Source organism: Nicotiana sylvestris, chromosome 7 (genome assembly GCF_000393655.2).
Source record: "Nicotiana sylvestris chromosome 7, ASM39365v2, whole genome shotgun sequence".
NCBI classification, from domain to species: Eukaryota; Viridiplantae; Streptophyta; class Magnoliopsida; order Solanales; family Solanaceae; genus Nicotiana; species Nicotiana sylvestris.
Window position 1 is genome coordinate 38422187 of NC_091063.1, and position 72089 is coordinate 38494275.

Genomic DNA, 72089 nt, shown 5'->3' on the forward strand with positions numbered 1-72089 from the left:
CTTCTTATTTGGTTAAGAGGAGAGATTGTCCCCTATAAAAGGGGACCGAACATTATGTAAAAGGGGGGATTCTAAGATATATACGATCTTCACTTGAAACTGAGAATATCTGTTGCAAAATTTCTCTATATTTAGAGCCAATTATATTTATAATTTATCGTTCAACTCCGAAATACAGAAAAACATTGTTCATCTTGTTCGTTCCTAGCATCCTTCAAGCTAGATCTTATTATACTTAGCTGAGATTTACCCCTTCAATTTTCTTAATTGATTTAATCAAAAAGGTTTCAAAATTTTTTGGTCAAACAATTTGGCGTCGTCTGTGGGGATTTCTTTAGCTAAGATATTAGTCTCATCTAGACTCTTGAAAGGGATAACCATCTCTTCCTAGCTTCGTATAAACTAACAATGGCAGGGAAAGGAGATGCAAGACTGAAAGCGATAGTAGGCGTCACAACCACCCTTATGAACACCATCAACGAAGATAGCAGGGAAGATAACGAAAATGAAACGCCGGGCTCCACACGCAGGGGAGATGATTCACCTCCCCCACATGAAAGTGTAACTGCTTCACGCGAGAAGGAAGCCTCCACATCTGCAACAGGAGAGGCACCACCAGTTGTGCGAAGATTGCTGGAAAAATGGCTAACGAGTACTCTGAATAACATACTAGACAAACCCGCCCAAAGGGATAACAGGAATGCTGCACATGCAGATGTCACGATAAACGCTGATGAGCAGAATGCCACCCGTACAGGTAACACTTATGTCGCCAATGACGCAGTTAATGACACGTTTGCAGCTGTTTTAAAGAAAATGGAGGAGATGGAAAATGAGAATAAAGCACTCCGCGACTAAATGAAGGAACACCAAGAGAGGGTGGACAAAATACCAGGCACTCCAAAGTTGTTGCTAAAACGCGATGTTGGTCGATACATCGAGCAACCATTCAGTGAAGAAGCGACCACCTACACTATCCCAAAGACCTTTAAAATGCCGCCCTACCTAAAGATATATGACGGTACTACCGATCTAGAGGATCATATCATCCATTACGTTATAGCCGTAAAAGGCAATGACCTTTCAAAAGAGCAGATACCATCGGTACTATTAAAAAGTTCGGTGAAACCCTAACAGAGGGAGCCTTGACATGGTACTCTCAACTACCGGCACGCTCGATAACAACTTTCGAGGAAATGGTAGATAAATTTGTTACCGCCCATGTAGGAGACAAAAAGGCAAAAGCTAGGGTAAATGATATATTTGTCGTAAGGCAAATACACGGCGAGGGACTCAGAGATTTCGTAGCTCGATTTAACAGGGTAAGAATGAGCCTGCCAAATGTGTCAGAAGGAATGGCAGTAGCAGCCTTCCAGAACGAGCTAAACAGGAGCGGGTCGAGAGCGACCAGAAAATTGCTAAGCAGGCTCATGAAATACCCTCCAACTACCTGGGAAGAGATCCATAATGCTTACTGTGCCGAGGTACGACCGACGAGGATTACCTCAACGGTCTAACCCAACGGTTGACGTCACTCCAAGTTGAAGCAAGGAAATATCGTCGCAACGATGGTCGAAGAGATCAATTGGGACCCCGTCTCGGCCGAGAAAGGCATCAGCCTTGTATCAGGGCGTCTGCACTGCCTCCACCAACGCACACAGATGCTCCCTCTCGACACACGTCACCATATCGACCCGAGAAAGGTATGCCTCTACTCCTATCTACTCACAATTTTTGTGTTTCTTCTTCAGAAATAGTGTACGCACTAGAGAAACTCGGTCCAAAGGTGCAATGGCCGCAAAAAATGAGGTCAGACCCCAGCACCCGGAAGTTAAGCGCTTTCTACAAATTTCACCAAGAAAGGGGTCACTAAACCGAAGATTGCATAGGACTACTACATGAGGTAGTGCGAATGCTGGTCCAGGGACACCTGAAAGAGTTGTTAAGCGATCAAGGACGAGCTTATTTCGCCCGCAGAGGCAAATAGCCCCTGCGACCTCCTAAATCGCCTTCTCCCGCTCACACTATATAGATGATCATCATCGGAGGTGATGGCGCATCAATCAATCATGTGAAATTCACCACCACACACAAACTCAAACGATCAATCACCCACGAACAATATGATGACCTCGAAGACAGTATCATATTTGATAAGGCAGATGGCGACGGTTTGTTCTTCCCTCACTATGATGCTCTTTTTATCACTTTATGTGTCGCAGATACTGATGTAAAAAGAATAATGGTAGATGACGGTAGCGGCACTTGTATTATCCATCCTCGAGTCCTCGTGTAGATGAGACTCGAAGATAAAATAATACTATATTGTATAATGCTAACAGGTTTTAATAATGCAGTTGAACGGACTTCTGGAGAAATAGTGCTACCAATCCTAGCCGGAGGAGTCACTCTAGAAACGACATTTCACGTCATGAATCAGGAAACGGCTTACAACGCCATCATAGGACACCCATGGATACATGCCATGCGAGCGGTCCCTTCCAGTCTCTATCAAGTGATCAAATTTCCAACCCCATGGGGAATATTCAGCATTCGATGGGAGTAGCGCACCGCGCAAGAATGCTATCGCATCGCCCAAGATTGCGCACACACCCAACAACTCAAACGAGTAAGTGTGGAAGCATAGCAATCAGCAATGTCAGGAGTCAGACTTGATGCTCGGACAGACGTTACCAGGGAACCCGACATCGTGGAAGCATCCGAATCAATGATAGAAAATTTTGATCCCGTCATGCTTGACAGCAACGACCGCACCAAAAAGGCTTATATCGGGCACAACTCTCAGAACCAGGTAAGTTTCATAAGTTCTTGACTGACCATGTCGATCTATTTGCCTTTTCCCATGCAGATATGCCAGGCATCCTAAAGGATATCTCCACCCACAAGCTGAATGTCGATCCCCTCTACCCGCACGGTGCGGCAAATGAGAAGGAAATTCAACGCCGTCATCAATGAAGCCATTAGAGAAGAGGTCAATAAGCTGCTCGCGAATGGTTCGGTCCGGGAATCAAAACATCCTCAGTGGGTCGCCAATGTGGTCATGGTACAAAAGAAGAATAGAAAGTGGCGGATGTGTGTAGATTTCACGGATCTGAACAAGGCATGTCCGAAAGATTCTTTCCCACTGCCACACATCGATCAGCTCATCGACGCAACAGCAGGGCACGAGTTGTTGAGCTTCTTAGATTCCTATTCGGGTTACAATCAGATCCTTATGGAAGAAGAAGATAAGGAGAAAATCACTTTCATCACTCACCAGAGAACATACTGCTATAAAGTGATGTCGTTTGGGCTAAAGAATGCGGGGGCGACATATCACAGATTGGTCACCAAAATGTTCAAAAACCAACTCGGTAGAACAATAGAAGTATACATCGACGACATGTTGGTTAAGTCAAAAAGAAAAGAGGATCATATCTATCATCTGAAGGAAGCCTTCGATATACTAAGACGGTACGACATGAAACTGAACCCCGAAAAATGCACCTTCGGTGTAAGTTCGAGTAAGTTCCTTGGTTTCCTGGTATCTCAAAGAGGCACCGATATCAACCCAGAACAGATTAAGGCAATCGAAGGAATACCCGAAATGCTGACCAGCAAAAAGTAGGTGCAGAAGCTGGCAGGACAGATAGCCGCCTTATCAAGGTTCATTTCACGATCATCAGATAGATGCCACAAATTCTTTAATGTATTAAGTAAAGTCAATGGACTTCAATGGAATTCGGAATGTGTCGATGCCCTAAGGAAACTAAAGGCATACTTGTCTTCACCACCCTTACTTGCGAAGGTAGATCCAGGAGAGTGCCTTCTAGTCTACCTAGCTTTATCCGAAGTCGTGGTAAGTGCAGTTCTGGTCCGGAAAAACAAAGGTATGCAATCTCCAATTTACTATATCAGCAAAACCTTAATTGACGCAAAAACAAGGTACCCCCACCTTGAAAAACTGGCACTAGCATTAGTCGTAGCTTCACGAAAGCTTAGACCATATTTTAAGTGCCACCCCATAAAGGTGGTAACAACCTTTCCACTCAGAAGTATCCTACACAAACTTGAATTATCGGGTAGGTTGGCCAAATGGGCCATAGAATTGAGCGAGCACGATATAACATATCAACCACGAACCGTAATAAAGTCGCAAGTGCTCGCCGTTTTCGTCGCCAACTTCAGTGCAGAGATACTGCCCGAAGTCAAGCAAGAAGCACTTCGCAATTCGTCTGAATGACCCAACCTCTGGGTCCTCTACACCAACGGCGTGTCCAACTCATTGGGATTGGGACTGGGACTCGTACTCGAAGTCTCAACGGGCGAAGTAATTCGCCAATCCATACGATGCCCTGAAATGACTAACAATGAGGCCGAGTATGAGGCCGTAATTGCATGATTAAAATTGACTCTCAAGTATGGTGCTCGGCGGATCATCCTCCGCTGCGACTCGCATCTCATTGTGAATCAAGTCACTGGGACTTTCCAAATTAAGGAACAAAGGTCGCAAAAATACCAGACCGAAATCCACAAATTGCTGCCAGAATTCGACGAATGCCAATTCGACCAAATTCCCCAAGTGCAAAACATCGAAGCATATGGTCTCAACAAACTGGCTGTAGCAACTAAAAACATCACCAAGGAGAACGTGGTCACCCTCCTCCACTCATCAATAGACCAAGTAGAGGTACATTCTATAAATTTAACTTGGGACTGGCGTAATCGCATCATATCATATCTATAGGAAGGAACACTCACGCAAGATAAAATTAAGCCAAAAAGCTCCGAATACAAGCGGCTAGGTATAGCCTTATTAACCACGATCTTTACAAAAGGACGTTTGGCGGCCCCCTAGCCAAAAGCCTTGGACCACATCAGACACGGCGTGTGCTCAAAGAGGTACATGAAGGCCACTACGGCGCCCATACGGGTAACTGGGCCCTCGTCATGTGTCTTATTCATGCTGGATACTACTGGCCCACTATGAAGAAGGAGGCCGCACAGTACGTCAAGAAATGTGAGCAATGCTAGAAATATGCCCCTATGATACACCAAGCAGAAGAACTCCTACATTCCGTCACTTCTCCATGGTCGTTTATAAAATGGAGGATGGACATCGTCGGGCCCCTCCCAGCAGGGCGAGGTAAGACACGCTTCCTTTTGGTTTTAACTGACTATTTTTCCAAATGGGTGGAGGCAGGTGCATTCGCTCAAATACGCGAACAAGAAGTCATCACGTTCATCTGGAAAAACATCATATGCCGCTTCGGCATCCCCAAAGAAATCAGTTGCGACAGCAGACCCTAGTTCGTCTGAAAAAACACGACTGAATTCTTCGAGAAATGGCACATCAAGCGGATAATCTCCACGCCATATCATCCCACCGGCAATGGTCAAGCGTAATCCTCCAACAAAACAATATTAAACATACTAAAGAAAAAGCTTGAAGATGCCAAAGGTCTATGGCCGAAACTGCTACCGTAAGTGCTATGGGCCTATCGCACAACGCCGAAGACCAGCACAGGCGAGACGCCATATTTACTAGTCAATGGCACCGATGCAGTAATACTCGTTGAGGTCAGGGAACCCAACCTGAGATACTCGAATGAGAGTGGATCAAGTAACAACGAGAGCAGGTTAGAAGACCTAGATGAGGTCGAAGAACGAAGGCATATGGCACACGTAAGAATGGTGGCCCAAAAACAACAAGCAGAAAGATATTATAACAAGAAGTCCAAAATACGACTACTCAAAGTCGGAGACTACGTACTAAAAGCCAAAACGTAAGCAGCGACCTAAATGAAGGGAAATTAGGAACAAACTGGGATGGGCTGTATAAAATCATAGCAGCAGCAAGCAAGGGAGAATTTCAACTAGAAATAATGGAAGGAAAGCTACTACAAAACAACTAGAACGTCGCCCACTTAAAATACTTCCACTTCTGAAAAGAGACGCTGCCCAAGTCGTACTCTTTTTCCCTCACCCGGGTTTTGTCCCAATCGGGTTTTCTCGGGGAGGTTTTTAATGAGGCGACGAGGAGGGCACCTCGAGGTGTGAGGTATTATTCATTGCCCTGCCTGCTGATTACATCTCCAGACCGAAAAATGAAGGGACTACACATAAGGAATCTCCATTATATGTACAAAATCGACATGTACCACCATTGTACGAGAACAATTGACATGTACCCCCAACATATGAATAAAATCACTCCATTATGTACACAAAATCAACACGCGTCTCCAATGCATGAATAAAACCGATACTTACATCCTAATGGCTAAGGCCATCGACAAAGAATAGGTTCGACATCAGTCGAACCACGACGGGATATTACTTCAGCGCCAGCTCGAAAGCAACATCCCAATGGATAAGGCCATGGGTTCGACATCAGTCGAACCACGATGCGATATTACTTTGGCGCCAGCTCGAAAGTAATATCCCAATGGCTAAAGCCATTGACAAAGAATGGGTTCGACATCAGTCAAACCACGACGGGATATTACTTTGGCGCGAGCTCGAAAGCAATATCCCCATGGCTAAGGCCATCGACAAAGAATGGGTTCGACATCAGTCAAACCACGATAGGATATTACTTTGGTGCCAGCTCGAAAGTAATATCCCAATAGCTAAGGCCATCGACAAAGAATGGGTTTGACATCAGTCGAACCACGATGGGATATTACTTCGGCGCCAGCTTGAAAGCAATACCCCTACGGCTAAGGCCGTTGCTAACAAACATAGTTTAACTAAATGCAATAAGTTTAGCAGTTCAACAAAGCTCCAAAGCTACATGATTGTGGCAGAAACCGTCATCAAACAAGCCAAAGAAAGAAAATGACTCAGAGATGCACGCCCAAAACGACCTTCATTTACAACAAATTTATTGCAAATATTGATCCTTACAAAGGGTTCAAAAACACCCTTATAAAAATAGCGAAGCAAAAAGCACAAAACAAATACTACGCATCATTTCTGGTGGCATACGCGTCTTCGTACCAAGAGTCGGAGGCAAGGCTGTTCACATTATCAGAATTAATATCATCTCCATCGGGCGTGTGAGGATCGTACCCGCATGCCTCGCGAGCCGCACGAGCCCTAGCACGTATATCCCGAAGCTCCACTTCTGACCCCCTCCCATCAACTTGAAGAGCTTTGTACACATCGAGCTGAGCCTCGGCGTGAACCCACAACTTATATAAATGTCGAGGCACGACAAGACCAGCTAGGGCATGAGATGTAGAAGGTTGTGACTGTCGTCGTAAACCCTCCGCTTTCAAAGAATCCACTTGCTTGTTCAGAGCGGACAGTTCCGCCTCCAACCCTTGTGTATGTCCCTCAAGTTTTGTTGTCCTGAATGCAGACACCTACAAACACGGAGAGCATCCTCTGAAACTGCCACCTCAAAAATGGTCGTCGCTCTCTCCCTCTCAGCATGGGCCAATCTATCAGCATTCGCACTCAATTCACCCTTAAGCTCGTCGACCTCAGTCATCTTCACGTCCAGTTCAGCTGTCAGACTGTCTACCTTCGCCTGAGGATCGGCATTTTCAGACACCACTCCCCTACTTAGCTCAAGTTCATCTTCCGTGGCTCTAAGGGCTGCCTCAAGCTCACTATCACGGGCAACGGCCCTCATAAGATCCTCATCTCGTTACTTTAACTCCTCCACCTTACGTGTCAGTGGATCCTCCCTCTACTTGAGCCCTTCACGGAGCAGTTGGAAATTACGATCCTGATTGTAGATGTCGACCATCGTACGATATTTGGTATGATATTCTTGGTACTTGGAAAACATCTTTACACAGAGGGTCATCCTCCTCCTTTCCCGACGCTCACACTCGATCTCCATGATAAGGGTCTAGCACGAGAAATAAAAGTTAGAGCAAATGGGCCAAAGATAATAACACGAATACAACGACGAAATAAAAAGAAAGACATTTACCCGTAGAGCCATGCCAGAAACGCTCTGAGATAACTCTGCATCACTCATCGCTTTAAGTGCCTCGCTCTTAGGGGCATCACACAAAGGGGCTAAGACAGATGCCACCTGATCACAATTCGACAATATGTCGTAATTCCTAGGAATGATTATGTGTCGATCAAAACCCTCCGTTCTTATCTCCACGTGAGTATGACGCTCCCCAAAATTGCGAACATCGTCTAGGTCAACGTCTGAACCTGAACTATCGCTCTCGGCGTGCAAACCCCCGCCAATAGTAGATGATGTGCCACCCTCAGCGGAACGTGTAGATCCCTCTCCTTGATAAACCCCTTTTGTTTGGGGAGATCTCCCCGCCAAGATGGCATCGGCCATAAAAGTGGGTACCGATGTCGTCTCCGATGCACCCGTCCTGCTCTTGCCAGTCTCAACGACCACGCTCTTCCTAAGCTCCACCCTCCTCTTCTTTCTCAATAAAGACTCGTCCCCATTAGAGGACTTATCCACGGATTGTTGGACTGGTGAAAAAGGGATCTCCCTCACGACCATGTCTCGAGAGGAGTCCCTCGCCTGTAACGACTAGGCATGAACCTCTCGGGTGGACTCACCCAAAATGAATTGTATCCATGCGGAGGTGACGGGCCTACAAAATGTAGGGACTAGGCCCCATCGCCTAGAAGCTCCATGACCTGTCATCATAAAGAGTCATATCAATAGACTGATATATGGACGAAGAATGATGCAGAGAAAGACACTCACCAGATGAAACTTTCGGCCCAAAGCGTTTCACGAAAGTGGGCCAGTCTCGAGTCTCTGCTGCATGGGGAAGCAGACGGGCCACCCAACCCCTTATGGCTGTAATAGGATGGGGTGGACGCCCCATAGCTGCAAAAGAAAACCACAAATAAACACTAGGGTGAATGAAGAAAAGAAAGAGTAAACAGATGGTGGCACTTATGATTCTCATTCCACCGCTCAGGAAATCTAGAGGGGTCAGATACAATGTGGTCAGTTCTGACGAAGAAGTATTTATGCCAAAATTTGTGGCTCGGACAATCATCAGTTTCGACCACCAGCCCTTTTGTCTCACGGTGCCTCAAATGCACCATAGTGCCCATGTAAAACAAATGTAAGAGGTGGTGAACGGTAACTTCACACCCCGTTAACTCTGCATACTTCATCAACAACAGGAGTATTTTGAGCGTGTACGACGAAAGTTGCGCCAAACAAACCTGATAGAATCGACAGAACTCTTTCGCTAATAGAAGAAGGGGAAAGGAGTGATCGATCACGAAAAGATACTCATAGAAAGTGCAGTACTCCGGTCTATGGACTTCTATGAAGTGCCTTCCTGCCGGAACCATATCAATATGAGCAGGAATGTTGTATTTTGCACGGAGGGCATTGATGTGTACTTTCTCAGTTTCAAAGAATACTGGGACGAGAGTAGGAGAAGGATCTTTGAGAAAGTCATTTCGAGACATAGGGTGTCTCGGCAGTAGCTCATCCACGGTGGGAAGGCTATCCCCATCCTCCATCATCAAGTCCTCGCCACCGGGAGGAGGCGCTATAGATAGCGGGGTGGCGTCAGAAACCCCCTCACGTGACCGGTGCATTCTAGGCATATCTGTGAACGGAGATGTGCTAATGCAACAAGAAAGACCAAGAACAAGGAACGAGAAAGAGGGGATGAAGAGAACGCAGAAGCAAAGCTAGGAATATGAAAGGAAATGATCGGAAGAGAAATGGCAAAAACGTTTTTGAAAAAACAAACCCTTCCCCTATTTATAGGGTTTGGTGGCGCCAGAATTGAAGCGAAAAGACTTCACGTGGCAGCGAAATTGAAGCGACAGGCTATCATGTTGTCCCTCGGGAAAACGCGCCATGATGATGCACGTGGAAGTGACTTCACCCCAAAGATAGCACACACCGCCCAAGGTATGGCGAAATGCTCCGCGCGTTCGTCATCGGCCGAAACCGACATGGTTTGCAGATCAAATTTCATCGTATGCGTGGACGACGTTCGCTTGTCAAGGATGCCCCAAGCTGCGACCTCGATAAGCGGTGGGACTAACTGTATGGGTCTAAATTTGGCGACCACGACCGAAACCAAGTGTAGCAGAAAGCGAGATCCCTATGATGTTGCTTCTTAAGAATCGTCGTGATAAACAACGATCGACAGTGGCTAGTGAATGCACGACGTTTGTGGTCGTGTTGGCATGATAGGAAACAATGGGAATATGTCTTTGGAATATTCTTTAAGTTGTACTTTTCTTCTTTTTTTTGGTTAAGAGGGAAGATTGTCCCCTATAAAAGGTGACCGAACATTATGTAAAATGGGGGATTCTAAGATATATACGATCGTCACTTGAAACTGAGAATATCTGTTGCAAAATCTCTCTATATTCAAAGCCAACTATATTTATAATTTGTCGTTCAACTCCGAAATACAGAAAAACATTATTCATTTTGTTCGTTACTAGCATCCTTCAAGCTAGATCTTATTATACTTAGCTGAGATTTACCCCTTCAACTTTCTTAATTGATTTAATCAAAAAGGTTTCAAAATCTTTTGGTCAAACACCTATTATTTTATATTATATGACACCATTTTAAATTTTTAAGGAGTCAAACCCTTCGATGGTTACTATATATTCCAATACTTTTTACCTATAAAAATTGTGACTTATAAATTTCATGTGTAGTTCCTTCACTCCATTTCATATGCTGTAAATGTTTAAATAGTAATTATAATAGAATTAAAAAATTATAGTCTTAAATAAAATTATAAATTAAATTATTTTATCCTAGTATTGCAAAGAAATGAATGACAAAAACTATCAGACATTGTGGTGAGATGGATGATTCCTTCGCTCTTCACTAGAGGTCTCGAGTTCAAGCCCTGAAATGTAATAAATTCTGGTCAAGAGTGGTTCTAGATTACTGGGGTCTCTAATTTAGATATCGAGATTGAATGAGAAAAAAGAAAGGCAAGTTACACATTTGGTCGATCGACAAAAATAATTACATATGTTAGGATCGAAAAATCAAGTTTCATGCGCAAGAAAATAAAGCTACACTTGAACGACGATAAATCAAACATCAAAAGAGAAATGTACTAAAAGAGACACAAATATTTAACGTGGTTCAGTCAATTGTCCTACATTCATGGCGGAGATGAGCAATCCATTGTATAAAAGAGAGTACAAAAAATCGAGAGAATAATCCCACGAAGAGGCAAATACAAGTGACACACTAACACTTATCCCGAAAAGTTCTCCCCCTAAACAAGACTCTCAAACCCCATATGGTTACATTGTGGATGCTACTGAATAAGAAGAAAGGATCCTCAATTTATAGAAGTCCAAACAATTTCCTCCAAGAAAAGGGACTAGCCAAATATGAAATATTTATAATTTCTTTCTACAAGAAGGAAAAGGCAATTATGATAAATATGTTGTCCTTTCCTTCAAGAGATAGAAAAATCAAATACGATAAGAAAATTAAGACAAACACTTAACAATTCTCCCCTTGTCAAATATACATTAATATATGTGTAAAATATACTCATATTATATATTAATATAGAAAAAAATATTTTATTAGTAATTATTTAGAAAGCGATTATACAAGATAGTTTTACGGAAAAAAATAGAAAGGGGATATAGTGGAAGGAGCAGAGCTGAAGAGGGTTGGAGTGGAAGCAACGGAACTACAGAAAAGAAGAAGCCGCGTGGGTCCAAATAAGCTTAGGAGTTGGATTTGGATGTTTCTACGCTCCTTTCAAATCCTTTTCATTTGCCCCCCGACTCTTCTTATATTTATTCTCATTTCCCCTTTCTCTCACAAATCTAAAAATCAACTTCCCCTCCCTCTCTCCCCTTCTTTTACTTCCTAATCCGCACCTTCATTTTCACGCTATAACAATTACAGTACCAATTTGGATTTTTCTTCTCTCTTTACTCGACGCCGCTCGCTCTCTCTTTCTCCCAAAAAATATCTCTTGATTGTTTGTTCACCAATTCACCTCTTTCTTTCCTCTGTTTTCTCTTAGTTTCAGACCACTTTTTTATTTTTTTCCAGCAAATTAAGATCTTGGCTTTGATTAAATACGGAGTGGGTTTTTCAAACCATCTCTAATTAATTCAAGAGTTGAGTTCAAGAGAGCGAGTGGCAAAATCGTGCTATTTCTGCAATTGAATACTTGACAATGGCTACGTCAGAGGATTATAGCAAATCAACAACAGCTATTAGAGAAGAAATGGATTGTGATAAAGGCAGGGATTTTGATGATAATACCCAACAAAGGAGGCCAGTTTTTGAAGAAGCTTCCATTTCACAGCGCCGTTTCAAGAAAATCAAAAGTCCCGAACGCCCACACCATTCTCAATCCTCTACTTCTTACTCTCAGCAACCGCTTTCACAATCCTCTGTTCCTTATAATAATCCCATATCTCCTCCTCCTCCGTCGCCGTCAAAGCTTGTTTTTCCTTTTTCTTTTGACGGAACACAACAGTCGATAGAAAATTTATATCAAATGAGACCAAACACAACTCCTCTGTTTCCCCCGCAGAACCAAAATCAGCAGCAAATGATCTCATTTTCACCTCAACAATGTCCTTACCCTCCGTATTTTGCAGGGGAGTTAGGACAATCACAAAATCAGCAGCAACTGTTGCAGTACTGGAATGAAACGCTAAATTTAAGTCCGAGGGGAAGAATGATGATGATGAGCAGATTAGGGCAAGATAGTAAGGGTTTGTTTAGGCCGCAATTACAACCTATTAATACGACGAAGCTTTACAGAGGAGTGAGACAGAGACATTGGGGTAAATGGGTTGCTGAAATTCGTCTTCCTCGAAATCGGACTCGTCTTTGGCTTGGTACTTTTGATACTGCTGAAGATGCAGCTATGGCTTATGATCGCGAGGCGTTTAAGCTTAGAGGAGAGAATGCTAAGCTCAATTTCCCTGAACTGTTTCTTGGTAAAGACAGAGAGGGACCGTCGATAGAAACTGTTGAATCAACTCATACAAAGCAGCCTGATCAAGAATCAGAAAGCCTTCAGTTGGAACCTTTAAATATAGAGTTACTACCTCCGCCTCCGCCTCTGCCTCCGCCACCACCTGAAGTTGATAATCAAGACGAGGACTCGGGAATGGGATCGAGCGAGGTGACTGCTTGTGATGAAGTTCAAGGTGTATCGTTACAATCAACTGAATTGGTATGGGGTGAAAATGAAATGGCTGAGGCTTGGTTTAATGCAATACCAGCAGGTTGGGGTCCAGGAAGTCCAGTTTGGGATGATTTAGACACAAATAATAGTAACTTCATTTTTCCTCCTAATTTTCACTTTGGGAATGTTCATTCTCATAATTCCGATCCTCACAATCAGCATATTCATGATAATACTGATCCATCTTCACCTTCTTGTCCTATGAGACCTTTCTTTTGAAAAGGTTCCACACTTCTCATACATTTGCCCTATTAGGATATTTAGGTGTTTCCCTTCTCCTCTCCTGTCCTAATCCATATCACGCGTTGGCCATAGGAGATCTGTTTTTAAATGATCTCCTCGGATTCATTCACCGGTTGAATATTTCTGGCCAAACCAGTGATTTCATATTGCATGTCTTAATTTTCATCTGGTTGCAGTGTTAAACCTGCAATAGCACAGCCTTTAACCCTTTACTTCCCTTGCATTTGGCTTTAGTGATTCTCTTTTGGACCCTATACCACTTGATCCTCCTTAGTTGTCATGTCCGCGAAATGGCTGCATATTTAAGGCCTTTTTTGCAGACAATTTTACATGTTTACTTCTTCATACATATGTATCACATTTTGTGAGATCATATGTTAGTATCATCGGTATTTAGTTGGTCATGTCGTTATATTTTCGCATTGGCAGTGTCTCATTTAGTGTAGTAAGTTTTGTTTTATGTAGTTTGCCTTTGTACCAATGTCAAGAGAGACAGTTTTATGATCTACTCTTGACGGTCCCTCCATCACGAGCTTAATTTTTGATTTGCGAGGATGGAGAAAATATAGCTAGAAGTGTCTGTACATGTTTGATCTTCACTTCAGATCTATATGTTGTAATTTGTTGTTGTTATTTATTGACAGTATTAGTTCAGTATTTCCTCTTCTGATTGATATTTTCATATGTTGGTATCTAGTGTACAAGAGAAGTAATTTTGTAACAAGCATGCCACAAAGCAGAACATACTGTCCTGCAAAAGGGTGTTAAAATAATGCTGCTCAACATATTCAAGAAACCTAGGTTCATGCATGGCATTAGCAAAAGCATCACTTTTAGTGTTTTGTTTTGTTTCCTTTCTTGTTCCTCTGTAAATAATGATGCTAACTAGTGGCGGAATCAAAACTTTCATCAAATATCTTTATATACACAATATAATTTTTGATACGAGGTTCGGTTGAACCCTTTTTGTCCACCTAGCTCCGCCCTTAGGTGATGGAAATATCTTCAAATATGCTAAGCTGGTCTGGCCACCACGTTTTTTCGCGACTTATATCATTAGTACTAGTATTAAAACCCGCGCGATGCGCGGATATTTTGATAGAGTATTAATCTTATGAAATTATAATATGATTTAATATATTTTAATAAAATTTAGTTGCTATTTTATTTTGTAATGCAGTGTGCATAAATATAATAAAATCTATATAAATTTAAAGGATACATATCATATGGTAATCAAATAAATTATTTGATTCTTATTTAATTCTTTAATAAATTAGCAAGTACTTAGTATTATTTATTTTTTACTAATGTGACTTTTTATTAACTTGTCAATTGTCCTAATATTTTGTCACTATTTCTTTTAATATAAAATAGATATATTTTTCTTACTCTAAAAATATTTTTACTTTTTTAAACTTATGTTATATTGTTTAAATTTTTAATTGTATAAATTTGTCAATAAATTTTTTGAGTACTATTTAAGTACCTTTTGTTATATTTAATTGATTTAAAGTATAAATATTCTCATATTATCTTTATTCTCTCTTTTCATACATTCTTTTCTACTATAATAGTTGATTTGTTTTTTATTAAATAATGTAATATTTAATAAAAAAAAACTAATCAACTATTACATGCAGGAAATTCCTATGGTCTGGGGGAGTTGAGGTGACAAAAAAAGCTCTAGTGGCATGGGATAAACTATGTCAACCAAAAGCAAGTGGGGGCTGTAATCTCCTAAATGTTGAGTTGTGGAATAAAGCTGCAATATGTAAGCTGCTATGGAACTTAGAGTATGGATTCAGCTATGGAACTTAGAGTATGGATTCATACTTATTATGGAAAAAGAAAGCCTGTAAAACACATGAAACTAAGCAAGCTTCATGGTTGGTACAGAAGATCTTGAAGGCAAAACAATACATGACTGATGTTGGGGCAAACTTGGATGAGATACTTGACAAGAAGAACATAACCATCAACTACATATACAAGATGTTGAAGCAGGATCACCAGAAGATGCCTTGGAGGAAGCTGATATGTAAAAATGGAGGTATGCCAAAGTGGATTTTTATTCTGTATGTGGCAATAATGGGAAAACTGGCTACAAGAGATAGATTAGGAAGATGGGGAATAACAAATGATCTACTATGTCCTATGTGCAACGAAGAAGAGGAAAGCATGAAACACTTATTTTTCAAGTGTATATACACAACAACAATATGGGAGAAACTACTGCAGTGGATGAATGTTAATAGACGACTGATGGAATGGAGTCAAGAAATAGAATGGGCATGCAACAACTTTCGAGGCAGATCAGCAAATGCAGAGATCTACAGAATAGCATTAGTAAGTTGTGTCTATTATGTATGGCAGGAGAGGAATCATAGAATTTTCAGAATTTAACTGAGACCAGCAGGAGTACTGATGAAGCAGATTATACAAATGGTCTGTGGAAGGGGATATACATTGTCAAGATTGAGAAGAAGATTAGAAGAGTTAAATTTCTACCCTTAAACGCAATTGTTAGCTCATAATTAGTAGGTAGGAAAATAGAAGTATAGGAGAAACTAATTCTGGGAAGATGTCCAGAATTAGTGTTTGTTTTTGCGATGTAATTTCGTTCCTTGGTAATAAAATATGATAATTACCAAAAAAAAATGTAATATTTTTGTTACTAAATTATAATTTTTAATTCATTAAAACTAAAAAGAGATAAGCCTTTTATTATTTTTGCAAAACATCTACCAATATTTTTAATAATTTTTATTTTATGTTATATATATATATAATATCCTTATATTAAGTATAGATATCCTAATAATATTTTTATATTTTTGTATTATTCAATATGGAATTAGGAATTCTATTTATTAACTTTTATATATATATATATATATATATATATATATATATATATATATATATATATAGAGAGAGAGAGAGAGAGAGAGAGAGAATTTTCTTATTAATAATACTTTTTGAGTATGTTTATTTATTATTTTTATTTTATGTTTAAATTAATTAAACGCATAAATTCTCTCGCACTATCTCTAATTTCCCTCTTTCTGTATTAGTTTCCCCTATTATAAATTTTATATAATTGTTTTATTTAGTATTTAATCCAATAATAGATAACATAAATAAAAGTACATATGCCCATACTTTATAATTTACCAAAATTTCAAGGTATTTTTTTACATCTTTGGAGTTTTATTTTCCAATTCAAAAGCTTGGATAAGATTTGATTTATTTTATTTTTCAATTCAAAATTTTTGACAAATTTTGAATATGATTTGATTTAACAAAATAAATATAGAGAGGATATATAGATTATTTTTATATATTGTTAACATATAATATTCAAAATTAAATAATCAAAAATTTAATTTAGTAAATGGATTGCATATATAGTTCTTAACCGATTTTTTCCTTAGTTGACAATATCCCAAGCTACTAACTCTCCTTAATATTGCCAAGTAGCTTTTTAATAGCTTGCTACTTGACTTAACCATAATGCCAATATATATGGTAATTGTATTCCTTTTATATATATATATATATATATATATATATATATATATATTTTCTTATTTACTTTCATTCTTTTATTCTATTGCTCATATTAATATTTAAATTTACTAATAATATGTGTTATTATTTATTTATTTTATTTATTAATTTATGTCTCACACTATCTATATCCTATCTTCTTATATTATTTTCTTACTAATTTTTTTTTTATATATTTTATTAAGTGTTTAATTCAATAATAGACAAAAAAGGAGCATGCGTTTATATTTTCTTATACTTCACCAAAAACTTGAGGTATTTTTTTTTCGTCCTTGTAGTTTTCCTTTCCTATTCAAAAGCTTGGATAAGATTTTATTTGTTTGTTTTTCCATTCAAAAGCTTGAAAAAGAATTGAGTTGATATGGCTTAAGAAAATAATATAAGATATATAGATTAATCTTATTATTATTAATTCTATGGCAAATTTTAAGGGAGATAGCGATAAGAAGGTATAGAATACATGTACGACATGTGTTTTACTTTATTAATCCTAAAAAAATACAATTAACTTTATGTAAAGAAAATTTTCTATAAAGAGCCAATATAAAATGGGATGCTTGGATGTTTGTTTCCCGAAATATCTGTGTAGTACAATATATAGTTAATTTTAATTTAATAAGGTTCCCAAGTGGCTTCTTAATAAATTTTCACTTATCTTGTTATAACTTGCCACTTGGCTTAATTAAAATTGGAAAATTTATTTCTTATATATATAAAGAGAGGTGTTTACATTTACTATTCATTTTTACCATATACATTATAGTACAATACAAATAAATATAAAAGTTATTCAATAGAAACTTTCGCTTATTACTCATATTTGAAAGTGTGTGTGTTTTATCCTAATTTTTTATAAAAAAATCTTATCTCAAAATTTTTACAACGATAGTTCCACTATCGGGTTTTTTTTACATGATGTTTCTAAAAAAATTATGAAATGGAAGAAAATGAATTATGTGGTTAGTAAATAATTATTAAAATAAAATTTTTATTTTTGGAAAGTTTTTGAATCTATTTGCAACGAAAATAGTATTCAATCTTATTTGATTTATACCATTAAATTAAATTTGATCAAATCTAATTTGCCTTACTTATTATTAGATCTTGTCTCTCAATATTTTTGGATTTTGTCCTAAAAATACCAAGTGACTTTTTTTCAGTACGCCACTTAACTTAATATTAAGCTTGACTACCCTCTTATTTTATGATTTTATCATAAAACTACTGATTTTGTTAATAACTATTACTTTTCTACGTGCCATAAGCAAAAATAAATTTATATTTATATTCAAATATTTTTATCTTCAAATTATCACTAACTATCACATTGAAAACTAAATTATAATTTATTTATTTTCAAAATATACATAACTCAAAAGGTCCTTCCATGATTTCTAGTTCCTAAACATACAGAAAATAAAACTCAACTCAAAATCATCCATAAAATCACCTATCTTAGATTAGATGGTTACCTCCATTTATGTAATTTAGCTCAAATTCATTTGTGTAATTTTGATCTTTGTGTAATTTGAAAACGGTATAAATATAAAATGTAGTTTGGGAATAATTTTACACTACTAAAATATTTTTATTTTTTTCTTCAAAAATATAAATCGATGCTAAGAGGTTTAGCTTTCAATCTGTATACATGTAAAATTCAATTAATTTGATTATACTAAAGCAATGCTATTAGTTTAATTTTTTAAGTACTTAATTTTAATTAGATGAAAATCCAATTAATAAATGTACTTGCGAACAGATTCCAAAATATAAGCTCCTTTCTAATTATGGTACAAAGTTGCCATTTGGAAACTTCATTGGTTAGAATTGAATTATCGATTCGAATTCTTTATAAGATTGTCATTAAGTTTTTTTCAATTATTTATCCTAAAATGCCAAGTGCTTTTTCTCCGTATGCCACTTGGCTTAACCACAATGCCAAGTATATATGGTAATTTTCTTGCTTTAATATAGATACAGATATAGATATAGATATGTGATGGTTCTGTCTTAGATATCCGACGTGACTCTTCCTCGGCAGATTTTTGTCTATTCCATACATTTTTAGATTTCTGTCTTTCATTTCCCAAAAACTTAGCTAACGTTATGGACATAAATTTGATTGAAACTTGAAAAAAAAAAGAGTTTTTTAAGTTGTGATGAAAAATAACTTTTAAAAGTTGAAGTTGTGTTTGGACATGCATTTTATTTGAACAAAAGTTAAGTTTTGTGAGTAGAAGAAATTAAAATTTTCATCCAAAAATTGTCCTAACCAATTTTTGGAAACTTAAAAAATATTCCCCCGAAACGTGATCATATCACCTAAACAAACTATGTCTTCAGATTTTTTAAAAAAAATTGAAGCCAAAATCTATGACCAAACGTGAGCTTAGTTCTAGTTTGATATGCCTTGTTTATCTTGTGAAAGAAAAACTCAATTCTTCTTTAGGGAGTCTAGCTAGCTAGCTCTTACATTTAATAAATTGTACGGAAAGACAGATCCAACATATAAGTAATGGATATATAGCTATAATTTTTTTACATTTTAATTTATTTAAATTTTATTTTTAAAAGATTAAAATCCTAAAATATTATGGATTCATCCCGTGCAATGGGGGCTTAAACATTAAACCTCGTCCCATTATGAATAAACATCACTCAAGCATAAAGCAGCAAATTTGTTGGATTAATCAAAAAAACAAAAAGATAAAATAGTAAAAAAGAAAGAAAAAGTCAAATCATTTTATAATGTGTCGTTAGCACGCTTTTAATCCTCAATTATTTTGTTAATCCATAGAGTGGGACCAGTCGCCGACCCATGAAATCATCTTAATTTTACAGTTGGGACGTCATAACATCAATGCAGACTGTGATGAGAAAATGATATGCTTAAAAATTGTCAACTAATAATAATATAATAAAAAAAACAAAAATATCTTAAATGTTGTGGTTGGATAGCTATAGATTACGTTAAGTGGTCCTAACTTAGAACCAAAGCATGCCAAACATTTGATGTCATGGAGCGGCTGCAGCCTATTATCTCCGCAAAATAAAATTAATTCCCCTGCAATTTATTAATGACCTTATTACCTATCAAGCTTTCATTTTCCTTTAATTATATGTTTCTAAAATATGAATTTAACGTATATACACTAACAATTAAAAAAATATATACATCATTAGTAGTGCCGGCTCAATGGGGAGGCTACTAAAGTAATTGCTTTAGGTTCCCAAAGTTGAAGCCCCAAAATTGTTTATTTTTTTATATTATTTATATATTATAAATTTATTATAAAGTGATTAGATTTATATTTTTTTTTGGAATGCGATAGAGGTTATTCAGATAAATAACTGAATTTTATGAGAAACATGCAATTTTTGAAAATGAATAACTTGATGACGACGTTGCAATTAAAAAAATAAAGTATCTTTTGAAGATGATTATTTCTTATAAAAAGTAAATAAACATATTTTTTTCGCTTCAAAATAGACTTGAATTATTCCGAATAAATTTTTTTGATATCTACTTATGGTACAAAATTGAGATTATAACATTATAAGATTTATAAAGACACCATCTTAACCATCAATATATGTTTCTTATAAAATATAATATAAGCCTTAGTGAGATTGAGTTACCGAGTATCTTTAATGGTGGGACCTAGCAGGTAACCGCGTGAACGATCAAGATACATACGAAAGGATTCGAATGCAATCGGAAACAAAACAAGAAACAAAAAAAATATATTATTAAATAATTTAAGTTCTCTGATTAAGGTTTGGTTTAGGCCATAACTTTCGTTAAGCCGCCTCTGATCATTAGCGATTTAACATGTTATTGTATGGGTCAAAATCTGACCGCTGCTGTCGAGATGGCCAACGTCCCGTCTAGGCGGTAAGGCAGTGAAAGACGACATGACCTATTCCACTTCCAACATTCTCGACACCCGTCGTGCCAAAAAGAAATGACGTTTAGAGGACGACCAAGACAGACATAGCGTAATAGAGCGTCGGATCAAGAACCTTCGATTATGGGAGCCTCTTTTCCTTTCTCATTTTTCTCTTTTCTGTAATCTCCATAACAAAAGGATGGAGGAAGCATTCAAAGAAGAACATGTAAATCAACCTCTCCCATCAGTTAATGGGAGCTACAATGAAAAGTTTCAATAAGATCGATTACCCCTATTTCAGCTCAGACCTTAATAATTTAATTATTAGTTTATTTTAAAGTTTTCTATATTTATAAAGTTAACATGAAAGGAATTATAATTATATTACATAATTTAAATAAAAAATAATTTATATAAGGTAAAACTGTTAAAGCCTTAAATATTAGGACTTTCTACCTAGCTCAATTAGGAAAAATTTAATAACCAAAAATATAAATTAATTTTAAAATCCTAAATATTAGGAAAATAACTTAATTTACAATTTTGGCTAATGTAAAATCTGTTTTAAAGGGTAAAAAAGGCGAACGATATTTCGCTAAGTGCCTTCGTACTTTTAATATAATATAGATATATTCTTATAAAACGATAAAGACTTTCATTGCACTGGATATGAGATCAAAATATATATTTTTAGAAATTTATACTTTTTTTTTATTATAACTCAAAGACACTGTTTAGCATTATTTATGTAATTTTTAAAAAAATATTTACTTTGACAAAAGGAACATGCGCAAAGTGCGTAATCTAAAACTAGCTAGACCAAAAGTTTAACGAGCATAAATTACGACGATGGGTTACTATTTCGATAAGTTCGAAATAACACCCTAAGGCCAAGGGCCTTCGCCAACAAGAAGAGTTCGACCTCGATCGAACTACGACGGGTTACTATCTCGATAAGTTCGAAATAACACCCTAAGGCCAAGGGCCTTCGCCAACAAGAAGAGTTCGACCTCGATCGAATGACGACAGGTTACTTTTTCGATAAGTTCGAAATAACACCCTAAGGTCAAGGGCCTTCGCCAACAATAAGAGTTCGACATCGATCGAACGACGACGGGTTACTATTTCGATAAGTTCGAAATAACACACTAAGGCCAAGGGCCTTCGCCAACAAGAAGAGTTCGACCTCGATCGAATGACGACGGGTTACTATTTCGATAAGTTCAAAATAACACTCTAAGGCCAAGGGCCTTCGCCAACAAGAAGAGTTCAACCTCGATCGAACGACGACGGGTTGTTATTTCGATAAGTTCGAAATAACACCCTAAGGCCAAGGGCCTTCGCCAACTAGAAGAGTCCGACCTCGATCGAACGACGACGGGTTGCTATTTCGATAAGTTCGAAATAACACCCTAAGGCCAAGGGCCTTCACCAACTAGAAGAGTTCGACCTCAATCGAACGACGACGGGTTACTATTTTGATAAGTTCGAAATAACATCCCAAGGCCAAGGGCCTTCTCCAACAAGAAGAGTTCGACCTCGATCGAACGACGACGGGTTGCTATTTCGATAAGTTCGAAATAACGCCCTAAGGCCAAGGGCCTTCGCCAACAAGAAGAGTTTGACCTCGATCGAACGATGACGGGTTACTATTTCGATAAGTTTGAAATAACGCCCTAAGGCCAAGAGCCTTCGCCGACAAGAAGAGTTCAACTACAATCGAACGATGACGGGTTACTATTTCGATAAGTTCGAAATAACACCCTAAGGCCAAGGGCCTTCGCCAACAAGAAGAGTTCGATCTCGATCGAATGACGACGGGTTACTATTTCGATAAGTTCAAAATCACACCCTCAAGACCGCGGGCCATTGCCAAAGAGAAAATTCGAAATATTCCTAACGCCAAAAGCCGTCAGGAAATATAAAGGGAAAGAAAAACTGGGACTCGCCATACGGGCATCTACCTCGCACCAAAGCCATAAACAGCAAAAACAAAGGTGAAGTACAAGGCAAATAACGAAAAACTCTTATTTATACAAAGTCATTGCGCGAACAATCGCAGCTTACATACGGCCCAAGCCAACAATAAAAGAAAAAAGAAAGAAAAGGAAAGGGGAAAGAAACAACGACAACAGACGACGAACAAATAAAAAAACGAAACTGAACTGAAATTGAGAATAGACAAAGAAGACATTCTTCATTCGGCGTCATCACCGCCATCATAATCACCATCTCCAAGAAGTCCTCCCTCATCATCATCAGCGCCCTCGTCGGCTTCCGGAGTCGCAGAGTCATAACCACAGTTGACACGAGCCTCTCGCGCCTTTGCCCACGCTCCTTCGTATGCGGCCTCAGTAACATTGCTCGCTTTCCACAACTCTTGTATATATCCCGCTGGGCTTCGGCATGAACCCAAAGCTCATGCAATTGACGGGGAACCGCAGCGGAGGAAGACTCCATTTGAGCCAACAGTTGCTCCTTCTCAGTCTCAAGCGCAGCGACCTAATCTTCTAAGGATGACGCATCCCGGTCAATATCACTTATACGCTCCTCGAGCCTCGCTTCCATCAGTGTGGCCATCGCCCTCTCCGACTCCTGCTCTGACTGGAGAACGCAGATAGTGGCTTTTAAAGCCGCCGCCTTTGCCGAAGCCGCTGACCAGGAACTCTCGATACTTTCCAACCCGGCAACCTTCCTTTCCAACTCGTCCAACTTTCCCATCCACTCTGCACTCATCGCCTCGACCTTGATAAGATTCTGATCCATCTCGGCATGCATCAAACTCAGTTTCCCCTGCAGATGTTCGCACTCTGCGGCTACCCCTTGCCTAACTCAAGCTCTTCATCCTTCGCGCGAAGCTGCTCCTCGAGCACACTATTCCTGCGAATCGCCTCCATCAACTGCTGGTCTCTCTTCTCCAATTCCTCGCCGAGGGATCGAGCACCTGGATTCTCCCTCAGCCGCTCGTGCATCTCACGGCACTTGTGCGATATTTCTCCAACATCTTCAAGAAAATCTTGGCCCGAATGTCAGCCTTGCGCATACTCTTTACTTCCACTATGTACGTCTGAAAAACGAGAAGATGGGTCAAAACCATATCACCAAGAAAAATGAGAGAAGTATAAAAGAAAAGCGTAACATACTCTCAAGCCAATAACGGCCACTTCATTCATCAAGTCGCTGTCAGGAACGTTCCGGAGAGCCGCGTTCTCGGCAGCGGAGCACAACATGTCGAACTGCGGCACCAAATCCTTCGTATCCCCCAAGAGATTAACATCCGAAGGGATCTCGAGAATACGGGTCGGGTTTCCCACACGAACCACTGAGTGGGTAATACCCTCCTCGACCATCCTGATATCGTCAGGATCAAGGTCCGACTCGGATTCATAATCGTCGACCACAACGCGCTTTCCTCTTTCAGCAGCGGAAAAAGCACGACCAAGTGCGGAGGACGAAGGTACGTCCGACACCACTGCAGTGGCCCCAGAAATCTGGCCCTCCGTCACAGCAGGTTGCTGATCAGCGACAGCGGCAGGAATCTCCGTCGACGGAGCAGATGCGACGGCTAACTCCATTTCTATGGGCGGAGTGGTATCAATCCCCGCCCCAGGTCCTGTCAAGGGAGAGTCGTCCAGTTGGAGGGTTTGACTCGAATTCCACTCGTCGCCTCTTAGACGACCCTTCTTCTTCCTCAACACGGGGAGATCCACCCGTCGGACGAGCGACACGAGTGGGGACTTCAGTTTGAGAAGCGGGCTCCGCAGGAATAACCACAACTGCAGATTCAACTGAAGCAGCCCTCGACGAAGACCGAGTGGCAGGTGCTGTAGCCGGGCGAGCAGATGATGCAGGCTGATGAAAAGCTAACGGAGGAGCCCTCGCTCTCCGCACTCTCCCTTGCATCGACAAACGTCGCATAAGAACTAAGTAAAAAGAGAGGAAGAATGGCAAACAGAAATGACATCTCACCTGTAAGGGGCCTGTGTCCGAATCTTTCATAAAAGGACGACCATGTGCGAACCCCCACCGTATGGGGAAGGATGGCACTCACCCATTCGTGGATACCTTCGACAGACGGAGGGGGCAATTTCTCAGCTGCAAAGACATGATAAGGTTTAGTACCGTAACAGAAAATGGTCGGGCATCTCACCGACTAAAAATACAAGATACTTACGCGCAAAGTTCCACTTCTCAGGAAATCCCGTTGGATTTGCCACAATGTGCTCGGTTCACAGGTAAAAATAATTCTCGTAGAAATGACGGTTAGTCCTGTCGTCCATCTTCACCACCAGACTCTTCGACCCCCGAGGACGCATGTGAATCATTGTGCCGCGAATAAGTTGAGGGGCGAAGATGTTGAGCATATGATCCAAAGTGATCTCATGACCGGCGAGTTCCGCGAACTTAAGCAACATAAGGAACAGCTTGTACAAGTACGACGAAAGTTGGGCGGGGCATACTTCGTAAAAACGGCAGAAATCCACCACCAACAGAGGGAGAGGAAGTGTGTATCCAATAAGAAAGGGGTAGGCATAGAACACGCAGTACCCGGGGCGGTCAAAATGGACTATGTCATTCCCTTCCGCCGACCGCATATCAATGTAATTGGGGATTCCCCACCGAGCTTTCAACTCTGCAATGTCTTCTTCTCTTATGATGGAGTGGATAGGTTCCGGTTCCACCCCACACGTGAGTGAAGAAGTCGGTCAATTGTCTCCCAGGGCGAGGCAGGATCTCAACTACCGACGGGACCTCCTCATCTTCCACCACTTCTGCCCCTCCAGTGGCCGGAGCAACATTTTCCGGTGCCGGAATTGTGATAGGGAGATCAGTGCGAGAGGAATCACCAGCCATTTTGTCAAGATGATGTGGCAAAAAGACAATGGAAAGAAAAGACATAGTTCTTTCAAGCAAAGGGCAAAGGAGTGTGTCAATCGAACGATGTGTTCCTCCTATTTATAAGAGACATAAATTTCCCAAACACGAAACCCAAGAGTCGCTAATCGAATCTGATAGGGCACGGAACGTTTCGGTTTCTCAGGAACGTGTGTCATAATGGCGGTAACCACGAAACAACGCTTCAGTGCCAAACGACATTTCGGTTCCGAAACAGCCGCAACGGTCTAAAGATATCGAAAGAACGTTGTCGTCTCACTTGAAACCTAAAAAGTGTAACTACGGAACAAGCAGTTAGATTTCTCTCGAACTCGAAGCAATCATGATCCGTCTGCCTGGCCCGACAAGGGACGACCCTGACAGTTATAGCAAGTAATTATTTTCTATTTTAGGTTGATATTCTATTTTATATGAACATTTACGCATAGTTATATCATTTAAATAATTAATATATAGAAGTTAGGCTCTTTTAAGTATACACAGAGATATTGACATATGATTGAGCGTGTTTATGAGCGAGGACAAAAACAAAATCCTAGGACCGGGCAATAAAATTTTGATATTTAAAAACTTCTAGAGTATTCAACAATCATCCATAAACATAGGACTATATTTTATTTAGATGTTTGTTTGACTGTGTATTCATTGTGACAATTTTTACGATTATTGCATCTGACAAGAGAAACGTCGAGAGGAGTTAATTAGAAACATTCCAAGTCCACACTATTTTAATTAAAAAAGAGATTTTTTCTTTTCTATATCATATATAAAATCATATTACCAAAAATGTGCATAGTTTCTAATTTACCCGCCTTGTCCACATTTTTTCTACAGTTATTATACTAATTATTAAATACTAATTAATAGTAGTTGAATATTCCTAATTTGTCGAGCTAAAATTGAGGAACAGAATATTCTAAAAAGATTTGGCGTAAATCAGATTAAATCATATTCTTCCAGATATTCCTATTTAGGCGCGCTACAATTATGGAAGTAAATATTCTTCCAGATATTTTCCACCATTAATAGCCATTAAAAAGCTTGAAAGCTTTGAATTCAAATTTAGGTTTTCAAAAATCATTATTTGTTTGGATTGGGTGTTGTTGAAAATAATCGGGAATATGGTTTGGAGTTTATATCTCAATTTTGAGGGTTTTGGTGAAGATTAGACTTGGTTTTGACTGAATTTCATATTGAAACTCGAAGGAGAAGAAGACATATTGCAGAAGTTGTAGATAAATTGTAGATTATTTGTATTCTGATTGTAGATGCTTTATTTTCTGTTTTCACAAATAAAAAACGGCTAAAACTCTTACAAATCTTATGAAAAAACGCAATTATGTCAAAAATCACAATTATGCTATAATTGGATGGAATTGGGATATAAAAATTCAATGTACCCAGTTTGTAGATATTTTGTAGATAAATTATAGATTATTTATATTCTGATTGTAGATGCTTTGTTTTCTGTTTTCACAAATCAAAAATGACTAAAACTTCTACAAATCTTCTGCAAAAAACACAATTACGTCGAAAATGCCAGTTATACTACAATCGAATGAGAATTGGGATATTAAAATTCAATGTACCCAGTTTGTAGATATTTTGTAGATAAATTGTAGATTATTTGTATTCTGATTGTAGATGCATTGTTTTCTGTTTCACAAATCCAAAACGATTAAAACTCCTACAAAATCTTATGCAAAAAATGCAATTATGTCGAAAATACCAATTAAGCTACAATTGAATGAGAATTGAGATATTAAAATTCACTGTACCCAGTTTGTAGATAAATTGTAGATTATTTGTATTCTGATTGTAGATGCTTTGTTTTCTGTTTTCACAAATCAAAAACGACTAAAACTTCTACAAATCTTCTGCAAAAAATAGTCTACAATTTTTCTACAATTGCTACAAATCTTCTTCTTCTTCTTCTTCTTCTTCTTCTTCTTCTTCTTCTTCTTCTTCTTCTTCGAGTTTCAATCTGAAATTCAGCCAAAACCAAGTCTAAATCTTCACCAAAACCTCTCAAAATTGAGATATAAACTCCAAAACATATTCCCAATTATTTACAACAACATCCAATCAAAACAAATAATGATTTTTGAAAACTCAAATTTGAATTCAAAGCTTCAAAGCTTTTTAATGGCTGTCAATGGTGGAATTGTTGCTCTCTTGTCTCTTTGAAGGTTTGTTCTTCTTCATTGAGAAAATTTGAAGCTGAAGGTAAATGTGTGTATGAACTTTGAAGATTTGACTTCAATTTTGATAAACTTTGTTGTTCTTCATTGATGAACTTCAACTGGAGTAAAATGGGGAACCAACTTTGTTGAAGGGTTTCTTCAATTTTCTGTGAATTTAGAGGGAGAATTTGGTTTCAGAAGATGGAAAATAGTAAAAAGAACGTGGGTATGGGTAAAACGTGGGTAGGACTGAGGGGTTAGGAGAGAGAAACGTGCAGATTCCTTTAATTAAGGAGTAAAAAATGTACAATTAATTATACCCTTAATTAATTATGGTATAAAATTGATAATTTGGTATACTAAGTGTAATTAAGTCAAACCTTAAACATTGAGGGTAATAAGGTTTCCTATGTGGCATAGAAATGTAAAAATTCCATTAAAAATAGTGTTCAAAAGAATTGTTTCAATTTCTGCTAGAAAAATGAAATAGGATCTAAAAAAAAGGGTGAAATTCAAAAATAGCCAGATTTACAACTGGTAATTGAAAAATGGGAATTTTTCATAAAGCACCATCTTTTTGGCCTAATTAGTCATTTATAGATACCCTTTGCTATATTACGTGTTATAGATACCTTTTATATTTTTATACAATGTATTTCATGTATTTAAGCTGTTGTATTCATTAATACAACCAAAAATATAGGCGTACAATCTGGAATTCCAGCTAAGTTTGACATGTATTTAGCTGTATTCAAGCGACATTAACATTAAATACAGTAAAGTATATGCGCTAAAAACAGAAGGAAATAAAATCACATGATATTCTCCTAATTTAACTCAACGAACTAAAACGATCCCTCATTAATCTGTATTTGAAAAATACATAATAAAGATTATAGCTGAATAAAGAGAAATGCATATAAATAATATAGTTGAATACAACAAAATACACCTTAATTCATCTGAATAAAATACTTGAATACAACAAAAATACAACTGAATACAGCTGAATAAACTCTTGAATGCAACAAAATACAACTAACTTCTGCTGAATAAAATAGTTGAATATAATTAACTACAACTGAATACAGTTGTATAAAACACTTGAATACAACTAACTATTGCTGAATAAAATAGTTAAATACAACTGATTAAACCTGAATACAAGTGAATACAGCTGAAGAATACATTCGAATACAACTGAATACAAATAGGTGATTTGGGCGATCTAGAGAGAGAAACAGGCCTATGGCTTCGCCGGCCGGCGACCAACCATTAATTCCGGCTGGTCAGCCCCGTAACACATCTACAAAAACCCTTTGTTGGGTTTAGATTTTCAAGGGATGCATAAAGCATTGGAAGGCTTTCTCAAAATGGAACCCGTCGGACAGTGGCCTATCCTCTTTTCCCTTTCTACTTCTGCAGCTATGGCGTCTACAGTAATTCGTAGATTTACAAACAAACTTCTTAAAAATCCTTCTTTTTTTTCTTCTCCACTTTCATTCCTCAGCCTTGTTATGACTTATTTAAGGTTTTCTGATGATAACGTTGGTGACACGGAGCAGAAAATTGAGAATTTGGGTGGGAGAAGAGTTAAGAAACTAGGGTTTGTGGGAGAAGAGAGTCTGGTTGTATGCAAATAGAGAGAGATTGTATTGGGGTTTGCAGATACGCGATAATTATGTGAGAGAAAATACAAAAAGGGAGAGAAAAATAATATTTAGCATATATGGTGCCTTAATTGTAGGATGTAACTCTATTTAGATTTTTTTGCTATAAAGGATAAAAGGTATTTATAGGATGTAATATTTTAAAATGGTATTTATTTAAAATAAATAGGGTACTAAGGTTTTCTATAGGGTGTAAAAATTCCTTGAAAAATAGTCACAGTTTCAAAAGTAATCGAAATTTAGACACATTTCATGTAAAGATAAATCTGAACAAAAATACTGTTCAAAATTCGTAAATATTCCAGCATAATATGCTGGAGTTCGAATTTTTTACATATGAACTTCCTACATAATATGCTGGAATTTTATAATGTACTGGAGTTCCATCATAATATGCTGGAAATTTATATGCAGGAGCTCTATAATCCATTATATATTATGCTAGAACTTTCCGCGTTTCAGCAAAATAATGGTTAGTTTTTAATGACTTCACAAATACTAGCTATTTTTCAATTACCAGTCCGAAAATTGGCCCATGCTATTTCCATCCCCAAAATAGCCTAGCGCTTGGTCATCTGAGAAGTCCATCCTACCCCCGACGAACAACTCCAAAAATACTTGAGACCTATATAAAAGAGGAAAAAGAATGAAAGGGCAAATTATGGCAAGCCCAATAATTTACTCCCTCCACCACATTTTATATGACGTTCTCCTCTTCGTAGTTTATTCCGAAAAGAATACTTTTTGTTTGTTGGAAACAACTTAATCTTAGAATTCCTATTTCACGTTAATGACATGATTTTGAATTAAAAAAATATCATAACATATTTAAAATAACACGTTTCAAAGATTTATTTTTTCCCTAAATTCCGTGCACGGTCTAATACCTTCACATAAATGAAAGAGTATTAGCCTAAGGATGAAGATTACACAAGGGGCGGAAAGGTCTATCACTGATGTCCTCGTTGTATTAAATTGGTGATGTCCCCTTCGTTATTGAATTGGATATTATGGTCACACTTGGATTATTTTCCCTTGTCGATCTTCTCCTTAGTTTATGTCCTAGTAGTAGTTATTTTGCCTTAGGTTATATTATATGCATCATTCCTCGTTAAGCATATTCCTTGATGTCTTTCGTCCGAAATACGTTAATTTATTTTAAAAGAAATTGAGAAGTAATGTTCCTGTATCACAAATATAACATTTTGGCCCAGCCCAGTTCTATCAGCATATGCTGCCAGTAAATACTTTAACTAAATATCAAGGAGAATCCAAAACTCAAGCATTGATTGGTTAGAGGAAGCTGACATGGCATCTCCAGATTACCATCTTATCCTTGCCCCAAAACCCATTCTCCTTAATTAATAGTACAATCCTTTATAGAAGAACACAAACTTCCAAACCCACTCTCCAGCTCAAACTACAAAAATCACAAAACCACCTTCATAATAGAGTTGTAACAAGAGTTGAGTGAAAAACCATTGAATAGTAGGTTCAAAAATGGCTCTCCAAGCAGCATCTCTGCTTCCTTCTGCATTTTCTATCCACAAAGAGGTGGGCTGCAAATTTTCCAGCTCTTTAACACTTGGCTCTCTTAATTACTCACCTGAAATTTTAACAACATCTTCCAATTGTGGCAGGGTAAATCATGTGCTACTCTCAAGGACAGTAGCCTCTTTGGAGTTGCATTATCTTACAATCAAAAATCTAAGTTCATTCCTCCTGCTGCATGGAACAAGGTACCCCACTCATTATACACAGTCTGCAAATTTAGTTTTCTTATATTTAGAGTGCTAGTTGTTGAATAATTCTCTACTAAGATGAACATGTATATTATATCCCAAGAAGCACAATTAGAGTAAGTTCTCATCACGGAAAGCCATTTTAAAAGGGCAGCCTGGTGCACAAGCAGAGTATTTAAACTCTATGAGTTCAAACTAATTGTATTTTGTAAGTTATAGGTTCATATATACTATTTCTTGAAATTTTAGTGAATTTTTACACTTAAATTTATATGCCGCATCGAAAGTACTGCGTCAGATGAACCCAATACTTTCAAGCTACATCTGCCCCTGTGCCCAACACAATCTATGTTCATGCAGGATCCGGAAAAGTGTTGCACCCCAAGGGGTGTGATGTAGACAGCCTACCCTAATTTAAGCATTAGTGACTGCTTTTACGGCTCGAACCCGTGACTTATAGGTCACATAGAGACAACTTCACCGTTACTCCAAAGCTCCCCTTCTCATGGAAAGCCATTTTAGGAATATCAAAATACTTAGCAGAGTGCAGCCATTTTAGAAGAAAGATTACCTCTTGAGGTCATCACAATATTTTCAAGCTGCATAAGCAGTACAAATGTTTAAGAGTTCCAAATTCTTTTTTGGGTCTATTTAGAACGTATGACTGATGTCTTTTTACGGTTTTGGTTATCTAACATTTCTCACTTCATATGTACTGCTTAATAGAATTATAGAGAATGAGATAAACTAATATCATTGCATATCATGTAATAGGAATTGACAAAGAAAATAGCAGCTGTACCTATTAGAGCACAAATAGCCGCTACCACACCAGCAGTCAACCAGTCTACCTCAGAACAGAAGAAAACCCTCAGGAAAGGCAATGTGATAATTACCGGAGCCTCCTCTGGTTTAGGACTAGCTACAGCAAAGGCTATAGGTGAAACAGGAGAGTGGCACGTTATAATGGCCTGCAGGGACTTCCTTAAGGCTGAGAAAGCAGCAAAATCCGTGGGCATTCCAAAGGAAAACTACACTGTCATGCATCTGGATCTCGCTTCCCTTGAAAGCGTCCGCCAATTTGTAGATACTTTCCGACGTTCAGGGAGGCCACTTGATGCGCTAGTCTGCAATGCTGCAGTGTACTTGCCGACTGCTAAAGAGCCAACTTTTACTGCTGACGGGTTTGAGCTTAGTGTGGGTACCAACCATCTTGGACATTTCCTGCTTTCAAGGTTGCTGCTAGATGACCTCAAGCAATCAGATTACCCACAAAAGCGCCTTATAATTGTTGGCTCCATTACAGGTACTGGTCTCAAACTGGTAGCTTATGCTCTGATGTCCAGCATACTCGACTTCATTGAGCAACTTAATTTCAGGTCACTACCAGTAAGCTAGGAACAAATTATCAATGCTGCAAAGCTAGAACTCCACAATTAGCATATCTAGATATTCTTTTTTACAAGTAATTAAGCATTAACATACTTAGATATACACAAGACAGAGAATCGAGAAACTACACATATTTCATGATACATCACTAAAATGCTGGACAGCATATGATGGAAGCATGATAGATTTCATAGATGCCCTACAGAAATAAGATAGTGACAAACACTTTTTTGCTCTTTGGGCTTCTGAATTTTCATATTAAAGGAATTTCCATATTAAAGGAAACCCAAAATGATTCTAAGACTTAATTTTTCTGAATCAGGAAACACAAACACTTTGGCTGGAAACGTACCGCCAAAGGCTAATCTTGGAGATCTACGAGGACTATCAGGAGGGTTGAATAGTTTAAACTGCTCACCCATGATTGATGGAGGAGAATTTGACGGCGCCAAAGCCTACAAAGACAGCAAAGTCTGTAACATGCTTACCATGCAAGAGTTTCATAGGCGTTTCCACGAGGAGACTGGCATTGCCTTTGCGTCCCTCTATCCCGGCTGCATTGCTGAAACTGGTTTGTTTAGGAATCACATTCCCTTGTTCAGGGCTCTCTTCCCACCATTTCAGAAGTACATTACCAAAGGCTATGTATCTGAAGCAGAAGCAGGAAAAAGACTTGCACAGGTTAGTCAAAATTAGCAAACTTGGACACCTTTATCCCTTGCATTTTCACAGACTGAATCATAAACTAGTTCATGAAGAATACCACTGAAACATCCGTGCTAAATTCAGGTCGTACGTGATCCAAGCCTTTCAAAGTCTGGTGTCTACTGGAGTTGGAACAACACCTCCTCCTCGTTTGAGAACCAGCTCTCAAAAGAAGCCAGTGATGCAGAAAAGGCACGAAAGCTATGGGAGGTCAGTGAGAAGCTTGTTGGACTGGCTTAAATGGACTGGCAAGGGCGTGGCTTTCTGTTCCCATCCAAGTCAGGAGAAGATGTATATATGAGATCACTAGAGTTCATTTCTCAAGTACTTTTTGGTATTTGTTGGTTAATTTCACCAATATAGAGTTTTCAAGTAGGTATTCTTGGTAAAGATATGAACTACTCAATGTAAGATTTGTAAGCATAACATTTTCAAGTGTTGGTCCAGCAAGTATAAAACTGGAGATACCTGCACTGAATTGATCAAACAAAGAGTCTATGATCCATCACGCCATTTGCCAAATTAAGATAAAAAGACTCTGGCATTTCGAAATACCCATTAAAAGCTAGACGCACTACTTGTTACTCTTCAGAATTTTTCAGTTGGCATCTTCTTTTCTCAGCTTTAAAGTTTTTTTGCTATATGAATAGCAGTACAAATGCATAAATTAATAAAAAAAATTAGGTATGAAAATACACTACAGAATTGGCACAGACATTTATGATCTATCAGTCAGTAATGTGATATGGAGTGCATGAGAAAAATCCAAGCTCTAAAACAGCTCGCCTACCACATATAGTGTAAATTATTCCCCTATCGAAGTTCAAAATATCATCAATTCCCAAGTCCAACCTGAGCTGATACACAATTGAATGGAAACCTCAAGATACTAGATATCTCCTAATACAACAACATAATGCATTCGGTCTTGCTTGAAGAACAGAAAGTTACTACATTGCAATCACTCAACAGGCAAAGCCATGCAACCACATCCTTTATTCTCTTCCCAAAACAGCCTTCAATTTTGTTATAACCAAATTATATACTTCTAGGATCAAGACAGAAGTTTTCATTATATAGTAAGCATATAAAACAAATTGGAAGGGAACAAGTATATCTTTCTTTCTTTTTGCTTGGTATACTGAATAAAAAGAGGAGGGAGAGTTATTAAAAAAAAGGGGGAAGAGTTGGAAGAAGGACAAATCTAGTGTCTGTTTCTGTGACATGGTGCTCATGAAGATATATCAATTCGGAATCTCCTTGAATAAATTACTGTAGCTCTAAGGAGATTGAACACATCTCAATGCTTGTAAGTAAGCAAACCAAAAACTTGTGTAAAATGAAAAAGAAAAAAAAAACACTAAATTCTTTATACAAGGAAGGATAGATATCTGCAGAACTGGAAAGCAGCGGACTACTGTTATTCAGACAAAACTAAAACAATTCTTAAAGATTGGTTCCACATGTTCTACAATGGACATACACCCCTATCTTCTTTTCTCCCCTGCCCTCATCCTTCTACAAACCCGAATCAAGAAACTCACATAACAACTATATAATCATCATACCTCAGAATTCTTTTGCATGTAAACAAGGATCTGAAACCACAACAAAAAAAATGGGACTTAGTGGAAACATCAACAAACATAAATTTTATAAGATAACAGAATAGAACTTGACCTGAGCCGAGGGTCTCTTGAAAAGAGTCTCTCTACCTGCACAAGGTAAGGGCAAGGTCTGCGTACACACTACCTACCCCAGACGCCACATGTGGGAATATACTGGGTATGTTGTTGTTGTTGTAATATAATTGAACTTGATTCCTCATTTTATTTCCAAATCGCCAGATTTTTATGTAATGGGCTTCTAGATTGATTCCTTCAAAAATTTCTCGCCTTTGCAAGCTTTGCAGAGTAACCTTGGACCCACTGATAACCCGGGCTACCATATTTGATGCATCCATTAAGGTTGAATGGTTAATAGTGGATGCTTGAATAGTTCCAAATGGCAGTGAACGGGAAGTCTGGGTGACTGGAGCTCCTTTGCGCTTCCTAAACTTGGTTTGTGCTCATCATTTTCTTTTCTTTTTTTTTTGGGGGGGAGGGGGGGAGGAGTTGTGAATCTCTGTTCCTGTCATGATCATCATTTTCACTCTCATTTGGATCAGATCGCTCAGGTTCAGTCCCCTGACTGCTTCTTCTTCTTCTTGAATAAGCATTGTGATAGTTGGGAGATGTTCTTTGTGCAGAGGGAGCAGCTATGTCGTTTCCAACTTTGCACCTCTTAATTAGTGCTTCAGATTGGCGTTGAGAAATTTGGGCAATGGATGCTTGAATCTGTTCAATAAAACACAAGGCATGTATCAGGTCTATATGTCTAGCCCCCAAAACATATGGTGAAGTGTTAATCATGAAAGAAAAGTTAAATATATATCTACGTCCATTGCAATTAACAGTTTATGTGCACAGTTATTTATAATCTACTTAGTATGCATTAAAGTGAATTGGACTATCGGATAGGCATATTATCACACATGAGAACAAGTGTTTGACAAACAATTGTAAAAAAATCTTCCATTTCATTCTCAGATTCTCAAATACAAGGAGAACATAGCCTTTTAAAGTTGGATTAACATGTTGTGTCAATAGGAGCACTTGGAGTGAGTTACCAAAGAGCTTATACTGGACACATTAAGAACTTCATTTACTAAGAACGCAGCTCCATAGTAGGCGTCCTAGTTTCCAAATAAGAGTTCTTTTGTAGAATGACATCTTTTAGATCTCAGTGATAAAAGGGAGAAAACAGAATCTATTACATTATAGAGAATATATCATCAATAGATTCAGTTCTATTAATTCATAACAACTAAATTCAACATGCATGGACCTGTAATGACTATGCATAGATCACCTCTATATGTGTGTTCTGTTCCAGTAACAACTTTGACTCTGTAAACAAAAGAGGATAGACGGAAAACAAGAACTAAAAACATGCAAACAAATACATGTCCATTCAAGAATGAGAATTTCAGGTGCTTCTTCAACTGACCTGTTCATTGAGTGCCCGTTCCTCTTCAAGAAAGACAAGCTCCTGAAACAAGATATTCCAAAAAGTAACAGACAAGTTTCATCAAAAACAGAAGAGGAAAGGAATAGAGGCCTCTAGTGGTTTTGTATTTCTTCTTTTTCCCGTAGTGTCCCTTCTTTTTCCATTTTAAAGGCGGGGGAGGGGGTTCATTAAGTTGCACAATATTAATTAAGGAAATACCTCCTCTTCGTACTTCTCAACATCCGGATATATTGCCTCAATTAAGGTATCAAATCTAGGATAATCTCTCAGTGACTGTTGGCTAGCACTATGTGTGCGGCAAGGAGGGTATTCATTATTCCTGTAAAAGCGCGACTATAACTAAAATGCAGAGTAGTTTTCAGGTAATTCTTGGCTTCTAACGACTAGTTGAATCACAAGACTGACTTTATGCATTAGATACCCCAGTCTCATTGATTTATCTATGCATTCCCTGCAAAAACGGTTGACATCCCATCACAACCCATTCTCTTGATAATACCTGTGCATGCAGTGCGGACAGCCAAGGGTAAAAAGCTATTGGACTCTGTGGTCTTCCTCCAACACGTAACAAATTAGTAATCAAATCTAGTACTATTAAGTAGTGGAACTCCAGTGCAGCTGTGATTGATTGATTTAGAGCTCCACATAGACTAAGCGAGAACCGAAAACGAAAACAATTGGCTTCTCATAGCATATAGGAAAAAGTAAGACCAGGAATACAACATGGTTATTGAAAGTATTACAGTCATTTTAGCTGTTCATTAAGTTACCAAAGTCCAAAGAGTAGCCAGCAAATATTGATGAAACAAAACTAAACCAATTGAAACCTGCGTTTGGTAGTTTCCTTTTCCTATGAAGGTATCTAGTAGTTATCCTTTTCCATTCTTCACAGGAAACATGAATTACTAACACTTGCTGCTTGAGGATAAAAAAGAAAGAAGTTACTTTTGAAGAAGCTGCAGATAACGAATCAATTCGGGAAGGTTCAAAATGATGCTCTAGCTGCAAGACATAGAAAGGATAAGCGAATGAGATTTCTCGGGCGAACTAGCTAAATAGTCAACTAGTGTTCTGCTTTATGATAATATATCGGGCACAAGAAAGCACACTTGAGAGTTTATACCTTTGATTTAGAACTGAGGTGGAAGACAACTGCACAAAATACCACGAGAAACTCAGGCGAGTAAGGATAGAAGCATCATATTGGGAAGTTCTCTTGTCAAGCTATAAACAAGAAGTAAAAGATGTATTTTTGGGAGAACCTGGATTCGTTTTTCATGAGCAGAACTTACCTCATGTTTACACGTCCTTCAGAGGAGTAAAATCATCATTGTCTTTCCAGTATTCCATTTTGCCACAGTACTGAAGGTTTAAAAATCTAAGACAACATCTGTTAGACTACTCTGTCACACCTTGAGAAACTTCCCAGAAAGAAAAGAGATTATAGGTCTGTGGCAGTTTTTCAAAATTACATACTCCATCTGTCTCAGCAAAAGCACTCAATGTACGTACTCCATCTCTCCCAGCAAAAGCATTCAATGCCTAGGTGCCATTGCCAGGTTCGATGATAGGAAACGGGAAATGAAATTGAGAGGAACGAGTAGGATTTCATTCAAATATCAGGTTATTGGAATAGCAGCCATGTGTTGGAAGTTTCTTAGTCATTACAAGGAAATAGATGCTACAGCTCTCAAGTCTTTATCAAGTTTCTGGTCCACCTTGTAGATAAATTCACATCTTAAGGCATCATCTCTAGAGTGAGTTTTCTCTGTGATCCTTAACTTTGCCTTGACTGCCTGTGCAGTTGCAAGATGGGGTTTAGGAGCGCCACCAGCACATGCTTAAGCTTGTACCTCACCAAATTGTATCACTGTTGATACCTTCTTTATTCACCGACAACCAAAAGAAAGAAAATTCTGACATCATTGCCGTAAACCAATAGAGGATTCTGATTAATGAATCTTGTAAATCCATCATCAAATAATGAACTAATATAGAGCACGCGCAGAACTTCAAAAGTACTTCTTAGCACAGACTAAGATGATTTCCTGCATGCTTGACATTACCACATGTAAATTTAAGGAGAAGGAATATCAAAAGAATATGAAAAATGTTATTGTCAGAACCAAAATTACACATGGTAATTAAATGATCATGGATTTAGAAAGTGGGTCATTACAGGCGCTGAAAGTAACACAATGCAAAGTGTGAAAACAATTCAATTACCAGAATGGTATCACTGCTGAAATAATGTCCATAGAAAGAAAGAGAAAAACAGAAAGCTACCGAGTCTGTCAACTTAGCAAGTTCTCTCATTCCGTCGGTATGGTATTATCTCAAAAAGCATAGAGACCGAATGTCTTCTTTGTCTCGGTCTCTGATAATTATGAATATCACCAACACTGCATGACATAATTAACCCATCAAATGGTTGTACCAAAAAAAGAGATTCTTCTGTTTTGTTAAGAGATAAGCTGACTCCATCTCATCTCTCTACATACGACAACAACAACCCATTAGAATCCCACTAACTCATCTCTCTACATATGTCAATATAATAGGCATGTCCACATCCACGCATAACTTTAAAACTTGCCTTGAACTTCATTAACTCAAATGTCACGAGTGACGTGAAAAACGGAACTTACATAAAAAGGTGTATGAGATTTTTGATAAAAACATAAAAAGGCCTACGAAAAAAAAGGTATATGAGATATAGAGGAAATACAGAACATTGAATAAACCTTTTAAAGGGAATCATAACATTCGTCTCTAAAATAAAATACAACAAGAAACATAAACTTGAGAACAATATGAGAAACATCCCTGCTGACCTTATAATAATATGAGGAATGGAAAATTGCAACATTCAGATCAACTTACACATCAGGTGAAACACAACCAAGATACAATACTTCGAAGCAACTCAAACAAGGATGTTGTAACTACTGCCTATAACCTATAAATCGCTCTAAGATTATCAAGTACAGAGACTCTCACACTAAGCTGATTAGTTGTTGTTATTTTCAGCCAAATTCTCCTCCTTCTTTAATGTGGCTACCACCTTCTTCAAAATGCTTTCTGTTGGTTCATGAGAGTTCTCTACGGCCTTGGCTGTAGCTTGCCATTTTCCCCCATGCTTTGGCTCTGCGGCGACGCACCTCTTCAACACATCATTCCTCTGCTCCTCTGTTCCGTGCTGCTGTTCGAATTTTAAGTACAATGCCCAGAAATCACCAATATCTGGTGCAAGGGTCACTGCCCTGTTGAACCAATTTCTTGCTTTGTCTACTTTCCTCTCCTGCCAAAACAGCTTAGCCACAGCAACAATAACATGTGGATCATGATCACACTTCTTTAAAGCATCAGAACTTTTGGTTTTTCTCTGAGGACGAGGTGCCATCTCAATTGAAGCAGCCCATAGAATGCCGCTATTGGGGCACTCCTGCAATGCTTTAGCCATCAGAACATCAGCTTCCCTTTTGTATCCATGCCTAGCTTCAGCCCGCACAGCTGCAAGCCATAGCTCAGGGCTCTGAGGATTCTTCTTCCTGGCCATAGTAAGAACTGCTCGAGCTTTGCTCAGCCCATTCATCTTCTCCTCTAGCGACGCAAGGGACAGCCAAAGGGGTATACAATTGGGACAATTCTTAATGCCAGACTCATAGGCATCCTTTGCCTTGTCAGAATTACCAAGTCTCTCTTCCAACTGTCCCAACATCAACCAAAGTTTGAAAAATGAGGGGAAGCGCCTCAATGCGTCATCCAGCAATCTCCTCTCCTCATCCACATTTCCAAGCTCTCTCTCCACAATGGCCGACTTCATCCAGACCCGTTCCAAGCCTCCCCTTTCACGTGCCTTAGCAAGAAGCTTCCTTGCCCTCTCTGTCTCACGGTTCTCAAACTCGAGCTTGAAAGCAGCAAGCCATATCTCCTCAGAATCAGGAATTGCAGCGAATGCTTCCTCCAGAATTGCTCGAGCTGCAGGAACATCACCAGCAAGCCACTTCTCCTTGGCACCCATCAACCATAGAACTTCGGCCTTTGGAATGTAGGTCACTGCTTTTCGAAGCAGTGCATCAAGTGACTCCCTGGTGCCATGGCTTTTCTCGAGCTGTGCTGCTTTAAGCCAGATGCTTTTCTTAGTTCTAAATACAGTAAGAGCATGTGAATAAATGTATTTTGCTGTTTCAATCGAACCCCGTTTCTTGCACTCCTCAGCATCAGCAACCCAGGTTCTCTTCCTATCTTCTTCCTCAACACCAATCCCAACAGTGTTATTTATTATTGCCTGGCAAGTCCCAAGGGAACCAGCTCTTTCGCATCCTTCAGCCTCCTTCATCCAAGCCTCCCTGTCAATCTCCAAACCTTCTCTTTGCAAAGCCCGGATTGCCCTTTCAATAATTTTCCCAACAGAAGCAGTGTTCCCATTGGCTTCTTCCAGCCTAGCTGCAGTGATCCAGATGGCAGGCTCTTTAGGAAGCTTTTCTCTAGCTTTGTTAAGTACCTTCTTTGCGCTTTCATAAGTTTCCAACTTAGCAAGAGCAAGCCACAGCTCCACATGCAATGGACAGCATTCTACGGCCCTCTGAAGCAAAAGTCTAGCATCTTCCTCATTAGCCAACTCCACAACAGCTTTCCACAACCTCACCGAATCAGGGATATGCTCTAGACCTTTCCTCAAAACACGGCTCTTATTTGCTGTATCTTCCTCCAACTTTGAGGCCTGCATCCACAATTTCACTGAATTAGGATTTGCTTTAACACCTTGAGCAATCACTGCCTTAGCCTCAAGGGGGCTCGCCAAACGGCACGCCTCCAACCAAACATCCTCATTCTTAGGACACTCTTCACAACCTTTCTTTATCAACTGCCTCGCTACCTGCATCTTCCCCGCAACCTCCTCCAGTCTAGCAGCTGCTATCCAACCAGGAGGATGCTTCGGATTTGTCTGAGTAACCGACTTAAGCAACAACCTAGCCTTCTTTATATCCGAAATCTCAGCATCACTAGTAATCTTCATGCTCTTCAAATCAGTCAAGTATCCCTTAGGATCCACCACAGTTTGTCCAGTAACCGAGTCCAAAATCCTATCCAACCTCACCGACAACACGGTTCCTCTCCCTTCACCCACAGCAGTCAAATCAGCGACGGGCGTTTGCGCTGAAGGTGTCTCCATGCCACCAACTATCCTGCTCCTTGGATCCAATGCACTTACATGTTCTTTCTCCTGCCTAGCCTTCTCCAGAAGGGTATCCGGAACAGGCACAAAACTCTCAAACCTCTTTTTCTTGTTTCGTAATGAATAATCCCCGATTTCAGGTATACTATCCCACTCATCACTCGACAATGTATACAGTTTCCTCTTCAAATCAGCAAACTGTTCCGTGATCTTCGGGTTAGACGCTCGATACTTCTCAATTTCTTCCTTTAACCTAGCTTCTCTTCTATCTTTCCTCCTTGAATCCATTCTCTGATCAATAGCTTCCCAAATAGCATCAGCTTCTTTATCATCTTCATCATACTCAGCAGAAGCAAATAACCCTACATCATTACCTTCAAATTCGTCGAATTTCTGGTTCTCATCATACCCCTTTTCCTCATTATCATCCTCTTCTTCTTCCTCTCCCGCACCACCCTTGCCACGGCCACGGCCAACGCCGCCAGCTGCTGGTGCAGCGCCGCCAACAGCAGCAGCTGAACGATCTGGGAGGTCAGGGGCAGCACGGGCAGGCCCAATATCAGAACGGGTAGTGAAACCCGTAGCACCACGGCCCAATCCAGCAACATAATTCGGAGGAGGCCTTGTGTTTAGGAAATCGAGTCGCGCTTTCGGTGCCGCTGGTGCTTGCATACCTCCGAGTAGAGGAACGTGTAGGGTTAGAGTCGAATTAGGGAAAATTCCTAGATCGGATAACCGTACGTCGGTGTTGAGTAACCGCCGACAGGAAAGAAAAAGAAACTGTTGGGTGATTGGGATGTGGAAATTTTCATGAATTTTTAGGTTTAGGTTTTGGAGCGAACTTATACTAGGATTAATGTCTAGGGATAGGGTTTTGTTATCAGGAAGATTGATAAAAACCATGGCGGTTGATGCGTAAAACCGTTAGCCAGAAACACTATATTTAGAACAGAGATTTGTAGCTACACATTCAGTTGAAATGGGAGTAATGGGTTAATCACAGCAAATGCCGTTTATGAAATAGAAATAACGGAAAATCCATATGTTTCAATATCTATCGCGTCCGTTGCACCTTAATAATGGTACGAAGCAACAATAAAATCTATCTATAATTAAAAGCAGAAAACAAAAACACCTCACAAAGCCAAATGGCAGAACAATAGAATGACACATATCATAATTAGTTATTAAATTAGTTATTAAATTATTTTTTTTAATTTAAATATATTTAAAAAATAAAAATAATTAAAAAAACTACCATATATATATATATATATATATATATATATATAAAAATAATTGGTTATATATATTAATTGGTTACTTTAATTTAATTAATAAATATAGATTTCTTATCTATATCTATATTAATAATTAACTATAATTAACTATAATAATAAAAAATAAAAAATATATATATAAAAAAATAACTACCCATTCAAATTGGGTGGGAGTAGTTTCAAGTTGGAATTTTTAAATTATTTTAAAATCAAAAAGCAAAAAAATAAATAAAGCTATAAAAAACGGAAAAAAAACAGAAGAAAAACTACCCATTCAAATCGGGGAATAGTTTCAAGTTGGAGTTTTAAAATAATTAAAATAAAAAAAGATATCGTATAATTCAGTTAATAATTAATTATTGGTTATTCTTTTTGAATTTAAATATATATAAAAAACGAAAATAATAAAAAAAAATATAAAACTACCATATATATGAATATATTCATATATATATTAATTGATTACTTTATTTGAATTAATAAATATAGATATCTTATAATTAACTATATAAAAAACGAAAATATAAATATAAAAAAAACTACCCATTCAAATTGGGTGGGAGTAGTTTCAAGTTGGAGTTTTTAAATTATTTTAAAATAAATCTATAATTAAAAGCAGAAGACAAAAACACCTCATAAAGCCAAATGGCAGAACAATAGAATGACACATGGCATAATTAGTTATTAAATTAGTTATTGGTTATTCTTTTTAATTTAAATATATCTAAAAAATAAAAATAATTAAAAAAACTACCATATATATGTATATATGTATGTATGTATGTGTGTGTATCTATATATATATATATATATAATTGGTTATATATATATATTAATTGGTTACTTTAATTTAATTAATAAATATATATTTCTTATCTATATCTATATTAATAATTAACTATAATAAAAAAAATAAAAATAAAAATATATATAAAAATATAATAAAAAATAAAAAATATATATATAAAAAAATAACTACCCATTCAAATTGGGTGGGAGTAGTTTCAAGTTGGAATTTTTAAATTATTTTAAAATCAAAAAGCAAAAAAAAAAATAAAGCTACAAAAACGGAAAAAAAACATAAGAAAAACTACACATTCAAATCGGGGAATAGTTTCAAGTTGGAGTTTTAAAATAATTAAAATAGAAAAAGATATCGTATAATTTAGTTAATAATTAATTATTGGTTATTCTTTTTGAATTTAAATATATATAAAAACGAAAATTATAAAAAAATATAAAACTACCATATATATGAATATATATATATATATATATATATTAATTGATTACTTTATTTGAATTAATAAATATAGATATCTTATAATTAACTATATAAAAAACGAAAATATAAATATAAAAAAAAAACTACCCATTCAAATTGGGTGGGAGTAGTTTCAAGTTGAAGTTTTTTAATTATTTTAAAATAAAAAGGCAAAAAAAAATCTATAAAAAAACAAAAAAAAAAAGAAGAAAAACTGCCCATTCAAATCGGGGAGTAGTTTCAAGTTGGAGTTTTAAAATAATTTTAAAATAAAAATAGATATCTTATAATTAACTATAATTAGAAAATGAAAATATAAATATATAAAAAAGTAGCTACCCATTCAAATTGGGTGGGAGTAGTTTCAAGTTGGAGTTTTTAAATTATTTTAAAATAAAAAAGCTATAAAAAACGAAAAATAGAGAAAAAAAAACTACCCATTCAAATTGGGGAGTAGTTCAAGTTGGAGTTTTAATATAATTTTAATATAAAAAACAAAAATAAAAAAATAATAAATTACCAATTCAAATTGGGGAGTAGTTTTAAGTTGGAGTTTTAAAATTATTTAAAAATAAAAAAAAATAAAAAAAGTAATAAAAAAAACTTCAGAGAAAAATATTAAATAACGTAATATGCTAATGACTTTCTATTAACAAAGTAATAGTATTAAATATTGAAAGATATAATAAAGAAAAATACATAACAAAAACGTTATTCGATGCACTGCCTGTATAAGTCCCGTTAGTTTAACATAGATTTTATTCACTAAAATTTAGATAATATTATTAAGAACAACAGAATAAAATTTAAAATAAAAAAATTCAATAGTAATAAATTATATATCTTCTCATATATTACAAAAAGAAAGCGAATACTAAATATTGTTTAATATAATAAAGAAAAATAGAACAAAAAAGTTATTCACTGACTATATAAGTACGTTTGATTTAATAGAGATTTCATTATTGGGTATATCGTATTGACAAACAAGATGACAATTGAATTTTATTAAAGCAATACGATCTAATAGGATCAAACAAGCCTGATCATAATTTAATTTAATTAATTTTTTTTTAATATTGACCGCGCATCGCGCGGGTACGACTACTAGTTTAATTAATAAGAGAAATTTATGTATAATAATACAATAATTATCTAAATATCGAAAAATATTATTACATTAACATAATCAGTTTTGTCATGTTATTTAGATAATTATATATTATAGTTTAAAAGTATTTAATGTGATAGTATCTTAACTAACACTTCTTTGTGGGCAATATTTTTTTGTGTATGTTTCCTCCTAATGCTTTGGTTGCTCTGCCTTAACCAAAACTCTTGTTGTTGATCTTGATATCCCTCTTGAAAGTGCAACATACAGTTGTTCGTGCAAGAAAACATATTGCGGTAAATATAGTTCAATATTTAGGATGTTTGTCCTTGTGCTTTATTTGTTATATTTATAAAACATAAACATACTAAAAATATTTTCACACAAATTTAAAAAGATATTCCTTAGTTTCGGAAGCCGAAAGTTGAATTAAGGGATAAGAATATACTTAGAAGCACATTGACCAGTATCATAATTTTTGTATGTATGACATTATTATCAAAGCTTCTATATATCATATGTATGCTATTACATAAGTTATTCGGCGTATCTAATTTTTTCAGTAGCATGGCGGACATATTTGTTTTCAAAATTAACCTATATACAATGGAAGATCAATTTTAACTTAGTCTATTATATATACGGTGACACTAACATACGTGAGAAATAATAAACTTCACAACAAACATGAATGGTAGAAGGTTATTTGGTATTAAAGTATTTAAATATTCTTCTTCGTAGTAATTACTGGTATCATTTTCTGCTGAGTAAAAACTGAAAAATATTTTATTTTTATTATTAAATTTTGCAATCAACCTTTTATTTAGTTGATCAACATATTCATTTCTGCTAGCTAAGATATCTTTTTAACTCCATCATGCAATTTGCACAAATTACGTTTTAATCTAATGATATAAATATTTCTCTTATTAAATGCACTACTATTACCATTGGGATTAATAAGCAAGTGTTCAGGAAAGACCAAATCATCCTTTATTGGATGCTCTTATTCGTTTCCAACACACAGCAAGAAGACACTGAATATTGAATCTGTTCTTACTTTATATTTTTTGTCAGTTAAATCTTTTTCGTTTGAAGCCAGAAGTATAACTTTGGCAAGCTAGCTTTTACAGTCTCTGCTTTTGTCGATTTGAAACTACTGGTAGTACTTGACAGAAATCACCTCCCAAACCATTAATTTCGATCGTCTGACACTTTGCCATAAGTGTTTCATCTCAAATTATCAATTCTAATTTCCTTATAAATTCAGCACCATTGTTCTGCTTTGATATATTTGTGATGGTTATTTAAGTTGTTTGAAGAGGTATATCAAATTTAAAGTGTGTGGCTTCACAATAAATCGTTGTTGGTACACCACTTGCTATTATTGCTAACAGTGTCATGCCTCTTGATATGATATTTGCAAGTAATGTATGACATAAAAATATTATTTCGATCCGCCGGACCCATTTACAAAGAACAATCCTGTTATACCAGAGTCGACTCTCTATAATATAGTATTGAAAGCTTGTTCTTGATTAGAATTTAGCTTTGATTGCGCTTCCTCAGACACCTGTATAGCATTTTGATTCTTAATAATATACTAATATTTTTATTTTGTGCTCTAAGGCACCTTTTATGTAATAAAGTTATGTATCCTAAGATTTTGTTTAACTTGAATAGAAATTTTACGCATATGATGAGTTTAATAAATAATTTAATTAGATTCTCTTGCTAAATAATCAATTAAAAGATTTAATTATTTAATTTTAATATAAAAATAATTTATTCTATGTTGATTCAGATCTTAATATTAGTTCATCTCTTGTTTTAAATATTTAATCTTAATTATAATTTTATACAATATATAAATTTTATTTTCAAATAGTAAAAGATTGATATGACATTTCACTTTTAGATCTTTATGTTTATAGAATCATTAGTGATATTGACTCTTACCAACTATTTTTTTCCTCTTTCTCACACATTTATATTTTTAAATATTTTCTTAATTGTTGTTTAATAATTGAGTATTTTTCAATATTACACGAAAAATTGATAGAAAAATATTATTGAGTAGGAAAATCGTTCAAATAATATAAAAATATATTATCGTAGGGATATTTTTTCTCAATTTCAACTCTTTATGTAGTTCATTTAATATTATTTTTTTGGTATTGGACATTATGGAGTGGCAATGTATTGCCAATACAGAGGATTCTTATGAAATTGATTTTATTAAACCTTCTTACATATTTTAATAAGAATGTAATAGTCAAAATTTTATTAATTTTAAAATATTAAATATTAAAAATTAGCGAAGAGGGTATTGTAGTCCAGAAAATAGGTTATTGTAGTTATGTCCTTTCCCTATGAGTTCTTTCGCTTAGTATTTTAGGGCTATTTTGATATATTAATATTGTATTTATGCTTCTATAATAATATAGGCTCTCCTTTTTTCTAAATGGATTTGGATAATATAATACATTCTCAAATTAAATTAGTAATAGGACATTATAATACATTTTCGAATTAAATTAGTAATAGGAATTTTTAAGAAGTATATCCCCAAAGTAATAGGATTACATGACTAAAGAATAAGGATATTTACTTATTCAATTTTATATGAATTAAATAGACTGAAAGTAATTATACTAAGAGGATTCCTAAAGGTAATTATGTAGGATTCCTAACATGTAGTATTATGTCCTAAAACTAATAGGATTTTAAGGCTAATATCTAGAATTAAGGTTATTTCCTTTTATTATGAGTTATTATGCTTAATATTATAAGGTTGTGTTTGTAAACCGATATTGTATTCATGCTTTTATAATAACTAGTTTTTATGTACGTGCATTGTACGTATATATCTCGCTAATCATTAAAAGATATGAAAATAATTTTCTTCCAACAACTTGATATTGAAGATGTTTTCATGTTGTTGTGTCAATTGAAAGACACCGCTACTTTATCCTTTCCAATTATTAAGTTATTCTATTTTTTCGAAAGAAAATATATGTATATTTGTAAATATTCTATATTGCATAATTGCGAATTGGTATTACTTTTTTGTTTGTACATACATATTTAGAATAAACGGAAAAGGGCCTAAAATATCCTTTTACTATATGAAATAGAACATGTTAGCCCTCCGTTAAAAGTTGGTCTCTATTTTGCCTTTACCGTCAACAAATGGGCTCGTATATGCCCTCCATCACTAACGGAAGACTCATAAAGCCACGTGGAATATATGTGAGGGCAAATTAGACCTAGTTCGAATTGTACAGGGGCATATATGAGTCAGTTATAATAGTCATTTCTCAAACACTTCACAACTCCATATCAGTTTACTTAGACACCTATTTGACGACACCAAACTAATTATCATAGCAAATAAACTCAGTCATAGACACAATAAATGAACGACAATGACTTTATTAAATTCTTGTATAAAAACATAAAGCTTCATTACATAATAAAATATAATAATTAAGCCACAATAACACTAACATTACATATTATTTCGCACTGATCCAACGAACATAACAAGACATCCCAATATCACGCACATGAAAATTCATATCTGCTTCCGAAATTTAGCATCAAGCACAACTGAGTACTCTAAATCGGTCACTTTCTTCATTAGAACATTTTTTTTCTAATTCTAAGGTTTCTATTCCTCCATGATCGACGAGTATCATAATATTCTCAAGATCAAATTTCCCTGTAGAGAGCATTTCTTTCACGGATTAGAGTTTCTTTTTCCTTCTTTAAATCGCATATGAGATTTGAAACTGTAGGAGGAAGCTCTTCATCTTACCATTCCCAATAGGAATATTTTTCATCCTAAAAACCAAAAATAAATAAAACAAATTTACAAGCAAATCGGAATAATTAAAAAAACCCATAAAAAAATTTATTTACCTCATGCTTCGGGCACTTGAAAAAACTTCTCCTAGCATTTAAATGTGCTCATGCCATGAAATAATTGGTAGTAAGTCCGTAATGACACCTCCTATTCGACCAATTTGAGCTACTAGAACATTCCGACATTGTCTTTTATTGTCTTTTGTTATGATTCGACCCTTTTGAGCTACTAGGACTTAATGAAGTCATTGCCGTTCATTTGAATGTTTGCGTCTATGACTTAGTTTATTTGTTGTATAATTAGTTTGGTGTTGTCAAATAGGTGTCTAAGTAAACTGATATGGAGTTGTGAAGTGTTTGAGAAATTACTATTATAACTGACTCATATATGCCCTTGTACAATTCAAACTAGGTCTAACTTGCCCTCATATATATTCCACGTGGCTTTATTTGTCTTCCGTTAGTGATGGAGGACATATACGAGCCCATTTGTTGACGGCAAGGGCAGAATAAAGACCAACTTTTAACGGAGGGCTAGCCTGTCCTATTTCATAAAGTAAAGGGGCATTTTAAGCCCTTTTCCATAGAATAAATGAACATTTAAGTCTTTATCTTGGCTTACAAAGACTTCTAGTCTTAGAAATAAACATGGTAAGTTTGTTTAGCCTATTCATATTAGACTTCAAATACTATTAATAATTAGAGTTTTATCCCACATGAAATATATGTATTTGCTAATTGAATCTTACAATTAAGATTTGGAAGTTTGCCAAATACTACTCGTTGGTGTCCAAACATGTATTATTTTTAGTTGTGTCCTTTGATTTTTGTCGAATATTTTAAAGATATTTTGGTCAAAAGGATACTTACACATTCCTTACCGTAGAGAGAGTTGCATAAGGGATTTTCAAATAATGGAAGTAATAAGAAATATGAACCCCAACAATGTTATCACTCTTTTAGTGAATCCAAAAAACCTTTTCGCTTAGAAGTTGGATACTTTTGTGCTACGTTTTAGTAAAATAATATTTTAACTAATTCTTTCGGATATTACAAAAAAGAAAAGTGGGAGTATTTTGCAAAAACTGATCTTAAGTAAAGATAAGTAATTCACTATTTGGTCAAAATTGATAAAAAATTAATAGTAGGTGGCATTAAAAAGAGCATAATTGTTGAAGATGTGTATGACATTGGGAGCTATTCCTGCTATTGAATATGAGGAAGAAGTAATATGAATGAAGAGAGAATGACAAATTGATTAGGTTTGTATCTCTTCTTGTGCGTTTTCTTCTAATTAATCGGAAATAGGTTTGACTTTGTCCAATGTTATTGCCCAAGTCAAATTAGTATTACATATGACGGCTGTTATTACAATTTCATCTTTTAGGATAATATTTTTTTTAAAATTAATTTAGCTTTTAAAGGGTATAAAAGCCGGTTAATATTTCAGGGATAGTTTCATCGTTCAATATTTAGCGTTTTAACATTCGTGCTTTTATAATTACTAGTCTTAGGGTACACGCTTTGGCGTGTAGCTATATCAATGAGTATATAATTTTAAAAAATTACGTAAATATTATTAAATAATATATTTGAGTTATTGAATAAAAATTAAAAAAATAATTTATTTATTTTTGCATTCGGGATTCGCGCCTTTACAATGATATAGAAAATAGAGATACTTTTTTAAACTCCTTCTTACTCGAATAACATCTTTTTCTCTTCATCGATTTTTTCGCATAATATTTAAAAATTATATTTAATTATTAGAAAAATAGTTAATTAAGTACATACATCTTAATTTAATAGTAAGAATATATAGTGTCCTCCCCTTAGAATTATAAGTTCAAACATATTTTATATAAAAATTGTCGTAAACAATATAAGCAAAGGACAATGTAATACTGTTATTTCTCCCCAAACAATATTTATGTTAAGACAATGTAATATTGCTATTCTGCCAAACAATATAAGTAAATGATAATAGATCTTTGTGGTCTGGGCCTTACCTGGACCCCGCACATATAGTGCACCGAGCTTTCTTTAATATTTATATTAAAGTCCTAAATATTAGGACTTCCTACATAATTTAACACAAGAAATATTTTATAACCAAATTAGTTGATTTCAAAGTACTGTATATTACGATAATAACTAAATTACGATTTTGTCTAATGTGAAGTTTAATTTTAAATGGTAAAAAAAGGCGAACAATATTTCATTAAGGGCTTTCGTGCATTTAATATAGATAGATAGAACGATATGTAAGTTATTATGTATTCTAGAAATTAATCAATTTAGTAGTGTACTTGATTAATCTTCTCTCTCTTTTTTTTTAACGTTTTAATTTAAAATCCTACAAATGATATGGAGATTAGACGTGGTAAAAAGAGAGTATTGTTTTTCCTTTTGAAACAAAAGTCTTTATTGTATTAAAATCACGTCTTCCTATTGCAAATAAAATTGTAATACAATCTAATAAGGAAAGATTAACAAATTAATTCTAGTTGATTTTAAAGTTCTAACTTTAGGAAAATTAGCATAAATGGTAATTGAATGTTTATTCCTAAATATTAGGAAGACAACTTAAATTACAATTTTATCTAGTGTAAAGTCGATTTTTTAAGGGTAAAAAAGTCGAACGATATTTCGCTAAGGGCCTTCGTGTTTTTAATATAGTATAGATAGATAATAATATAATATAATATAGATATATATAGATATAGATATAGATGTTTGCATCAAAAAAAATTTAAAGGACAAATAATCACATGGACAAAGTTAAAGGGATATTAGTGTATTTTATCTAACTTTTAATACTGACACTGCTATTGCGTAGAAGGGAAAGATGGTGTTATGTTATGCTGTAAGTATTTAACTTATGTTTATTTGTTGCGAACAATTACATGTTTACTATTATAATTTATAAATAATATTAAGAGTGAGTATTCATGTATTATAAAATATATTTTATATTGTACTTGAAAAATAAGTTTCGATTGGTGATCACTAATTTAGTTAGGATCTAATAGATACTTGGTGACCAAGTACTTTCTTCTTATAAAGAGGAAGGTTCTTATCACGATCCGTATTTTTCACCCTCGGAAGTCGTGATGATGCCTACTAGTGAAAGCTAGGTAAGTCAACCATTTGTATTATTTACCTTTTTCCCATTTTAATCCTTTAACAAATAAGAACCAACATTATGTAAATAGCGGAATTTAATAAACGGAAGAACAGAATATAACCATTTAAATTTTACCAATACAAATCATTAAGCATAAACTACCCAGAACTGGTGTCACAATTTCACAGACGGTCTAGGAATGCTACAGATAAAAGTCCGAAAAATAAATACAACACTATCTCTGAAATACATAAATAAAACAGGATGAAAGGATAGAAGGAGACGCCAGGGCCTGCGGACACCTGCAGGACTACCTCGGATCTCCGAATTAACTGAAGGCAGCAACCCAAAGCTAATGTCCGTAAGCTCTAGCACCGGGATCTGCACACAGTGCAGAGTGTAGTATCAGCACAACCGACCCCATGTGCTGATAAGTGCCTAGCCTAACCCCGGCGAAGTAGTGATGAGGCTAGGACCAGATTACCAAATAAAACTGTGCAGTTAAATCATATACAGCGGGAAATAAAAGAAAAACTTTACAATTAAAAATAGGAAGAGGGAATCATGTTGGGGGGAACTACAAGTAGCATCAGAAACCAATAGTTAAATGTAAAGAATATCATAACTCAATTATCAACAAGAATCAGAAATAACAGACAAGTACACGGCATCACCCTTCGTGCTTTTACTCTCGTCCTCACCATAAAATCAATAAAATCGGTATGGCATCACCCTTCGTGCTTTTACCTCACATAATCATGGCACGGAATGATCCTTCGTGCATTATCACTCATATAAAGGCACGGAATTGTACATCGTGCGGCACGACATCACCCTTCGTGCATTAACGCTCTCTCACAAATATCATACACGGCATCACCCTTCGTGCTTTAACACTCTCTCTTACCCAAACAACAATCACAAAGCAACAAGGGCAAGGGAATCAATAAAATCACAATAAAATCCCGGTAAGTGAACAATAGTACAACAATCTTATCCCGGCAAGGGACACAATATGAAAAACAATAACATCCCGGCAAGGGAGATAACATTAAAATAACAACATCCCGGCAAGGGATACAATATCATAATCCTCTTCTCTTTTTACATTTACTTTACAACTCAATTCACTGTGAGCACGTGATTTTTGCCCTATGTAAAATACTCCTAGAAATAGATTTTTCCAATTGTTTGCAATTTTATATGGTTTTTGTAGGAATTTTGGTTAAATTGTTTGCATTTCTGTGCACGTTTACTTTCATTAAAATCATAAAAAATACAAAAAATATCATGCATTGGATTTAGAGTCTGTTCCCATATTTTTAAGATTAATCAGTTAATTAAGTGTTCTATTAAAATGAAAATCACAAAAAAATGATTTACTTTTACATTTTTTTAGCTTTTAATTCTAGATCAATGATTTTTCTCTTTTAATTTAGGTTTAATTAATTTTATAAATCTTTTGATTTGATAATTAGTTTGATTGTACAACTTAGATTAATATAGGATTTAATTTAGGATCCTTATTAATTAAAGAAAAAGAAAAAAAGAGAAAAAAGCAAAACAAAAGAAAAATAAAATTGGAAAAGGTGGTTCTAAGTCCAATTGGGCCAGAATTTAATTTAACCTGCCCAGCACCTCAACCAGCCCAAAACGCCCCAACCCGCCCAAGTTAACCAGTTCCGACCTGCCCCACTCCCCCCAAATATATGTACACATTATAAACAAAAAATCCTAACCCTAGTTTTACTCCCAAACGGCGCCCAGTACTGTTCCCTCATCTCCTTCGCCTGAGTTCACCCCAAACTCGCCTGAAACTCAAGCGAGTTCACCCCAAACTCACCTCACATTCTCCTTCCTCTCGCCTCTTGCCACGTAGCGTAACTACCTCTGACAAGTGAAATTATTCCTTCCGGGTTTTGCGGGTTTAGATGCTTTGCTGAGCGATTTTGAGATTAATGGGAGCCATGGATTGATTGTCAATCGATCGATGTCCTCCATTTGTCCCAAAAAATCATTTACACAAAGAATCTAGAGGTTTTTGTTTTCATTTTTCGGATTTGAGGGCAGAAGGTTCGAGAAATTTGAGGGTCTATATAAGGTGAGGATTTTCCTTGTGTGAGGGGGTTCTGGAGAACAGATTTTCGAAAGGATTTGAGAGAGAAAAAGTTCTAGGGTTAAGGAGAGTTTCAGGATGTTTTCTTCTGACTTGTTAGTTTATTTTTTGAGAAATACAAAAATTCCTTCAGTCTTTTTCTTTGTTTTCAGTATCAGAAACATAAAGTAATCGGTCTCTTTTGTTTCAATTTTCGAAATTCTGGTTGTTAAAAATGGAGTTTGATTGAAGTTTAAATTTGAGTTTGTGGTTGGGTTCGGAATTCCGGGGCCAGTTCGAGTGCCGATCGAGGTCCGTTCGTTGATTATTAGGTCATGTTTCTTGTTGCTGTTTCTCGGTGGATTTTTCTGCTCGAAGGAATTTGCATTTGCTGATTTTTCATTGTCAATTAGAAGAATTTCAGTTTAGCAGGTTCATCTCTGCCATTTCTTCTCTATTTTGATTTTATTAACTAGAACCGAGCCTCAAAGGAGCCATTTAAGGAAGGGTGGAATTTTCGTATGAATTGCTTCAGTGGTTGATTGACTTCTAAAAATTTGCTTACCTAGAAATTATATGTTCTCATTTGTTTTTTTTAGTTCTCGATCCATCATTATCAGTGTGTACTCCGTTTGCAAATAGTGCCGAGTTTAAAACGAGTTGTTCAGTGAAATGACATAGTTCGCTGCTTGTTCATTGTCCAAAGTGAGATTCATCACAGATCTAGTCCACACCTCACGTTATGGTCGTTATATGCATCAGAAATGAAGTCATAGGCATATTTGAATCCCTACTAAGTTCGAGATGTTAGTCTAGGCATGCATCCTTTTCTCGTTAAAGTCCAAGTATTAGTGAGATAATTTGTGAGTAAGTTAAATTTCGTCAAATATTTACGGCCTAAATATCATCGTCTATACCAAGTCTTCGCTACTGCTAGATATGAAAATTTTCTGTGTGTTGCACATGATTGTCCGACTCCTTGGTTACTTTCTTTGGTATTAATCATTTGAAGTGAAAATATTGTATATCCCTTGTGCTGACGTGAGATATAGTAATTTGTTTAATACTTTCAGGTTTGGATTCATTTAGTTGTGTGGAGATTGAATTAAGTAATTATGTTATCTAGGTGTCAATAGTTAACAGTGAACTAGGATAAAAAGGGGTGAATGAAGGATCTTTAGATGGCTCTTCGATACCTTTGATTCACTTTACTTTGCTATTTCATCCTACCATGACTCATATTCCCTTTAAATGACCTTAATGTTGCCTTGTATGGGTGTTTATTTTGTGCGTTCTGTTGGATAGTTTATTCTACTTGTTAGTTTGATAGATGTAAAACTATTTGGATGACGATGTTGAACCTGAGCATGAAATGTTTTTGTTCATTTTGGTTATTTTATTTTTCTTCCATACCCGCTAGGATCGTGTTTAGGCCATTAGTCTTCATAAACAACATAGTTTGCTTTAGGCACGTAATTAAATCACCACAACTACGTCTACGGTTCCCGTGGCGTAGTTGTGATACCTAATTTCAAATTAGTTTTAAATATGAACATCCGTAGTTCACTTTAGTCGAATACAAATCTTTTTTTAATAAGTTGAGGTGTGCCATACAATCACCTAGTCTATGTCCCTCACATCGATGTCTTAATTAGTGTAGAAAATGCCTTGGAATCTCGTAGTTTACTTCAGGCGCTTTAACCTAATAAACTGTCATAGCTACGGGTACGGTTCTCATGACGTAGTTGTGATGCTTAATTTCTAAAATCCGGGGGTACATTTATGTGATCCGGCCATAATTTAATCTTGTTAATAAAATAAACATGTTGTAGATCGTGAGTATGGTTCCCGTAACACGATTTACAATGTGTAATCGAAGTAATTAGTTGTATAACAATTGTATTATTAAAAGCGGTTTAAAAGGAATAAAATGCACATAGGTTTAAAAATATTTTAAAATCAGATAAATAGGCCAATAATAATAGTTGAGTGACCGTGCTAGAACCACGGAACCCGGGAATGCCTAACATATTCTTTCGGATTAGCAGAATTTCTTACTTGGATTTCTGTGTTCGCGAACTGTAAAATAGAGTCAATCTTTCCTCGATTCGGGATTCGAACCGGTGACTTGGGACACCATAAATTATCCCAAGTGGTGACTTTGAATTTCAAATAAAATAATCCCGTTTCGATTGTCATTTAAATTTGAAAAAACTCCCTATACCCCGCTTCCGGGGTAGTAAAAAGGAGGTGTGACATTCACAACTTGAGCCAATGCTTTATAATGTTCAATTTCCAATAATACTTCCACAAATTATTTTACAACTTGAGCCAACGCTCTTCAATATTCAATTACCATTGTTACTTCCACAAACCTTGTTCAACAATAGAAGTCATCACATAAGGTATGAACAATACAAAACAGAGTCACAATAATCATAGTATAAGACTCACGAGCATACTTGACACCAACGTATAGATACTCGTCACCATGTCTATACGTCGTACTCAACAACTAGTACATAGCAAATAGGACACCACTCCTAATCCCTCAAGCTAGGGTTAGACCAAACACTTACCTCGATGCCACGAACACAATTCAAGCCTTAACTACCGCTTTACCTCTTGATTCCACCACCAATTCGCTTGTATCTAGCCATAAGTTACTTAACTATATCAATAAATGCTAAATGAATCAATTCTAATGCATGAAAATAGGTTTTCTAAAATTTTCCCCAAAAAGTCAAAAATCGACCCGGGCCCACATGGTCAAAACCCGAGGTTCGAACCAAAACCCGATTACCCATTCCCCCACGAACCCAAATATATAATTTGTTTTGAAATCGGACCTCAAATCGAGGTCCAAATCCCAAAAATTTAAAAAACCTAAGTTCTACCCAAAACACCCAATTTCTCCCATGAAAACCCTTGATTTTGAGTTGAAATCATGCGAAAAGATGTTAAAGATTAATGAAAACGAGTTAGAAATGACTTACAATCGATTTGGAAGAGTACTTGTCTTTGAAAAATCACCCAAAGGTGTTTAGGTTTTGAAAAGCTTTGAAAAATGGCTGAAAATGCGTTTAAGTTATGATTTAGCAGGTTGCAGATGTCGCAACTGTGAACCCTTAAGAAACCTGCTATCTTCGCATTTGCGATCAGGGGTTCGCATTTGCGAACCCTGAGGATTCCTGTTCTCTTCGCATTTGTGATGCTGCTATCGCATTTGCGATATCATAATTGCGATGAATATGTCGCATTTGCGACCAAGGCAGCCCAGGCCATCTTCGCATTTGCGATACAAATTTCGTATTTGCGAGCCAAGCTTCGCAATTGCGAAGTCTACAGACCTGCAACACAACAACGATTTCCAAGTCCATATTTCACTCTGTGGTCTATCCAAAACTCACTCGAGCCCTCGAGGCTCCAAACCAAACATGCATGCAAGTCCAAAAACATCATATGGACTTGCTCGTGCGATTAAATCATCAAAATAACATCAATATCTATGAATTTAGCATCAAAATCAAAGAAAAATCTCATGAACTCTTAAGTTCAAATTTTAACAACTGAAGGTCCGGTTCACGTCATTTCAAGTCCGTTTCTTACCAAATTTTATAGGCTCGACTTAAATCACATGTAAGACCTGTACCGGGCTTCGGAACCAAAATACGGGCCCGATACCATCAAATTCAATTACATTCAAATTTTCCAAAAACTCTACAATTTCAGTTAAACAATTTTCTTCAAAAATTCATTTCTCGGGTTTGGGACCTCGAAATTCGATTCCGGGCATACGCCCAAGTCCCATATTTTCCTATGGACCCTTCGGGACCGTCCAATCACGGGTCCGGATCCGTTTACCCAAAATATTGACCGAAGTTAGCCTAAATTCATTTTAAAAGCAAATTCATCATTTTTCACAGATTTTCACATAATGGTTTTCCGGATACATGCCCGGACTGCGCGCAAATCAAAGTGAGATAAAAAAGGAGGTTTTAAGGCATCAGAACATATAATTTATTTCTAAAACAAGTGACAGTTCTCTTATCATTTGCAAGATCATCAAGAAAATATCTAGTACTATTATTTCTCTCTAAATTTCTCTTGTTTCACTTTGTTTTCTATTATTCTATAACAGTTATCGGCACGAAGGTTATAACTATTTCCACTACCATTTTGAGGTTTTGTTTCATCTCATATTTCAGGTATTATTTTATATACTTTGTGCTAATTCAATTTCTTATCGTCCTATGTCAAAAAGCATTTGGTTAATTAAGAATTTTAAAATAAAAACAACTTATGTGGTTTTAAATTTATGAATATATTCATAGTCCCCTTAACAATGTGTTGACTTTCACAATGATATATAGCAAATTTCTTTTAAGTTAGTAATAGTTTCCGGAAAATTTTACTATTCTTTATCTTATTCTTCAAATTTCTTTTAAGTTAGTAATAGTTTCCGGAAAATTTTACTATTCTTTATCTTATTCTTATGTTTTTTTTTTTTGGAAAAGATAAAAGTATTACCTATCTTTTGCTCAAGGACATGTTGAAAGAAACGACAAATATATTTTTGGTCATAACTATTAGTTGCGCTACTAGACCCTTAATCTCTATTAGTAACTTTGTTACAGTATTTGGTGTGACCTTATATAGTTTTATAATACTTTGTCCTAATTCTTTTTATTATTTATTATTTAGTATTTAATTAATATAATTATTGTTGTCTCTAGCCATTAGCTCTTATTGATAGTTTCACTCTGTCGAATTTATCAAAACTTGAATTTATGGCATTTGACATCTCTGAAAAGAATTATTTATTATGGTTCCTTGATGCTAAAATTCACCCCGATGCTAAAAAGGTCTTGGAATACCATTATACAAGAAAATTAAGCATCAGGCCAGGATAAAGCAAATGCTATGATTTTCCATCGTCATCATCTCAATGAAAGGTTAAAGACTGAATACTTAATTTTGAAAGATTCATATGAATTATGGAGCAATTTGAATGAACAATATGAACACCTTAAGGCAATTGTATTATCAAGAGCTCGGTATGGTGGATTCACTTACGATTACAAGATTTTAAAATCGTAAATGAATAAAATTTTGTTGTATTCATGCTTCAAAGATGGCTGAGTTTATCTCATGCCTCCTGGTGGCTGAACAACATAATATTCATTTAATAAATAATCATGAAACCCGTCTCACTGAAAAACTTTATTCAAATCAAATTCTATTCCCTTCGATCCATGTCAATTTATGTGAACCTATTTCCTTTTAGTTCATACAAAAAAAATGACCCCTTTCCACATTTGAAAATAATTACCTTAATGTAATAATTTATAGCCACACAAATATATGACATTTCCCAATCAAAAGTCTTTACTTTTTCTTAAGATCCATGCTCAGTTAAATTGATTCACGTAAATTGCAATGAGAGTGGAGCTTAATAGCCTGTTTGGCCAAGTTGCAAAAATGCTTATTTTGAGAAGTACTTTTTCTCAAAAGTTCTTTTTTCAAGAGTACTTTTGGTGAGAAACCGTTTATGTTTGGCTAATTAATTTGAAAAGCACTTTTGAATAGAAATTAGTATTTGACCAAGCTTTTAAAAACTACTTCTAAGTGTATTTTTCTCAAAAGTGCTTTTGAAAAGAAGCTACTTTTTTCTACTTCAACTCAAAAGCATTTTTTTCTTCTAAAAGCTTGGCCAAACACTTCAACTTTAAAAAAAAAGAAATATTTTGATAAAAAAAAGTGTTTTTGGCTTTGGAGTATCACGACCCTAAACCCGGACCCGGTCGTGATGGCGCCTCTTGTGAAGACAACGCCAGCCGACACTTCCCATATCCAATTATTAACAGTAAAACCATAAGGAATAAATCTAAAGCATGATAAGATAATCCAAAGTTAACAGATAATAGCATAATTTACGGAAAATAACCCAACACAGCCCGATACCGGGGTGTCACTAGTCATGAGCATCTAACAAAACGGAATACTCCAAATATATATAACTACAGAGTTTAATACGGAAACTAAGAACATGAAGGAATAAGATAGGGAAGAGTTCCGGGCTGCGAACGCCAACAACTACCTACAGACTCCTCAGATCCGCCTGAGCCAGAAATAATCAGCACTCGAGAGCGGGATCAGATACACCTGAATCTGCACACAGGGTGCAGGGAGTAAAGTAAGTACTCCAACTCAGTGAGTAATAATCATAAATAAAGACTGAAAGCAGGAAATCACGTAAGGCACAAAAACATGCTATAATGAAGCAGTAAAACTATTAAAATAGTAAACTAGTGAAAGATAAGTAAAAATCCTTTAACTCAAATTTAACTTCATGAAAAGCCTTTTTCAACAATTAAGCAGGTAATTTGAGAGTGAATTATGAAAAAGAAACACATAAAAAGTTCGCCCCTCGGGCACAATATCAACAATTCCGCCCCTCGGGCAACATCTCAGAACAATACCAGCCCCTTGGGCAATCACATAGAACAATACCAGCCCTTCGGGCAATCACATAGAACAATACCAGCCCCTAGGGCTCAATCTCACATCACAATGGGTACCCGCGCTCACTGAGAGTGTACAGACTCCTAGAGGGGCCCCTTACGGCCTAACCGCAATATCAAGCCACCTCGTGGCATCATCACTAGGACCTCAGCCTCATATCAATCAAGCCACCTCGTAGCGTACATATCTCGGGCCCTCGGCCTCATAATCAGTATCAAATGTTTCTTCACAACATAGGCCCTTGGCCTTACTCAGTCAAAATCCTCACAAACCACTCGCGCAATAGTAAAACATGATTCTCAGCACAAAAATATCATTTAAAAGATCATGTAAGTGTTAAAACAGAGTAAACATGGTTGAGTACGAAAAACAGTGAAATATGACATGACTGAGTTCAAGTATAAAGTCAATACAGTGAGGAAATACTAGTAAAAATTCCCGAAGGGTTCAAATAGTTGGTACAAGGCCCAAATATAGTATTCAGCCCAAATCATGATGATTGCAAATAGATTTCTATCAAATATGCGGTAAAATAGTCATTCGGGATGGACTAAGTCACAATTCTCAACAGTGTACGACCCCACGCTCGTCATCAAGCGTGTGCGTCACCTCAATATAGCACTACGATGTACAATCTGGGGTTTCAAACCCTCATAACATCATTTACAATCATTACTCACCTCGAATCGGTCAAATATCTAGCTCGCGACGCCTTTGCCCCTCAAATCGGCCTCCACTTGCGCCGAATCTATCTAAAATCAGAACGAGGACGTCAAAATATGCAAAGGGAACGAAGCCCAAACAAAAATAATCAAAATACGACACAAATCCCGAAATTACCAAAACCCCACCCCCGGGCCCATGTCTCGTAACTTGAAAAAAATCACATCAACGAAATCCTTATCCTCCCACGAGTCCACACATACCAAGAACACTGAAATTGGAGTCTAAATGACCCCTCAAATTCTTATTTTAAAGTTGTTACGACCCGAGATACCCGGTCATGATGGCGCCTATCACATTACTAGGCAAGCCAACCCAAACCATTAACTACAACAAATTCCTTTTTATAAAACTATTTTTCTAACACAGGTTTAAATATCAAATTTCCATAATAAGTGTTTAAAAACAATAAAAATATAAATGCGAAAGTCAAATAAACATGAACTACACAACCCCAAATATCTGGTGTCACGAGTCTAGAGCCTCTACTACATAACTGATTGTCTGTTACAACATAAGTCTGGAAAATACGGAAAAGAACAAGATAAGAAGGAGAAAACAGGGCTGCGGACGCCATGCAACTACCTTGAAATCTCCGGCAACCTCTGGATCAGTTGAGGACCCTCACTCTGCCACTCGGGCACCTGGATCTGCACACAAGGTGCAGGGAGTAACGTGAGTATGCTAACTCAGTAAGTAACTAAAGCAAATAAGGTCTGAAAGCAGTGACGAGCAGTGAAAAATCATATAACTGAATAAACAACATGATAACAGGTCAACTTCACAGTTTAAAACCAGTTTCGTCGTAAAATCATCAATTTCAGTTTAAAACACTTGAAATCATATACTTAGCAATTTTCCAACAGAGGCTATTTTTAAAAGAAGAGTGAAATCAGTGAAAAATATCATAACCGGGCCCCTCGAGTAAGGTATCACTCAGAATATGGCCTCTCGGGCAGCCTCTCAGTCACTCGTGACTCACTCTCGTCACTCAATACTCGCTTTCAACACTCAGGCTCATTAGTATCTCATAATAATAGAAATCATAGTAACCGCTGCGGCGTGCAGCCCGATCCAAAATTTATAGTTGACTACGCTCACTGGAGGTGTACAGACTCCGGAGGGGCTACTACAGCCCAAGCGTCACATCGCTATGGCGCGCAGCCCGATCCAATATATATATATCGCTGCAGCGTACAGCCCGATCCATAATATATACATATATAATCCTCACTATTAGGTTCTCAATGTCTCTCAGTCATTAACATCACAGCCTCGCGGGCACAACAATAGAAATTTAGGGAACTCAGCCCAAACAGTCCTCACATTTAGAAGTGGAGTGATAAAACCAGCTTTAAACATTTAAACAGGTAAAACATGACTGAGGATATGCTTTCAACAAGTAAAGTGAGGAAAAACAGTAAAAATGCCCCTAAGGGTCTTAGTAGGTCAGCACAAGGCCCCAAACATGACATATTGCCCATAATACAGTATAATGACTAAAGTACGAAATAATATAAGATTCCAAATCAAATATGCAGCTTAATAGTCTCTACGGGATGGACCAAGTCACAATCCCTACCATTGCACGCCCACACGCTCGTCACCTAGCATGTGCGTCACCATATTTATCAAAACAAGTCAAATACCGGGGTTTTGTACCCTCAGTTCCAGATTTACAATGGTTACTTACCTCAAACCGGTGAAAATACTACTCCGCGATGCCTTTGCCCCTCGAATCGGCCTCCATCGCATCGAATTTATCCAAAATCAGAATTACGGTGTCAAAATATGCTAAGGGAACGAAGCCCAAACGAAAATAATCAAATTATACCAAAAATCCCGAAATTGGCCAAACCCGACCCCCGGTCCCACGTCTCGAAATTTGATAAAGATCACATCAACGGAATCCTTATTCTCCCACGAGTCCATATATACCAAGAACACTAAAATCGGAGTCCAAATGGCCCCTCAAATTCTCATTTTAAAGTCTCTTAATCTCAAGCCCTAATTCTTCAATTTTAGGCTTAGATTCTATGATTTACTAGGTAGATTTCACATTAGAATCGAGTTTTAAGACCAAGAATCTTACCTCCAAGTGATTCCCCTTGAATCCCTCTTCAAACCCCTTCAAAAAGCTCAAAAACGACCAACAATGGAAGAAATAAACCCCGCATTCGCGGACAAGACGACCTTTTAAACCTTCTGCCCAGGCCTGAAAATCCTTCTTCGCGAACGCGGTCAATGCCTCGCGTTCGTGAAGCACAAAAATTTCGTTGACCAAAACTCTTCTTCGCGAACACGACCCCACTATCGTGAACGCGATGCCTCAGCTTCACCAACCTACGCGAACGCGACCAAGCCTCTCGCGAACGCGATGCTTACTATTCCGGCCCTTCGCGGACGCAGGACTCCCCTTCGTGAATGCGAAGGTCAAACCTGACGCCTCCCTTCCTGACCCTTCGCGAATGCGAGGATCCACTCGAGAACGCGAAGACCAAAATGCCTGCAACAGCTGAATAGAAATCTGCAACTTTTCTTTAACTCAAAATGGTCTGTTCAACCCTCTGAAACTCACCCAAGGCCCCTGGGACCTCAACCAAAGGCACCAACATATCCCAAAACGTTATTCAACTTGTTCCAATCTTCAAAACACCTCAAACAACATCAAATCAACCTAAACACATCGGATTCAAGCCAAACTTTCTAAAAACTTCTAAATTCCGCTTTTGATCAAAAACCCGACCAAACCACGTCCGAATGACCTGAAATTTTGCACACACATCCCAAATGACACAACGGAACTACTGCAACTCTCGAAATTCCATTCTGACCCCTTTTTCAAAATCTCGCCTACTAACCAGAAATTGCCAAAATATCAACTTCGCCAATTCAAGCCTAAATCTACTTCGAACCTCCAAAACTCTTTCCGATCGCACTCCTAAGTCCCAAATCACCTCCTAAAGCTAACCGAACCTTCGAAACTCACATTCGAGCCCTCTAACACACAAGTCAACATCCGGTTGACTTTTCAATCTTAAACTCACTCTAAAGAGACTAAGTGTCTCAAACCTTACCAAATCCTTTCCGAACTCGATCCGACCGACCTGATACCACATAACACGGACAAACAAAGCATAAAGAAGCAGAAATGGGGGAACATAGCGTTAACTCATGAGACAACTAGCCGGGTCGTCACATCCTCCCCAACTTAAACAAACGTTCGTCCTCGAACGAGTCAAGAAACATACCTGAAGCCTCAAACAGGTGACAATATCTTCTCCGCATCTCCCGCTCGGTCTCCCAGGTAGCCTCCTCCACGGGCCGACCTCTCCACTGCACTTTTACTGAAGCTATATCCTTTGACCTCAACTTTCGAACCTGACAACGCAAGATAGCTACTGGCTCCACATCATAATTCAAATCATCATCCAACTGAACCGTGTTGAAATCCAAAACATGAGACGGATCTCCAATATACTTTCGGAGCATAGAAACATGAAATACCGGATGCACACTCGACAAGCTAGGTGGAAAATCAAGCTCATAAGTCACCTCCCCAATCCTCCGAAGCACCTCAAAAGGTCCAATGAACCGAGGATTCAATTTCCCTTTCTTCCCAAATATCATAACACCCTTCATGGGTGAAACCTTCAACAGGACCTTCTCGCCAACCATGTAGGACACATCCCGAACCTTCCTATCAGCATAGCTCTTCTGTCTCGACTGCGCTGTACGAAGCCTCTCCTGAATCACCTTCACCTTTTCTAAGGCATCTTGCACCAAATCTGTCCCCAGTAGTCTAGCCTCGTCGGGCTCAAACCAACTAACTGGAGATCTACACTGCCTCCCATACAAAGCCTCATATGGAGCCATCTGAATACTCGACTGGTAGCTATTGTTATAAACAAACTCTTCAAGCGGTAGAAACTGATCCCATTACCTCCGAAATTGATAAAACAAGAACGCAACATGTCCTCCAATATCTGAATAGTACGCTCGGACTGACCGTCCGTCTGAGGGTGAAAGGTTGTGCTCAACTCAACTTGAGTACCCAACTCTCGCTGCACAGACCTCCAAAACTACAAAGTAAACTAAGTGCCCCTATCTGAAATGATGGAAACGGGGACACCATGCAAACGAAAAATCTCCCGAATATAGACCTCTACCAACCGCTCTGAAGAATAGGTAGTACACACATGAATGAAGCGTGCGAACTTGGTCAGCCGATCCACAATCACCCAAATAGCATCGAACTTCCTCAAAGTCCGTGGAAGTCTAACTACAAAGTCCATAGTGATCCTCTCCCACTTCCACTCTGGAATATCTATCTACTGAAGCAAGCCACCCGGTCTCTGATGCTCATATTTCACCTACTGACAATTGAGACACCGATCTACAAATCCCACAATGTCTTTCTTCATTCTTCTCCACCAATAATGCTGTCTCAGATCCTGATACGTATTTGTGGCACCTGGATGAATGGAATAATGCGAGCTATGGGCCTCCTCCAGAATCAACTCCCGAAGCCCATCCACATTGGGCACGCAAATCCGGCCCTGCATCCTCAACACCCCATCATCACCTATAGTCACATCTCTGGCATCATCATGCTAAACTCTGTCCTTAAGGACAAGCAAATGCGGATCATCATACTGGCGCTCTCTGATGCGATCATATAAGGAAGACTGAGAAACCACACAAGCCAAAACCGGATTGGGCTCCGAAACATCTAACCTTATGAACCGATTGGCCAAGTACTGAACATCAACCGCAAGAGGTCTCTACCCAACTGGAATATATGTCAAACTCCCCATATTCACGGCCTTTCGGCTCAAAGCATCGGCCACCACATTGGCCTTACCCAGATGGTACAATATAGTGATATCATAATTCTTAAGCAACTCCAACTACCTCCGCTGCCTCAAATTCAGATCCTTCTGTTTGAACAAGTGATGGAGGCTACAATGGTCAGTAAACACCTCACAAGACACACCATACAACTAATGCCTCCAAATTTTCAACGCGTGAACTATGACAGCCAACTCCAAATCATGAACGGGGTAGTTCTTCTCATGGGGCTTCAACTGACGAGAAGTATAAGCAATAACTCTACCCTCCTACATCAAAACACAACCAATACCAACTCTCGAAGCATCACAATACACGGTATATGATCATGAAGCTGATGGCAAAACTAACACTAGAGCTGTGGTCAAAGCCGTCTTGAGCTTTTGAAAGCTCTCCTCGCACTCGTCCGACCATACAAATGAAGCGCCCTTCTGAGTTAACTTGGTCAAGGGCGATGCGATAGATGAGAATACCTAAACAAACCGGCGATAATAGCCTGCAAAACCAAGAAAGCTGCGAATCTCTATGGCTGAGGATAGTCTGGGCCAACTCTGAACCGCCTTTATCTTCTTTGGATCAACCTGAATACCCTCGCTAGATACCACATGCCCCAAGAAAGCCACTGAACTGAGCCAAAACTCACACTTGGAAAATTTTGCATAAAGTTTCTCCTCCCTTAATCTCTGCAACACAACTCCTAAATGCTCCGCGTGCTCCTCCTGACTACGCGAATACACTAGAATATCATCAATGAAGACTATGACAAACGAATCGAGATAAGGCCGAAACACGTTGTTCATCAAGTGCATGAACGCTGATGGGGCATTGGTCAGCCCAAAAGACATCACCAAGAACTCATAATGACCATACCGGGTCCTGAAAGCTGTCTTAAGAATATATGAGTCCCTGATCTTCAACTGGTGATAACCCGAACGAAGATCAATCTTGGAGAACACTCTCGCTCCCTGAAGCTGGTCAAACAAATCATCAATGCGAGGCAAATGATACTTGTTCTTAATTGTTACTTTGTTCAATTGACTATAATCAATACACATTCTCATAGTGTCATCCTTCTTCTTCACAAATAAAACCGGCGCACCTCAAGGTGACACACTAGGCTGAATAAACCCCTTATCGAGGAGTTCCTAAAGCTGCCCCTTTAACTTCTTCAACTCCGCTGGTGCCATACGATACGGTGGAATAGAAATGGGCTGAGTGTCCGATACCAGATCAATACCAAAATCAATATCCATGTCCGGTGGCATGCCCGATAGGTCTACAGGAAACACATCGGGAAAATCCCTCACAACTGGAACAGAATCAATACTGGGAGTCTCAACTCTGACATCCCTCATAAAGGCTAGATACGAGAGATATCCCTTCCTAACCATACGTTAGGCCTTCGAGAATGAGATCAACCTACTGGGAACATAATCAGTCAAACCTCACCTCTCAATCCGTGGCACGCTCGGTATAGCCAATGTGACTATCTTGGCATGACAGTCCAGAATAGCACGATACAGAGATAACCAGTCCATGCCCAAAATGATATCGAAATCCACCATACACAATAATAAAAGATCCACTCGAGTCTCCAGACCCTCAATAGTCACCACATACGACTGGTACACACGGTCTACAACAATAGTATCGCCCACTAGAGTAGATGCATGAACAGGTGAAACAAGAGACTCACGGGTCATATCCAGATAACGGGAAAAGTATGATGATACATAAGAAAAGGTAGAACCGGGATCAAATAATACAAAGGCATCTTTGTGGTAGACTGAAACAATACCTGAAATCACGACATCTGAAGCAGCAGCATCTGGTCTACCCGAAAGAGCATAGAAATGGGCCTGACCACCACCTAATCGACCTCCCCCTATATGGCGACCCCTGGCTAACTAACCTCCACCCCTAGCTGGCTGGGCGGGTGGTGAAGTGACTGGGGCAGAAGTTGAGGGCTGACCCCTCTGCTGAGACTGACAATCATGAAGACGAGGACACTGCCTCCTCATATGCCCAAACTCTCCACACTCATAACAACTCCCCGGTGCTGGAGATGGGGACTGAAGGGAACTCCTGGCACCAGAATGACTAGTAGAAGGACCTGGCATGGAAGAACCCTGTACTGATGGAGCACGGGATGAACTTTGGGCTAGAAGGGCACTAAGTGATGAGTGGTCCTGATGAGAACTGTGAGAACCATGACCCGATGATGCCCCACGATAATCTGGGCGAGCTGAATGAGCATGTCTGAATGGGCGGCCTCTGCCTTACTGGAACTGACCCCTCGAAGGAGTACCACTGTAACTACCAGATCCTCGAGGCCTCTTGGCCTCCCTCTCCTCTCGCTACTGGTGGCGAACCGACTCAATCTCACGGGCAATGTCAACAACCTCCTCGAAAGTAGCACCTGTCACCCTCTCCCTAGTCATGAGAATCCGAAGCTAATATGTGAGGCCATCAATAAACCTCCCGATCCTCTCTCGATCAATGGGAACCAACCAAATCGCATGACGGGCTAACTCGGAGAACCTCATCTCATACTGCGTCATAATTATCTCTCCCTGACGCAACCACTCAAACTACCTGCGTAGCTCCTCTTAGCGAGACTGCGACACATACTTCTCTATAAAGAGAATAGAAAACTATTGCCAGGTAAGGGGTGCTGAACCAACATTCCTATGCCTCTCATACGCCTCCCACCAAGTGAAGGCAGCCCTAGAAAATTGAAAGGTGGTAAAAGCTACACCACTGGTCTCTAGAATACACGTTGTACAAAGCATCCTCTGGCACTTATTTAAGAACCACTGGGCATCCTCGCCCTCTGCACCGCTAAAAGTCGGAGGCATGATTCTACCAAACCTCTCTAGTCGATGCTGCTTGTCGTCCGGCATAACTGGTACCACAAACTCCTGAGCTGGTGCACCCAGCTGGGCTGGAGGTGCCTATGGTGTCTGGAGTCCCTGCACAACCTGCTCAGGTGTGCGAGCAACCGGAGTCTGGGTGCCTCCCCCGGCCTAAGAAATAGTTGCGACCGTAGTAATTGAAACCGCCTGAGCCAAACTAGTACACACTGATAAGATCTGAGTTAAAGCCTTCTGAAGGCCTGGAATCACAATAGGCACCGCTGGTGCCTGAACTGGTGCTGATGTAGCATCCACAACTGGGACTTGATCCTGAACTGGGGCAATTGGTGGATCTGCAGGTGCTGTCCTAGCTGCTCTACCCCAACCATGGCCTCGACCGCGTCCTCATCCTCTGGTGGCCCCAGCTGGTGGTACTGGCGGTCATCCATCCTGCCAGGTAACACGCGGCCTCACCATCTGTGAGAGAATGGAACAACAGAAGTTTAATATTAGGATCAACAGACTTGCATGACAAGAATTTCAGGAATATGAAGTTTTTCTTAAAGGTTCTACAACCTCTCGAGGATAAATACAGACGTCGCCGTACCGATCCGCGAGACTCTACTAAACCGGCTCATGACTCGCGAGACCTATGTAACCTAGGCTCTGATACCAACTTGTCACGACCCTAGATACCTGGTCATGATGGCGCCTATCACATTACTAGGCAAGCCAACCTAAACCATTAACTACAACAAATTCCTTTTTACAAAACCATTTTTCTAACACAGGTTAAAATATCAAATTTCCATAATAAGTGTTTAAAAACAACAAAAATATAAATGCGGAAGTCAAATAAACATGAACTACACATCCCCAAATATCTGGTGTCACGAGTCTAGAGCCTCTACTGCATAACAGACTGTCTATTACAACATAAGTCTGGAAAATGCGGAAAAGAACAAGATAAGAAGGAGAAAACAGGGTTGCGGACGCCATGCAGCTACCTTGAAATCTCCGGCAACCTTTGGATCAGCTGAGGACCCTTACTCTGCCACTCAAGCACCTGGATCTGCACACAAGGTGTAGGGAGTAACGTGAGTACGCCAACTCAGTAAGTAACTAAAGCAAATAAGGTCTGAAAGTAGTGACGTGAAGTTAAAAATCATATAACTGAATAAACAATAGGATAACATGTCAACTTCACAGTTTAAAACCAGTTTCGTCATAAAATCATCAATTTCAGTTTAAAACACTTGAAGTCATATACTTAGCAATTTTTCAATAGAGGCTATTTTTAAAAGAAGAGTGAAATCAGTGAAATATATCATAACTGGGCCCCTTGAGCAAGGTATCACTCAGAATATGGCCTCTCAGGCAGCCTCTCAGTCACTCGTGACTCACTCTTGTCACTCAGTACTCGCTCTTAGTACTCAGGCTCATTAGTATCTCATAATAATAGAAATCATAGTAACCGCTGCGGCATGCAGCCCGATCCAAAATTAATAGTCGACTATGCTCACTGGGGGTATACAAACTCCGGAGGGGCTCCTACAGCCCAAACATCATATCGTTGCGGTGCGCAGCCCAATCCAATATATATCACTGCGGCGTGCAGCCGGATCCATATAAGTATCGTTGCGGCGTGCAGTCCGATCCATAATATATACATATAATATCCTCACTATTAGGTTCTTAATCTCTCTCAGTCATTAACCTCACAGCCTCTCGGGCACAACAATAGAAATTTAGGAAACTAAACCCAAACAGTCCTCACATTTAGAAGTGGAGTGATAAACCAGCTTTAAACATTTAAACAAGTAAAACATGACTGAGGATATGCTTTCAACAAGTAAAGTGAGGAAAAACATTAAAAATTCCCCTAAGGGTCTCAACAAGTCGGCACAAGGCCCCAAACATGACATACTGCCCATAGTACAGTATAATGAGTAAAGTACGGAATAATATAAGATTCCAAATCAAATACACGTCTTAATAGTAGCTACTAGACGGACCAAGTCACAATCCATACCGGTGCATGACCACACGCTCGTCACCTAGCATGTGCGTCACCGCATTTATCAAAACAAGTCAAATACTAGGGTTTTGTACCCTCAATTCCAGATTTACAATAGTTACTTACCTCAAACCGATGAAAATACTACTCCACGAAGCCTTTGCCCCTCGAATCGGCCTCCACTCACGTCGAATCTATCCAAAATCAGAATCACGACGTCAAAATATGCTAAGGGAACGAAGCCCAAACGAAAATAATCAAGTTATACAAAAAATCCCGAAATTGGCCAAACCCAACCCCCGGGCACAGGTCTCGAAACTCGATAAAAATCACATTAACGGAATCCTTATCCTTCCACGAGCACATACATACCAAGAACACTGAAATCGGAGTCCAAATGACCCATCAAATTCTCATTTTAAAGTCTCTTAATCCCAAGCCCTAATTCCTCAATTTTAGGCTTAGATTCTATGATTTACTAGGTAGATTTCACATTAGAATCGAGTTTTAAGACCAAGAATATTACCTCCAAGTGATTCCCCTTGAATCCCTCTTCAAACCCCTTCAAAAAGCTCCAAAAATGACCAACAATGGAAGAAATAAACCTCACATTTGCGGACAAGACGACCTTTTAAACCTTCTGCCCAG

General features: G+C 37.5%; 4 protein-coding genes across 4 annotated transcripts; 3 read left to right on the forward strand and 1 right to left on the reverse strand.

The window, feature by feature from the left end:
- The first annotated feature begins 11795 nt into the window (after nt 1-11795).
- Nucleotides 11796-14081, forward strand: LOC104230263 (ethylene-responsive transcription factor ERF054-like). Its single transcript, XM_009783032.1, has one exon. The coding sequence runs from the start codon at nt 12156-12158 to the stop codon at nt 13398-13400; it is 1245 nt and encodes a 414-aa protein (XP_009781334.1). The 5' UTR covers nt 11796-12155; the 3' UTR covers nt 13401-14081.
- Nucleotides 14082-15248: 1167 nt separating this feature from the next.
- Nucleotides 15249-15830, forward strand: LOC138873006 (uncharacterized). The gene has a single exon (XM_070151431.1). It carries the CDS (start codon nt 15249-15251, stop codon nt 15828-15830), a length of 582 nt encoding a protein of 193 aa, XP_070007532.1.
- A 15180-nt stretch (nt 15831-31010) lies between these two features.
- On the forward strand, nt 31011-33997 carry LOC104243880 (protochlorophyllide reductase, chloroplastic-like). Its single transcript, XM_009799143.2, has 5 exons — nt 31011-31190; nt 31277-31375; nt 32153-32684; nt 33093-33451; nt 33560-33997. The coding sequence occupies exons 1-5, from the start codon at nt 31137-31139 to the stop codon at nt 33713-33715; spliced, it is 1200 nt and encodes a 399-aa protein (XP_009797445.1). The 5' UTR covers nt 31011-31136; the 3' UTR covers nt 33716-33997.
- Nucleotides 33998-39260: 5263 nt separating this feature from the next.
- On the reverse strand, nt 39261-42745 carry LOC104243879 (protein STABILIZED1-like). Its single transcript, XM_009799140.2, has one exon. The coding sequence runs from the start codon at nt 42627-42629 to the stop codon at nt 39555-39557; it is 3075 nt and encodes a 1024-aa protein (XP_009797442.1). The 5' UTR covers nt 42630-42745; the 3' UTR covers nt 39261-39554.
- Between the last annotated feature and the right edge of the window lie 29344 nt (nt 42746-72089).

Bases quoted from the DNA above. Each gene is read 5' to 3' on its own strand.
- LOC104230263 (XM_009783032.1), top strand. From the start codon at position 12,156: ATGGCTACGTCAGAGGATTATAGCAAATCAACAACAGCTATTAGAGAA.
- LOC138873006 (XM_070151431.1), top strand. From the start codon at position 15,249: ATGGATTCATACTTATTATGGAAAAAGAAAGCCTGTAAAACACATGAA.
- LOC104243880 (XM_009799143.2), top strand. From the start codon at position 31,137: ATGGCTCTCCAAGCAGCATCTCTGCTTCCTTCTGCATTTTCTATCCAC. The intron at 31,191-31,276 runs GTGGGCTGCAAA...CAATTGTGGCAG, and splicing joins CATTTTCTATCCACAAAGAG to GGTAAATCATGTGCTACTCT. The intron at 33,452-33,559 runs GTTAGTCAAAAT...TGCTAAATTCAG, and splicing joins CAGGAAAAAGACTTGCACAG to GTCGTACGTGATCCAAGCCT.
- LOC104243879 (XM_009799140.2), bottom strand. From the start codon at position 42,629: ATGGTTTTTATCAATCTTCCTGATAACAAAACCCTATCCCTAGACATT.